At 50.6% G+C, this 70,843-nt stretch overlaps 3 protein-coding genes and 1 pseudogene across 3 annotated transcripts; 2 read left to right on the top strand and 2 right to left on the bottom strand.

Annotated features, from left to right (window-relative positions):
- Positions 1-2,086: 2,086 nt before the first annotated feature.
- Positions 2,087-3,905, top strand: LOC117194412. Its single transcript, XM_033398984.1, has 4 exons — positions 2,087-2,121; positions 2,202-2,340; positions 3,509-3,749; positions 3,818-3,905. Exons 2-4 carry the CDS (start codon positions 2,247-2,249, stop codon positions 3,822-3,824), a joined length of 342 nt encoding a protein of 113 aa, XP_033254875.1. The 5' UTR covers positions 2,087-2,121; positions 2,202-2,246; the 3' UTR covers positions 3,825-3,905.
- Positions 3,906-15,694: 11,789 nt separating this feature from the next.
- On the top strand, positions 15,695-53,261 carry LOC117194526. The gene is made up of 5 exons (XM_033399077.1): positions 15,695-15,754; positions 46,617-46,755; positions 49,006-49,220; positions 49,289-49,398; positions 53,231-53,261. Exons 2-5 carry the CDS (start codon positions 46,662-46,664, stop codon positions 53,259-53,261), a joined length of 450 nt encoding a protein of 149 aa, XP_033254968.1. The 5' UTR covers positions 15,695-15,754; positions 46,617-46,661.
- On the bottom strand, positions 30,487-32,743 carry LOC117194411 (annotated as a pseudogene).
- An 8,208-nt stretch (positions 53,262-61,469) lies between the features above and the next one.
- Positions 61,470-64,991, bottom strand: LOC117194708 (death-associated protein kinase related-like). Its single transcript, XM_033399217.1, has 2 exons — positions 64,553-64,991; positions 61,470-62,391 (listed from the first exon to the last, which is right to left on the bottom strand). Exons 1-2 carry the CDS (start codon positions 64,919-64,921, stop codon positions 61,567-61,569), a joined length of 1,194 nt encoding a protein of 397 aa, XP_033255108.1. The 5' UTR covers positions 64,922-64,991; the 3' UTR covers positions 61,470-61,566.
- Positions 64,992-70,843: the final 5,852 nt, after the last annotated feature.

Genomic DNA, 70,843 nt, shown 5'->3' with positions numbered 1-70,843 from the left:
GGCTTTGTACTCACTCGATGGATGGCTGTGGCGTCGGCGCTGTGCATTGGCTGGGGCGTTGGTGGTGGCGCCTGCGCCGAGGGCTCTGCTGCTGCTGCTGCTATTGGCGGTGTTTGTGTTGGTGTTGTTGGCTGCTGCTGCTGCTGCTAGGGCTCCTCTGCGGGCCGCTCTGCCGCCGTCGCTGTGGCGTCTGGTTGACCCTCGTCTGGCCATTCCTCTGGTCATGGCTGGCTGTTGGGTTGTGTGTTGGCGATCTGCTGCCTGTTTGTTGTTTTTAATTGAAAAGTCTCTTGTGTGTGTGTGTTTGTGTTTAAAGTATTTATTGGCACTTTTATTCTTTTTTGTTTTATGATGTTGACTGGAACAAAAGCTTGTCAAGGTAATTAATGGGTGTGGTGGAGGAAGGGCGGCACGGCACGGCACGGCACACAACAGACACCACAAAAGAAATCAGGGCAACACAGAAAAAGAAAACGTCAATGGCGACACGGCACAGAACAACGAAAAAAGCGACACGACACGAAACGGTTCTGGCACGTCCGAAGATCGCGACCTCTCGAGCGGATGGACGAGATGAGAGTGGCGGACGAGGTTCATGGTGGAACTCTCACATGTCCGCCAACTCCCATACTCTCCCCCTCAACTCGACTGGACCGATCGCCGATCGTCATTTACCGGTGCTCTCACCCCGGTTCCACTTTCACTCACCCCAATATTGAGTGAGATGAAAGTGGTCCGAGGGCAGCAGCACCGATAAGTAGGCAATGGAGAATTGGAATAGCCGTTTGTTTTAGTGGCTGTGTGTGTTGTCGTTGTCGTTGGTTAGCGGCCAGTGTCTTATGTTTGTGCTGTGTGTAGTGGCTGCTCTGTTGTTGGGGGATGGGATAGGATGGGGGGGGGGGGGGGGATAAATGCCTGCTCCCGTATAACCGCCCGGATACTGTAAACTTCCGGATCTTTCGATCCGGGCGCGTGACGCTCCGAAGAGTCGACCGCATAGCATCATATGGGCGGTTGAAATGGCTTTATTGGGGCGTTTGGCAGAGTGGCGGAGGTTGGCAGTGTTAATTTTGCTCCTGCTCAACCGCATTTTGCATTTAGAGGCATTTGAAGTGGGTAGGGGGTGGGGAGGAATTGGCTGGGCATAAATTGCCGAATTTGCGACCGATAACACACTGGGCATTGATAAATGCATTTTAAATTTGAAATGGCTTTTTGGTGTGTTATCGGTCATAGTCTGGTATTTGCGTGGTATTTTTGGTAATACCACGTGTCAAGGGGAATTATGGGAATGGCAGATAGGTTGGGAAGAAGAGTAAGAAGGTAAAACTAATTAGAAAACTACGAAAAATATACAATTAACTACAGAAAAACTAAATTAATTTACAAAAACTTAATTCTAATATCACAGGTAAGTAACTAAAACTATCTACGGACATGCACAAACTACAAAAAACAACAGGATAGACATCTACAACAAATACATTGATGCAGACGAGGTAAAATAAACGATAATTGACATACATTTACACACATATAAACATATTAATTATATTTATTTTATTTCTAACAGGAGGACAACTACAACGAAGCACCGGCCGGCATAACAAACGCAATGCGAACATTACGCTGTATACCGGCCGGCTCTGTTGTCCCCCTGTGTGTTGTTTAGTGGCGATGGCTGGATTGATGGTGTTGGCGTGCATCGTGGGCAAAGTTGGAGATGGCGAGCGGCTCTAGTCCGGCCGCCCACGTTGCATCTGTCTGTTGGTTTAATGCAGCAGACCGAGTGGCACTGGTCCGGCCACCCGAGATGCGTTGTCCAGTGTGTTGGCGTTGACATCGGTGTGTGATGTCAGACTGTCAGTATTATTGGCCGCATCCAAGTGGCAACTGGTCCGGCCACCAGGATACGTTGTCGATTTACTTGTTGATTGGCCGCATCCGAGTGGCTGCTGGTCCGGCCACCAGGATGCGTTGTCAGCAGAGTTGGCCTGGCCTCCTCGGCCACGTTCGTCATCGGTTCAAAAAAGGCCTCCTTTTCCGCTCCTTTGGCAGAAAATTGATGATGTTCATGGCGAGGCAGCTGCTGTGGGGGCAGCTCTGTCTGGTGATTGGCAGGTACGTGTGTTTTTGTGTGTTTTGGGCGTTTTTTTTTTTTTCGTGTTGGCGTGTATTGACTGTTTTCCTTTGTATTTTAGTGGCTGGCCTCTGGACTTCTGTTGGAATTGACGGCAGTGCTGCTGATGAGGCCTCCAAATTACGCCCATTATGCCTCAAGAGAGTTCCAGGAGTGGCGAGGCAGCTGCTGGAGGGGCAGCTCTGTCGGTTTAATAGCAGGTGAGTATGTTTGTTGGTCATTTGCAGATTGTTGTTAATTGTGTTTAATTATACCCGATACTCAAAATGAGTATTGGGGTATATTAGATTTGTGGTAAAAGTGGATGTGTGTAACGTCCAGAAGGAATCGTTACCAACCCCATAAAGTATATATATTCTTGATCAGCATCAATAGCCGAGTCGATTGAGCCCTGTCTGTCTGTCCGTCTGTCCGTCCGTCCGTCCGTCCGTCCGTCCCCTTCAGCGCCTAGTGCTCAAGGACTATAAGAGCTAGAGCAACGATGTTTTGGATCCAGACTTCTGTGATATGTCACTGCTTTAAAAATATTTCAAAACTTCGCCCCGCCCACTTCCGCCCCCACAAAGGACGAAAATCTGTGGCATCCACATTTTTAAAGATACGATAAAACCAAAAACGCAGAATCGGTGAGGATGACCATATCTTCTACAGTGCAAAATCTGATCGTATAATGATTATAGCCAGAATCAAGAAAACAATTTCATTCTTTCTCGCTCTGTCTCTCTCTAGCACACAGGTTTCATGGTCGGTTTTGTCAATTGCAAAATATGAGTTCAAGGATCTCAGAACCTATAAGAGCCAGAGCAACCAAATTTGGTATCCACACTCCTGTGATATCGGACCTTGACCGTTTCGTGTCCAAATTTCGCCACACCCCTTCCGCCCGCGCAAAGGACGAAAATCTGGGGCATCCACAAATCTCAGAGACTATTAAGGCTAGAGTAACCAAATTTGGTATCCGCACTTCTGTTAGATCTCACTATAAAACGTATATCTCAGAATTTCGCCCCACCCCTTTTCGCCCCCACAAAAGACGAAAATCAGTTGCATCCACAATATTGCACATTCGAGAAAACTAAAAACGCAGAATCATAGATAATGACTATATCTATCAGATTGCTGAATCTGGATCAGATCGGATCATTTTTGTAGCCAAAAGCAAGAAATCAATTTTCAGTGGCTACGCAGCGCCCGACGTCACGCTCAGACTGATTTTCTGTCTCTCTCGCACGCACTCTTTGTCGTGTCGTTTAATATTAGCGGCGTCTGCCGGAGGAGAGTTATACTGACTTAGTATCGGGTATAACCGTAGAGTTGCGGTGTCCGCAGCAACTCACAACGTTCCCCCTCGTTTTTTTCTATTTTTAGGTTTTATTGGCATTAAACTTCTGCTATTTGTCGCAATCAGTAGACGCCGTTTAATCCGTCGCTTTCGGAGTCGCCACTGGATTCTCCATTTAGAAACCTACCTAGGTCCTCATAAGGCTCTTCATCGGTCCATTGGCTGTCGTCGTCCATGTCCATATCCGGCTCACCGTCCGATATGGCCACTGCTGCTGCTGCATTGGCGGCTATTGGAACCGCTGCTGCTGCTGCTGCAGCCAATCTGGTGAGCTGCTCTGCCATCCGTTCGATCCTCCTTTCCAACTCTGTTATACGCTGTACGTACAATTGCAGGTTTTGAGCGCAGCTGCCATCACACTGGGCGTCTGGCCGCTGCTGCTGCTGGTGTTGGCGTGGCGTCGGAGCATCATTCGCGATCGGCTTCATCGGCTGGACCCTCTGGTGTTGGCGCCCCCTGGTCGATGGCTGGGGATGTTGGTCGCCATACCGATGCTGCTGCCGATGCTGCCGATCCGGTTGGTGTTGGCGTTGCTGCTGCGGATTATGGAGTGGCTGTGGATGTGGCTGCTGCTGGCGACGTTGTATTGGCTGGTGTCGCTGTTGGCTTGGCTGTGGCTGCTGTCTGCGACGCTCCTCCTCCCTGGCGACCCTTTGGGCCACGAGCCTCTGCCTGGCTGCCTTGTAGGATGGGCATCCTTTGTATGAGCTGATGTGCTGGCCCTGGCAGTTGGCGCATTTGGGATTGACGGCCCTTGGCTTGCTGCACTCCGTCGTCAGGTGCCCGCCCGCGCATTTCATGCAAACTGCAGCGCGTCTACAATATGCGCGGGTGTGGCCAAACACCTGACATCGATGGCACTGGGCAGGGTCACGGGAGACTCCAAGTCTCTCAACCGTGACGGGCCTCCCACCCAGGCGTCGCAGCTTTAACACCCCGCATTGGCCACGGTCCGGTTTGGGGGCGATATCAGCCTCGAAGAGGTTGAATTGGCGGCTGCGATCAAATCGATCGGTGATCACCCTTACAAACCGAACCGTGAACCCCTCATTCAGCATGGTGCTGCGAATCCAATCCGGCGGCGTGGAGTGGGAGAGTCTTCGGATGAGGATCCTCAAGCCACGTTCCTGGCTGGGCTGATGCCCGAATTCGCCGTGCCGGATGTCATCGTCGGTGGTAGTGGCAGGGGTGTTTGTGATGGTGATGGCGGTGGTGGTGTTGGTGTTTGTATTGGCGGGTGTATTTGTATTTGTATTGGCGTCATTATTATCTCTATTGTTAATTGTGGTATTGTCTGTGTGAATGGCTGGTGATTGTCTATGTATTGGCTGTTGTCGATGTTGGTGATGGCTGTGGGTCTGGCTATTGGCAATTATAGTAGTGGCAGGGGCAGGGGCAGGGGCAGGGGCATGTGTTGGCTGTGCGGATTGCGGCATAGTGGCAGGATCGGCAACTGTGTTGGTGTTGGCTGCATGTGCCGTCCGTTTCTGCTGCTTCTGCTGTTGCTCCCTCAGCTCGTGCTGCCTCAGCTGCTCCTGGACAATAGCCTCCAGCTCCTCCATTGTCTGCCTTTTCTTCTTCGGCTTCCTAATTGGCGGCCGCTGCTGCCGCTGCTGGTGATGGCGGCCCCGTCTTCTGGCCTGCTTCCTCTCACCCTCATCCTCATCTTCGCACCCACTGTCGATGAGGGCGCGGCGTCGTTTTGGTGTTGGTGAGATTGGCTGTGATTGTGGTTGTGTAGTTGCTGCTGTTTGTCGTAGTATTGGTGCTGACTGGGCTATGGCTCGGATCGACCCGCTGCTCGAACTCGAACCAAGTTCGACACGCAACGGGTTCGATCCGGTCGTGTGTGTGTGTGTGGCGGCCCGTTGACCGTTTTGGCGCTCCGCTCTTGCGCGTCGGCTAGCCGGCTCTCCTCCGTCTTCTCCCTCTCCCGTTACTCCTGAACGGTTTTGTATGTCCGAGAGCGTGAGAGGCGGGAAAAGCGGCAGCGAGAGCGGCGTCCCATCGGCCCTTCCCTTTGCGTTTGGCGCGGTTTTTGTGATGTGTCTCGAGGGGGAGTGGCTGTGGCCGTGGATATATCGGCCATGGCAATGGCTGGGTACTCACTCGATGGAAGGCTGTGGCGTCGGCGAGCTGCATTGGCTGGGGCGTTGGTGTTGGCGCCTGCGCCGAGGGCTCTGCTGCTGCTGCTGCTATTGGCGGTGTTGGTGTTGGTGTTGGTGTTGTTGGCTGCTGCTGCTGCTGCAAGGGCGCCTCTGCGGGCCGCTCTGCCGCCGTCGCTGTGTCGTCTGGCTGTCCCTCGTCTGGCCATTCCTCTGGTCATGGCTGGCTGTTGGTTTGTGTGTTGGCGATCTGCTGCCTGTTTGTTGTTCTTTAATTGAAAAGTCTCTTGTGTGTTTTTTTATTTAATGTATTTATTGGCACCTTAGTTCTCTTTTTTTCTTGTCTATCACAGTTATCTCTTTTAGTTTGTGATGTTTGTGATGTTTGTAGTGGCACAGGAACTAAAGCTTGTCGGAGATAGTAGTGGGTGGGGTGAAGGAAGGGCTGGAGCGTGGTGGATTGGCCAGGAGCACTTTTCCGCGTTTGGAATGGTCATGTGCAGCGGCGAATGGGGAGGGGGGGGGGGGGGGGGGGGCGACACAAAATGGCTGCTGCCTGGCTTGGCTTGGCGTCGTCTGGCCTTCACTGTCTTTATTTTTTGGCACCAGAGCACAAATGACACGGCAAACGATATACGACAAACAGTCAAAACGACAAACGACACGGGCAACACTGATGGCAACGAACAAACAAACTTGCGATTTTATTTTATTTTAATGGCGGCGGCGATGGTTCAATTTATATACGTCCGACGATCGCGACCTCTCGAGCGGGTGGACGAGATGAGAGTGGCGGACGAGGTTCATGGTGGAACTCTCACATGTCCGCCAACTCCCACACTCTCCCCTCAACTCGAAAGGCCCGATCGCCGGTCGTCACTTACCGGTGCTCTCACCCCCGGTTCCACTTTCACTCACCCCAATATTCAGTGAGATGAAAGTAGTCCGAGGGCAGCAGCACCGATAAGTAGGCAATGGAAGATTTGAACGGCCTTCTGTTTCAGTGGCTGCGTGTCTAATGTTTCTCTGTGCTGTGTGAATTGGCTGCTCTGTTCTCAAGGATGGGATGGGATGGGAAGGGGAAAGTTTGCCTGCTCCCGTATAACCGCCCGGATACTTTCAACTTCCGGATCTTACGATCCGGGCGAGAGACGCTCCGAAGAGTCGACCGCATAGCATCTTGTGGGCGGTTGTATTGGCATTGTTGGGGCATTTGGCTGAGTGGCGAAGGATGGCAGTGTTCATTTTATTCCTGCTCAGCCTCATTTGGCATTTAGTGGCATTTGAAGTGGGTGGGGGGTGGGTGAGGAATTGGCTGGGCATAATTGCCGAAGTTGCGACCGATAACATACTGGGCATTGAGAAATGCAATTTGAATTTGTATTGGCTTTTTTGGTGTGTCATCGGTCAAGTCTGGTATTTGCGTGGTATTTTTAGTAATACCACATGTCAGGGGAAATATGGGAATGGCAGATAGGTGGGGAAGAAGAGGAAAAAGGTAATAAAACTAATCAGAAAACTACTAATAATATACAATTAACTACAGAAAAACTACATTAATTTACAAAAACGTATTCCTTATATCACAGGCTAGTAACTAAAACTATGGACAAACTGTCTACGGACATGCAAAAACTACAAAAAACAACAGGATTGACATCTACAACAAGAACATTGATGCAGACAAGGTAAAATAAACGATAATTGACATACATTTACACACATATAAACATATTAATTATATTTATTTTATTTCTAACAGGAGGACAACTACAACGAAGCACCGGCCGGCATAACAAACGCAATGCGAACATTACGCTGTATACCGGCCGGCTCTGTTGTCCCCCTGTGTGTTGTTTATTGGCTGGTTGTGAGTATTGGCGTGCATCGTGGGCAATGATGGTCTTGATGGCAAGCGGCTCTGGTCCGGCCGCCCACGTTGCATCTGTCTGTTGGTTAGTGTTGGCTGCTGCACTCGATGGGCACTGGTCCGGCCACCCAACTGCATTGTCATCGTGTTGGCATTGGCATCGGTGTGTGATGGCAATGGTCGGAGTTATTGGCCGCATCCAAGTGGCGAACTGGTCCGGCCACCAGGATGCGTTGTCGATTTTAATTGTTGATTGGCCGCATCCAAGTGGCTGCTGCTGCAACTGTCGCTGTAGTGGCTGCTGGTGACGTTGTGATGGCTGCTGGAGACGATGTGCTGGCTGTTGCTGCTGTATTGGCTGCTGCATTTGCTGTGGCTGTTGCCGTAGTGGCTGAGGCTGCTGCTGCTGCCGTCGATGCTCCTGGACAGCGACCCTGTGGGCCAGGAGCCGCTGCCTGGCTGCCTTGTAGGCGCTGCAGCCCTTGTAGGCGCTGATGTGGGCGCCTTGGCAGTTGGCGCATTTGGGATTGACGGCCCTTGGCTTGCTGCACTCCGTCGTCTGATGTCCACCCGCGCATTTCATGCAGACAGCAGCTCGTCTACAATATGCGCGGGTGTGGCCAAACACCTGACATCGATGGCACTGGGCAGGGTCACGGGAGACTCCAAGTCTCTCAACCGTGACGGGCCTCCCACCCAGGCGTCGCAGCTTCAACACATCGAATTGACCACGGTCCGGTTTGGGGGCGATCTCAGCCTCGAAGAGGTTGTATTGGCGGCTGCGATCGAATCGATCGGTGATCGCCCGAGTAAACCGGACCGTGTACCCTCGGCATGCATACAGTCCCGGAACCAGTCAGAGGGCGTGGAATGGGGAAGACCTCGGATGAGGATCCTCAAGCCTCTGTCCTCCACAGGCTGATGCCCGAACTCGCCGTTCCGGATGTCATTGGCAATGGCAAGGGTGTGTGTATTGGGAGTGGCAGTAGTTGTGTTGGTGTTGGTATTGGCGATGGTGCTGGTGCTGGTGTGAGTGGCGGTGACGGTGTTGGTGTTTGTATTTGTGTTTTGTGTTTGCTGCCGCTGCTGGTGATGGCGGCCCCGTCGTCTAGCCTGCTTCATCTCACCCTCACCCTCATCGTCACTCCCACTGTCGATGAGGGCGCGGCGTCGTTTTGGTGTTGGTGGGATTTGTGGCATTGGAGCAGGCTGGGCTATGGCTCGGATCGACCCGCTGCTCGAGCTCGAACCAGGTTCGACACGCAACAGGTTCGATCCGGTCGTGTGTGTGTGTGTGGCTGCCCGTTGGCCGTTTTGGCGCTCCGCTCTTGCGCGTCGGCTTGCCGGCTCTCCTCCGTCTTCTCCCTCTCCCGTTACTCCTGAACAGTTTTGTGCGTCCAAGAGCGTGAGAGGCGGGAAAAGTGGCAGTGAGAGCGGCGTCTTTTCGGCCTTTCCCTTTGTGGTTGGCGCGGTTTTTGTGACGGGTCTCGAGTGGGGAGTGGCTGTGGCCGTGGATATATCGGCCATGGCAATGGCTGGGTACTCACTCGATGGAAGGCTGTGGCGTCGGCGCTCTGCATTGGCTGGGGCGTTGGTGTTGGCGCCTGCGCCGAGGGCTCTGCTGCTGCTGCTGCTATTGGCGGTGTTGGTGTTGGTGTTGGTGTTGGTGTTGTTGGCTGCTGCTGCTGCTGCTAGGGCGCCTCTGCGGGCCGCTCTGCCGCCGTCGCTGTGTCGTCTGGTTGACCCTCGTCTGGCCATTCCTCTGGTCATGGCTGGCTGTTGGTCTCTTGTGTCTCTTGTGTGTGTGTGTTTGTGTTTAATGTATTTATTGGCACCTTAGTTATCTTTTTTTTTTGCAAACTGCAGCGCGTCTACAATATGCGCGGGTGTGGCCAAACACCTGACATCGATGGCACTGGGCAGGGTCACGGGAGACTCCAAGTCTCTCAACCGTGACGGGCCTCCCACCCAGGCGTCGCAGCTTTAACACCCCGCATTGGCCACGGTCCGGTTTGGGGGCGATCTCAGCCTCGAAGAGGTTGAATTGGCGGCTGCGATCAAATCGATCGGTGATCACCCTTACAAACCGAACCGTGAACCCCTCATTCAGCATGCTGCTGCGAATCCAATCCGGCGGCGTGGAGTGGGAGAGTCCTCGGATGAGGATCCTCAAGCCACGTTCCTGGCTGTGCTGATGCCCGAATTCGCCGTGCCGGATGTCATCGTCGGTGGTAGTGGCAGGGGTGTTTGTGATGGTGATGGCGGTGGTGGTGTTGGTGTTTGTATTGGCGGGTGTATTTGTATTTGTATTGGCGTCATTATTATCTCTATTGTTAATTGTGGTATTGTCTGTGTGAATGGCTGGTGATTGTCTATGTATTGGCTGTTGTCGATGTTGGTGATGGCTGTGGGTCTGGCTATTGGCAATTATAGTAGTGGCAGGGGCAGGGGCAGGGGCAGGGGCAGGGGCATGTGTTGGCTGTGCAGATTGCGGCATAGTGGCAGGATCGGCAACTGTGTTGGTGTTGGCTGCATGTGCCGTCCGTTTCTGCTGCTTCTGCTGTTGCTCCCTCAGCTCGTGCTGCCTCAGCTGCTCCTGGACAATAGCCTCCAGCTCCTTCATTGTCTGCCTTTTCTTCTTCGGCTTCCTAATTGGCGGCCGCTGCTGCCGCTGCTGGTGATGGCGGCCCCGTCTTCTGGCCTGCTTCCTCTCACCCTCATCCTTATCTTCGCTCCCACTGTCGATGAGGGCGCGGCGTCGTTTTGGTGTTGGTGGGATTGGCTGTGATTGTGGTTGTGTAGTTGCTGCTGTTTGTCGTAGTATTGGTGCTGACTGGGCTATGGCTCGGATCGACCCGCTGCTCGAACTCGAACCAAGTTCGACACGCAACGGGTTCGATCCGGTCGTGTGTGTGTGTGTGGCGGCCCGTTGGCCGTTTTGGCGCTCCGCTCTTGCGCGTCGGCTAGCCGGCTCTCCTCCGTCTTCTCCCTCTCCCGTTACTCCCGAACGGTTTTGTATGTCCGAGAGCGTGAGAGGCGGGAAAAGCGGCAGCGGGAGCGGCGTCCCATCGGCCCTTCCCTTTGCGTTTGGCGCGGTTTTTGTGATGTGTCTCGAGGGGGGAGTGGCTGTGGCCGTGGATATATCGGCCATGGCAATGGCTGGGTACTCACTCGATGGAAGGCTGTGGCGTCGGCGCTCTGCATTGGCTGGGGCGTTGGTGTTGGCGCCTGCGCCGAGGGCTCTGCTGCTGCTGCTGCTATTGGCGGTGTTTGTGTTGGTGTTGTTGGCTGCTGCTGCTGCTGCTAGGGCGCCTCTGCGGGCCGCTCTGCCGCCGTCGCTGTGTCGTCTGGTTGTCCCTCGTCTGGCCATTCCTCTGGTCATGGCTGGCTGTTGGTTTGTGTGTTGGCGATCTGCTGCCTGTTTGTTGTTCTTTAATTGAAAAGTCTCTTGTGTGCGTTTGTGTTTAATGTAATTTATTGGCACTTTTATTCTCTTTTTTTTTACGATGTGGACGGGAACAAAAGTTTGTCAAGGTAAGTAATGGGTGTGGTGGAGGAAGGGCGGCACGGCACGGCACGGCACACGACAGACACCACAAAAAAGAAAACAAAGCACAACAGCAAGACAACGGAAAACGGCGACACGAAAAAACGACACGAAACGGTTATGGCACGTACGTCCGACGATCGCGACCTCTCGAGCGGGTGGACGAGATGAGAGTGGCGGACGAGGTTCACGGTGGTACTCTCACATGTCCGCCAACTCCCATACTCTCCCCCTCAACTCGACTGGCCCGATCGCCGATCGTCATTTACCGGTGCTCTCACCCCCGGTTCCACTTTCACTCACCCCAATATTGAGTGAGATGAAAGTGGTCCGAGGGCAGCAGCACCGATAAGTAGGCAATGGAGAATTGGAATAGCCGTTTGTTTTAGTGGCTGTGTGTGTTGTCGTTGTCGTTGGTTAGCGGCCAGTGTCTTATGTTTGTGCTGTGTGTAGTGGCTGCTCTGTTGTTGGGGGATGGGATAGGATGGGGGGGCGGGGGTTAAATGCCTGCTCCCGTATAACCGCCCGGATACTGTAAACTTCCGGATCTTTCGATCCGGGCGCGTGACGCTCCGAAGAGTCGACCGCATAGCATCATATGGGCGGTTGAAATGGCTTTATTGGGGCGTTTGGCAGAGTGGCGGAGGTTGGCAGTGTTAATTTTGCTCCTGCTCAACCGCATTTGGCATTTAGCGGCATTTGAAGTGGGTAGGGGGTGGGGAGGAATTGGCTGGGCATAAATTGCCGAATTTGCGACCGATAACACACTGGGCATTGATAAATGCATTTTAATTTTGAAATGGCTTTTTGGTGTGTTATCGGTCATAGTCTGGTATTTGCGTGGTATTTTTGGTAATACCACGTGTCAAGGGGAATTATGGGAATGGCAGATAGGTTGGGAAGAAGAGTAAGAAGGTAAAACTAATTAGAAAACTACGAAAAATATACAATTAACTACAGAAAAACTACATTAATTTACAAATACTTAATTCTAATATCACAGGTAAGTAACTAAAACTATCTACGGACATGCAAAAACTACAAAAAACAACAGGATTGACATCTACAACAAGAACATTGATGCAGACAAGGTAAAATAAACGATAATTGACATACATTTACACACATATAAACATATTAATTATATTTATTTTATTTCTAACAGGAGGACAAACAACAACGGAGCACCGGCAGGCATATCAAACGCAATGCGAACATTACGCTGTATACCGGCCGGCTCTGTTGTCCCCCTGTGTGTTGTTTAGTGGCGATGGCTGGATTGATGGTGTTGGCGTGCATCGTGGGCAAAGTTGGAGATGGCGAGCGGCTCTAGTCCGGCCGCCCACGTTGCATCTGTCTGTTGGTTTAATGCAGCAGACCGAGTGGCACTGGTCCGGCCACCCGAGATGCGTTGTCCAGTGTGTTGGCGTTGACATCGGTGTGTGATGTCAGACTGTCAGTATTATTGGCTGCATCCAAGTGGCAACTGGTCCGGCCACCAGGATACGTTGTCGATTTACTTGTTGATTGGCCGCATCCGAGTGGCTGCTGGTCCGGCCACCAGGATGCGTTGTCAGCAGAGTTGGCCTGGCCTCCTCGGCCACGTTCGTCATCGGTTCAAAAAAGGCCTCCTTTTCCGCTCCTTTGGCAGAAAATTGATGATGTTCATGGCGAGGCAGCTGCTGTGGGGGCAGCTCTGTCTGGTGATTGGCAGGTACGTGTGTTTTTGTGTGTTTTGGGCGTTTTTTCGTGTTGGCGTGAATTGGCTGTTTTTCTTTTTATTTTAGTGGCTGGCCTCTGGACTTCTGTTGGAATTGACGGTAGTGCTTCTGATGTGGTCTCCAAATTTCGCCCATTATGCCTCAAGAGAGTTGCAGGAGTGGCGAGGCAGCTGCTGGAGGGGCAGCTCTGTCAGTTTAATAGCAGGTGAGTATGTTTAATGGTCGTTTGCAGATTGTTGTTAATTGTGTTTAATTTTGTCTATTTTTAGGTTTTATTGCCATTAAACTTCTGCTATTTGGCGCAATCAGTAGACGCCGTATAATCCGTCGCTTTCAAAGTCGCCACTGGATTGTCCATTTAGGAACCTACGTAGGTCATCGTAAGGCTCTTCGTCGGTCCATTGGCTGTCGTCGTCCATGTCCATATCCGGCTCACTGTCCGATATGGCAGGGGCAGGGGCATGTGTTGGCTGTGCAGATTGCGGCATAGTGGCAGGATCGGCAACTGTGTTGGTGTTGGCTGCATGTGCCGTCCGTTTCTGCTGCTTCTGCTGTTGCTCCCTCAGCTCGTGCTGCCTCAGCTGCTCCTGGACAATAGCCTCCAGCTCCTCCATTGTCTGCCTTTTCTTCTTCGGCTTCCTAATTGGCGGCCCTCTCACCCTCATCCTCATCTTCGCTCCCACTGTCGATGAGGGCGCGGCGTCGTTTTGGTGTTGGTGGGATTGGCTGTGATTGTGGTTGTGTAGTTGCTGCTGTTTGTCGTAGTATTGGTGCTGACTGGGCTATGGCTCGGATCGACCCGCTGCTCGAACTCGAACCAAGTTCGACACGCAACGGGTTCGATCCGGTCGTGTGTGTGTGTGTGGCGGCCCGTTGGCCGTTTTGGCGCTCCGCTCTTGCGCGTCGGCTAGCCGGCTCTCCTCCGTCTTCTCCCTCTCCCGTTACTCCCGAACGGTTTTGTATGTCCGAGAGCGTGAGAGGCGGGAAAAGCGGCAGCGGGAGCGGCGTCCCATCGGCCCTTCCCTTTGCGTTTGGCGCGGTTTTTGTGATGTGTCTCGAGGGGGGAGTGGCTGTGGCCGTGGATATATCGGCCATGGCAATGGCTGGGTACTCACTCGATGGAAGGCTGTGGCGTCGGCGCTCTGCATTGGCTGGGGCGTTGGTGTTGGCGATCTGCTGCCTGTTTGTTGTTCTTTAATTGAAAAGTCTCTTGTGTGTGTTTGTGTTTAATGTAATTTACTGGCACTTTTATTCTCTTTTTTTTTTTACGATGTGGACGGGAACAAAAGTTTGTCAAGGTAAGTAATGGGTGTGGTGGAGGAAGGGCGGCACGGCACGGCACGGCACACGACAGACACCACAAAAAAGAAAACAAAGCACAACAGCAAGACAACGGAAAACGGCGACACGAAAAAACGACACGAAACGGTTATGGCACGTACGTCCGACGATCGCGACCTCTCGAGCGGGTGGACGAGATGAGAGTGGCGGACGAGGTTCATGGTGGTACTCTCACATGTCCGCCAACTCCCATACTCTCCCCCTCAACTCGACTGGCCCGATCGCCGATCGTCATTTACCGGTGCTCTCACCCCCGGTTCCACTTTCACTCACCCCACTTTCACTGAGATGAAAGTGGTCCGAGGGCAGCAGCACCGATAAGTAGGCAATGGAGAATTGGAATAGCCGTTTGTTTTAGTGGCTGTGTGTGTTGTCGTTGTCGTTGGTTAGCGGCCAGTGTCTTATGTTTGTGCTGTGTGTAGTGGCTGCTCTGTTGTTGGGGGATGGGATAGGATGGGGGGGGGGGGGGGGGGATAAATGCCTGCTCCCGTATAACCGCCCGGATACTGTAAACTTCCGGATCTTTCGATCCGGGCGCGTGACGCTCCGAAGAGTCGACCGCATAGCATCATATGGGCGGTTGAAATGGCTTTATTGGGGCGTTTGGCAGAGTGGCGGAGGTTGGCAGTGTTAATTTTGCTCCTGCTCAACCGCATTTGGCATTTAGTGGCATTTGAAGTGGGTAGGGGGTGGGGAGGAATTGGCTGGGCATAAATTGCCGAATTTGCGACCGATAACACACTGGGCATTGATAAATGCATTTTAAATTTGAAATGGCTTTTTGGTGTGTTATCGGTCATAGTCTGGTATTTGCGTGGTATTTTTGGTAATACCACGTGTCAAGGGGAATTATGGGAATGGCAGATAGGTTGGGAAGAAGAGTAAGAAGGTAAAACTAATTAGAAAACTACGAAAAATATACAATTAACTACAGAAAAACTACATTAATTTACAAAAACTTAATTCTAATATCACAGGTAAGTAACTAAAACTATCTACGGACATGCAAAAACTACAAAAAACAACAGGATTGGCATCTACAACAAGAACATTGATGCAGACAAGGTAAAATAAACGATAATTGACATACATTTACACACATATAAACATATTAATTATATTTATTTTATTTCTAACAGGAGGACAAACAACAACGGAGCACCGGCAGGCATATCAAACGCAATGCGAACATTACGCTGTATACCGGCCGGCTCTGTTGTCCCCCTGTGTGTTGTTTAGTGGCGATGGCTGGATTGATGGTGTTGGCGTGCATCGTGGGCAAAGTTGGAGATGGCGAGCGGCTCTAGTCCGGCCGCCCACGTTGCATCTGTCTGTTGGTTTAATGCAGCAGACCGAGTGGCACTGGTCCGGCCACCCGAGATGCGTTGTCCAGTGTGTTGGCGTTGACATCGGTGTGTGATGTCAGACTGTCAGTATTATTGGCTGCATCCAAGTGGCAACTGGTCCGGCCACCAGGATACGTTGTCGATTTACTTGTTGATTGGCCGCATCCGAGTGGCTGCTGGTCCGGCCACCAGGATGCGTTGTCAGCAGAGTTGGCCTGGCCTCCTCGGCCACGTTCGTCATCGGTTCAAAAAAGGCCTCCTTTTCAGCTCCTTTGGCAGAAAATTGATGATGTTCATGGCGAGGCAGCTGCTGTGGGGGCAGCTCTGTCTGGTGATTGGCAGGTACGTGTGTTTTTGTGTGTTTTGGGCGTTTTTTCGTGTTGGCGTGAATTGGCTGTTTTTCTTTGTATTTTAGTGGCTGGCCTCTGGACTTCTGTTGGAATTGACGGTAGTGCTTCTGATGAGGTCTCCAAATTTCGCCCATTATGCCTCAAGAGAGTTGCAGGAGTGGCGAGGCAGCTGCTGGAGGGGCAGCTCTGTCAGTTTAATAGCAGGTGAGTATGTTTAATGGTCGTTTGCAGATTGTTGTTAATTGTGTTTAATTTTGTCTATTTTTAGGTTTTATTGCCATTAAACTTCTGCTATTTGGCGCAATCAGTAGACGCCGTATAATCCGTCGCCACTGGATTGTCCATTTAGGAACCTACGTAGGTCATCGTAAGGCTCTTCGTCGGTCCATTGGCTGTCGTCGTCCATGTCCATATCCGGCTCACTGTCCGATATGGCTACTGCTGCTGCTGTATTGGCGGCTGGTTGTGGTGGCGGCGGGTGTGTAGGTGGTGTTGTCTGTAGTGGCGGCATGGCTGCCAAGCCCCCGCCTCTAGCCTCTGTCAGGTTTGCGATCAGCGTGGCCATTGCTGCCAACCTTTCCTCCAGCATTTTGAGTTTACTGGCGCTCTCTTTTAGATGTTTGGCACAGCTGCCATCGCACTGGGCGTCTGGCCGCTGCTGCTGCTGGTGTTGGCGTGGCGTCGGAGCATCATTCGCGATCGGCTGCATCGGCTGGACCCTCTGGTGTTGGCGCCCCCTGGTCGATGGCTGGGGATGTTGGTCGCCATACCGATGCTGCTGCCGATGCTGCCGATCCGGTTGGTGTTGGCGTTGCTGCTGCGGATTATGGAGTGGCTGTGGATGTGGCTGCTGCTGGCGACGTTGTATTGGCTGGTGTCGCTGTTGGCTTGGCTGTGGCTGCTGTCTGCGACGCTCCTCCTCCCTGGCGACCCTGTGGGCCACGAGCCTCTGCCTGGCTGCCTTGTAGGATGGGCAACCCTTGGCACTGATGTGCTGGCCCTGGCAGTTGGCGCACTTGGGAGCGACGTTCCTCGGCTTGCTGCACGCCGTCGTCAGGTGTCAACCCGCGCATTTCATGCAGACAGCAGCTCGTCTACAGTATGCGCGGGTGTGGCCAAACACCTGACATCGATGGCACTGGGCAGGGTCACGGGAGACTCCAAGTCTCTCATCCGTGACGGGCCTCCCACCCAGGCGTCGCAGCTTTAACACCCCGCATTGGCCACGGTCCGGTTTGGGGGCGATCTCAGCCTCGAAGAGGTTGAATTGGCGGCTGCGATCAAATCGATCGGTGATCACCGTCACAAACCGAACCGTGTACCCCTCGTTCAGCATACTGCTGCGAACCCAATCCGGCGGAATGGAGTGGGAGAGTCCTCGGATGAGGATCCTCAAGCCACGTTCCTGGCTGGGCTGATGCCCGAATTCGCCGTGCCGGATGTCATCGTCGGGGGTAGTGGCAGGGGTGTTTTTGATTGTGATGGCGGTGGTGGTGTTGGTGTTGGTAGTGGCAGGTGTATTTGTATTGGCGTCATTATTATTTCTATTGTTAATTGTGGTATTGTCTGTTGTAGTGTACCAGAGTTTAAATATATATATATGTAAACAGATATATAGGCCCTCGGTATCAGCAGATGACCATGACTGACTTAAGGACGGCGTACAAATAGGGTTGGTCGTGTGCACTCTTGCTAGGCTCGGGTCTAGCTCGCCGGATGGTCGGGGTTCTTCCTCGCCTAATTGTACTATCGTACTCCACTACATTTAATTAGTGCACTTTACGGGAACTATAAGTGATTATATAAAACAAAGGAAACTGAAATACTAATAGCGCCGACACGCCAAAAAAAAAGCCCTACTGAACCATTTCTATTTAGAGAGAACCTAGGTGTTGATTGTCCCTCTCTTCTGTACCCTCCCTACCATGACATTGCGTTCGAGTTCTTGCATTGTCCCTTGATCAATCCTTTACTAAGGTTTACCACATTTTATAAGATCCTGGCACGGATACTCGACAGGCCATTTTTATGATTTTAAAGATTCATTTCAATCCAAAAAGATTCATATTTTAATATAATGTGAGACTTCAATTTCAATATTCATTACGTTGCAGTTGTAGAAACACAACAATTGACTTAGCTTCTAATTTGTGGGTAATATTTCCTTAATCCTAATTATCATATAAGTTTAGTTATAAATTCATTATTTTAAAGCATGAAAAACATTAGGGTATAGATATATATATATATATAAACGAGAGAATAAGAATCGAAATCGTAAACAAAAGCTAGATCAGACGGGTGCATTATACACACTGAGCAGACGGGTTTGAATCATTATACACTGTATGCATATCTACACTTTCAAGTTAATAGGCTCTTTTGACCAAATTACTTTTTGCTGTACATAATTACTCACTCCGGCGTTATTGTCTTACGCTGATCGTTGGGACCAATGATGTCGTAGATGTTGACCGCAGCTGTTTAAAATATGGAAATCATAAATATATAATGCATACAATACAATTACGCTACAAACACCGTCGCATAGTCATCAGTCAGTTGTTTTGGTTTTCATAATACAGACAGAAATTTAATTGTTATGCTCTATCGCGAAAATTGATCCAAAAGGTAGCAAACGAAGACAATTTAGTGTGCATATGCACATATGTATGTAGGTATGTACGCGCGTAACATCAAAGAGGGGTGTTAATAAAGTTTCAGTTACATTACGTTAAACTGCTGATGTTTATGCGTTGGAACTTGATAATGAATTAAATGTAAATTGGACAAAACTCGATCCTGTGCTGCTGCTTTGTAGACTGTTGACCGCCTGAAGTTGGTTAGAGGTCAACAGGTGCGATGTATATGGTTCCGGGCCGTACTGACGAATCTTCCGCCAAGCTTGTATTTAGTTATTTATGTCTGAGCAGCACTAAATATTCTTGGCGATTAAGGCTGATCTGTTCCACTTGGATCTTTGGAGATTCCGACTTGGTGGCAATATAAGGTCCAGAAAAGATGAATTATGGATGGAGTTGGAGAAACCTCGACAACTGTTCGCCTAAGCCAGCTCCCAGGGTAGTCTTCTCGAGACTATACCGCGATGGGGCAGCTTAGGTACACCTCCCTGCAACATAGGTTATGTCAGCACGTGCACGGCACTAATATGAAAACATACCTCTTTTCCCAAATATATCTGCACTAAATTCTTGTCATTCACTGACCACTGAACTGTACGGCACTTGTAACTATATGCTTCCAGCATATATTTGTGGAAATATATATATTTTCCGGATAGCACTATATATATGTGTGTGCAATATGTATGTTGCTCGCACTCGGAAATTATCACGTCTTTACAGATCGATCAACTTTCTTATATTGTTCAAAGCAGTAATAGACGATGGACTGAGTAGCCAGTGCAGCAGAGCTTTTGAGCTTTTTACTAACTGTGCAATCGTATGATCCAGAACATTCGCAGCAGCATAAAACGATCGTCTAATGCACAGCATAGCTTAACTGTGCAATCGTACGATTGCCGTCTATGCTTCCCACTGTCCGTCGCTTGTATGTGTTCGTGGGCGTTCGGACTTAAGAGCGGCTAAGGCTTTGATCCAACCTTAAGAGCGGCTAAAGCTTGATCGTTCGAAATATCACTAGGGGGTCTCACGAGACGAAAGAAGATAACCAATTCCCTATATTTTGTGCTGGCTACTACACCACAGATAATTATACAAGACCTGCTCGACGAATAATTATCTGAAGAACTTGATTAGGAGAGATTATTTCCTGATTTGAATGTCTTTCAGATGATACACGCCGAGATATTTCTTGTTCCCATCGACCAATTCGTAATAGTACGGACTTCGCTTTTTAATTACCTGAGCGGGAATGAACACAGGGGCTAGTTTAGAACTAAACTTTTTTATAGCACTACTTTGTGTGAAATTTCTAGCATATACCAAATCTCCAATCTTTAATTGTGTATCACGGCAGCGCAAATTGTATCTATGCGAATTTTCTTCGTGTGCCTTATTGACATTCGCTTTAGCCTGTTGCCGGATTAGCTGCAAGGAATCGGGGTTCTCCATTCTAGTATCGTCGTTCAAAAGGTCTAGTTTACGCAAGAGTGCGTAATCCTTCCCATTCAACATCATGTCTTGACCAAATGCTAGAAAATATGGAGAATACCCTGTACTCCTATGTAAGGTAGATCTCAATGAACCACTAATGGCATTTAGGTTACAGTCCCAATTGGAATGTTCGTTACCGATATAAGCTCGTATCGCAGCTATCACGGATCTGTTCAGTCGCTCGCTGGCATTCGCTTGCGGTGAATAAATAGCTGTGCATTTTTGTGTTATACCGAAGCTATTTAAAAATGCCTGAAAGTAGCTAGATTTAAATTGGGATCCATTGTCTTGATCCATGACTTCTGGCACCCCAAATGTATAAAAGAGAGACCCTTCCAGATATTCACAGATCTTAGGGGCTGTAAATTTCTTCAAGGGACACAGAAAATGGAACTTAGTATTGTGATCAACAACTATGAGCAATCCTATGTTTCCCTTTTTTGTGCGGGGGTATGGTCCTAAGAGATCTATGTATAATTTCTGAAACGGCCTATCCGAAGTGAATGGTTTACCCATAGGAGGTCTAAGAATCATATTCGGACTCTTGGTCGTGCGACAAACGGTGCATTCAGATATGTACTTGCGCGTCTGGCTAACCATGCGAGGCCAGAATAAATATCTTTTAAGCTTCTCTATGGTTTTACTCATCCCACAATGTGCGGAGCTAGGGGCGTCATGAGCTTGATATAATACGTTCGTAATTAACCCTGACGGAACCCAAAGTTTCCATGATGCGTTCTCTTGAGACTCATCTCCCGAAGCGAATACTGTCCTTTTGAAAACTTGACCGTCTATCACTTTCAAGTCTGGGAACTTACTCTGATTCTGTTGAATACTTTCTATTAAACTCAGATACTCAGCTGATTTGAATTGATCTGAGTCTAGATCAACCATGGGGTTTATTTGCGTGAGCTCCTCTATAGCCGGTTCATCCTGACGCGATAGAGTGTCAGCGACAACATTCAGTGTCCCCTTTCTATGTAGGATATTAAATGTGAAACTACGCAATTTCATAGACCATCTGGCTAATCTACCCGATAAATCCTTTTGTTGCATTAACCATTTAAGTGCTGCGTGATCGGTTATGACTACGAAGTCCTGTCCCTCAATATAAGAGCGGAATTTTTTTATTCCCTTTATGACTGCTAAGCACTCTAGTTCGGTAACCGAATAATTACGTTGTGCCTTGGATAATTTTTCTGACATGTAAGCAATTGGCAATTCAACGCCGTCGCGTTCTTGAGCTAAAACACAACCGATTCCGTAAGTGCTAGCATCACAGAGCAAAATAAAAGGTTTTGAGAAGTCAGGAGTTATCAAAATGGGTGATGCGGTTAAACAGGACTTTAAGGTCTCAAACGACTGTTGAGCATCATCATTCCACTGTAAATCTTTTTTCTTCTTAAGCAACTCGGTTAAGGGAAAACTAACGGTAGCATAATTTTCAACGAAACGTCGATACCAACCGGATAACCCCAAAAATCGACGCAGTTGCTTAACGGTAACTGGCACAGGGAACTTCGAGATGGCCTTGATTTTGTCTGGATTTGTCTTTATCCGACCATTACCAATAATAAAACCCAAATACGTGATTTCTTTTATGCAAAAGTTTGATTTCCCTACGTTAATGGTTAGATTTGCTTTGCGTAGACACAACGCTATCTCCTGTAACAACAGTAAATGCGACTCGAAATCCTCTGATAAAACAAGTAGATCATCTAAATATACGAATACACGTGTCCGAAGATGAGCTGGAATAACTCGATCCATTAGTCTACAGAGAGTTTGAGCGGCATTGCAAAGACCAAATGGCATCATTTTATATTGATATAATGGTCGGTTAGGCACTGTAAATGCAGTATACTGTCGCGATTGTTCATCCAACGGGATTTGCCAAAATGCGTGTTTCATGTCTAATCCAGTGATGTAACGAGCGGGTGGTAATCGACTTAGAATACCATCAATATGTGGTAACGGATATGCATCCCGTCTTGTAACCTTGTTCACTTCTCTTGAATCGAGACACAGTCTATATTTTTCGCCTTTCTTTACCAAAACGCAATTACTGCTCCAGGGACTAGTCGACTCCTCTATAACATCGAGCGCAAGCATATTGTCCACCTCGGCAAACATCAATTTCTCTATGGCTGGCGATACCGGCCAATGTCGTTGCTTAACGGGAATAGCTGCTCCAACATCTATAGAGTGTGTGACTAAACTGGTACGGCCTAATCCTTCAGTAGCGAAAGATGGAAAACAACCTATCACTTTATCTAAGCGAATTCTCTCGTCTGCTGTCAATTTATGTAGGTTCGGTGGTTCTTCGACGTCATCCGTACCTCCAACATCTAATTCAGATACCTCTGCAGTGTGTGAGATTTTATCTAAAAGTCCAAATTTTTGCCAGAAGTCTATCCCCAAATAGACGTCTTGCTTGAGTTCAGGAATAAGAAACATTTCTAGGTCTGCCGTGCATCCACGGTAATTAATTTGTGTTACCAGCTTGCCTATAACCTTACTTTCAGTATCGTTAGCCGTTCGTATTGCTCCTGAACACTTCTTAACCTTGCAATGCGCCAACATTTCTTTCGCGGCTGAACCTCCAATACAACTGATTGTGGCCCCCGAATCCAACAAAGCTATGTAATCACCGCCTTCAATGGTGACACTGGTGTACAGCCTGCTATCCGAACTAAGAAATATAGCTGAAACAAACTTGTTCTTATTCGTGCGAACCATCTTCCAAAATTGTCTCAAACGTTTAGTTGAACGTTTGGGCTTTCTTACAAATTTAAAACTATCTATCTTATCAAAAATTTTCTTACGCGTTGTAATATAATTTGCTTCCCTTTCAGGTAAAGGAGTAAATGAAAAATGATATGCCGTAGGCAGGGTTTCCTCTACTGTTTGTGAGCTGATCTTAGGCTCCCTTAAACTTTGGTCGTTCGTTAAACTAGTAGGTGATTCTTGCAAACTTTTTTCTAAGGATGTGTCTGCTTGTTGTTGTTTAACACATCCTTCTGCCGGTTTCCCGGAGGGTTACATTTGGGACATACCGGTTTGTAAGTATCTTTTGTTCCACACCCGTAGCAAAAGATCTTACGAGGACCTACACAATCGTCAAATTTATGACCTTTGTTGTCACAGTTCCAGCAAGTTGGAACTGACTGTGAAGTACGACGTTGTATTTGACACACTTCATTATGCTCGACCAAGTCATCGAATAGCTGCTCGCTATCGTCTGGACCTGACAATTCCGATACGTATGAGCGAAGAGTCCTTTGCTTGACCGATCTTATATCGTTATAAAACTGCTCGTGCTTACGTACCTCTCGTCGTAATAACGATCTATTGGCAATCTTTAAGTGAAGAAGCTCGTGGTGAAGAGTGGGCTTGGAATTTCTAATAAGTAGATTCACAACATCTTCTTCTGTAACCGAATTTTGAAGCCTATCCACGAGATCTTCGATAGCATATTGAAAGTCATCGAAGGATTCGTTTTCGCCCTGACGACGTTTCCTAATCTTTTCCCAGATATCATAGTCGGTCTCAACATCTTCAAATCTTCTTCTAAACTCTATACAAAACGTATCCCAATTAAAGTTTGGGTAATTTCGATGGAATTTCCAGTACCAATCACTAGCTTTTCCCGCGAATAAAAGATACAAGTGATCACAAAGCAATTGATAATTGTTATAAAGATTTTGTTGCGTTAGAGAACGTACTCGATAAATAAACTCATCCATCCTCATGCAAGTTTTTGAACCATCGAATTTAATGCGCCAATTCTGCATTATACTGGAAACTTTTGCTGGTGCTACGTGTGAGCTCGAATTACTTCGATTTGCACTCGCTCTTGAAAAATCTAAAAGAACTTCTGCGTGACTATCTCGTGCTTGACCGATACCCACGTTATTTGTTTGGTTAATGTTATTGTCACCGGAAACATCGGGAGAGATATGTTCTGGTTGCGTCAGCTGGAGTGACGCTAATTGACTTTGAATCGAAGATTCAATTGTTTTGCTTAAAAATTAAGTTAGTTGTTCCATTAACTGAGCCTGTTGAAGGCTTACAGCAGACTGGACGTAGTTAGCGATTTCCACTTGAGAGGTTATTGGAAGGGTTGTGTTGTTGGTTTCAGTTTCTGTTAGTGAGCGATCTAACCTGGATCGTTGAGTTGCTCTCGTATTCATACCCCTTCTAATAAACTTTTGGCCCTTTTTAGGTCGATTAGACGTTCCGTCTATTGTGCTAAAAGATTCGTTAGCGCTAGTTGGTCGTGTTCCTTCGGCGTTAAGCTCGGCTAACAACGGGTTGTTAGAGAATGTTAGTGCCAGAGCAGAACAATCTAATGAACAGGTGGGACATTTTGGGTTTGTCCTAATCTGTTCCAAAATACAAAGTTTATGGAATTTGTGTCTACACGGGGTGTTGGCTATAATCTCACTAGTTCCCAATACTTCGTTGCAAATTCCACAAAATGGTTCTGCTTCCTGCAACGCAGTTGTTATGTCATCTGTACTTCGCCTTCGGAATTAAAGAAAAAAAAAATAATAAAAAGGAATTATATAAGAAGGTATTAATTGTAATAATAATGTCTGTCTTTCCCACATGCCAGAATACTTACGAAATATCTATTTGGTTTCAGTAGGCTTTTCTATTTTCGTTAATATGGACTAATTATCAGTTAATGACCTCGTGCACTGAATCATTGGACAACTATCGCGATTTGGCAATATAAAATTGTAAATCCGAATAACTCAAGATGCCTAAAGTGAAAAAGCAGGTTTGCTTTGGTCGATCAATCCAAAATAAACTGAATTGGAACCGCTAAATCCTAAAACAATTCCTGTTTATTCTGATCACTGTATGATATTGCATAACTGTCTCTGATACTCACAATTCGATACTGTAGGTCTGTTTTGGTCAACCAATCCGAAATAAAATGAATTGCAGTTGCTAAATCCGAAAACCGAGTCAAAGTATAAATTTTGAAATCTTTAACCTTTGTGCAATATTTTGCAAAAGAAAATGTGTCGTTGAAATTTTGATGTATTACCGGTTGAGCTTGGAGAACCAAGGCAAGATTTGCTTGTCTTATTAAAATAAACGGCCTATATAGTAAGACACTATAAATCCAAATTTTAATATCGGCTCTGAATTGGTTTTAGATTCTAAGGCAAGTTGCCTGGCCCCACGTTGGGCGCCATAAATGTTTAGTGTACCAGAGTTTAAATATATATATATGTAAACAGATATATAGGCCCTCGGTATCAGCAGATGACCATGACTGACTTAAGGACGGCGTACAAATAGGGTTGGTCGTGTGCACTCTTGCTAGGCTCGGGTCTAGCTCGCCGGATGGTCGGGGTTCTTCCTCGCCTAATTGTACTATCGTACTCCACTACATTTAATTAGTGCACTTTACGGGAACTATAAGTGATTATATAAAACAAAGGAAACTGAAATACTAATAGCGCCGACACGCCAAAAAAAAAGCCCTACTGAACCATTTCTATTTAGAGAGAACCTAGGTGTTGATTGTCCCTCTCTTCTGTACCCTCCCTACCATGACATTGCGTTCGAGTTCTTGCATTGTCCCTTGATCAATCCTTTACTAAGGTTTACCACATTTTATAAGATCCTGGCACGGATACTCGACAGGCCATTTTTATGATTTTAAAGATTCATTTCAATCCAAAAAGATTCATATTTTAATATAATGTGAGACTTCAATTTCAATATTCATTACGTTGCAGTTGTAGAAACACAACAATTGACTTAGCTTCTAATTTGTGGGTAATATTTCCTTAATCCTAATTATCATATAAGTTTAGTTATAAATTCATTATTTTAAAGCATGAAAAACATTAGGGTATAGATATATATATATATATAAACGAGAGAATAAGAATCGAAATCGTAAACAAAAGCTAGATCAGACTGGGGTGCATTATACACACTGAGCAGACGGGTTTGAATCATTATACACTGTATGCATATCTACACTTTCAAGTTAATAGGCTCTTTTGACCAAACTACTTTTTGCTGTACATAATTACTCACTCCGGCGTTATTGTCTTACGCTGATCGTTGGGCCCAATGATGTCGTAGATGTTGACCGCAGCTGTTTAAAATATGGAAATCATAAATATATAATGCATACAATACAATTACGCTACAAACACCGTCGCATAGTCATCAGTCAGTTGTTTTGGTTTTCATAATACAGACAGAAATTTAATTGTTATGCTCTATCGCGAAAATTGAACCAAAAGGTAGCAAACGAAGACAATTTAGTGTGCATATGCACATATGTATGTAGGTATGTACGCGCGTAGCATCAAAGAGGGGTGTTAATAAAGTTTCAGTTACATTACGTTAAACTGCTGATGTTTATGCGTTGGAACTTGATAATGAATTAAATGTAAATTGGACAAAACTCGATCCTGTGCTGCTGCTTTGTAGACTGTTGACCGCCTGAAGTTGGTTAGAGGTCAACAGGTGCGATGTATATGGTTCCGGGCCGTACTGACGAATCTTCCGCCAAGCTTGTATTTAGTTATTTATGTCTGAGCAGCACTAAATATTCTTGGCGATTAAGGCTGATCTGTTCCACTTGGATCTTTGGAGATTCCGACTTGGTGGCAATATAAGGTCCAGAAAAGATGAATTATGGATGGAGTTGGAGAAACCTCGACAACTGTTCGCCTAAGCCAGCTCCCAGGGTAGTCTTCTCGAGACTATACCGCGATGGGGCAGCTTAGGTACACCTCCCTGCAACATAGGTTATGTCAGCACGTGCACGGCACTAATATGAAAACATACCTCTTTTCCCAAATATATCTGCACTAAATTCTTGTCATTCACTGACCACTGAACTGTACGGCACTTGTAACTATATGCTTCCAGCATATATTTGTGGAAATATATATATTTTCCGGATAGCACTATATATATGTGTGTGCAATATGTATGTTGCTCGCACTCGGAAATTATCACGTCTTTACAGATCGATCAACTTTCTTATATTGTTCAAAGTAGTAATAGACGATGGACTGAGTAGCCAGTGCAGCAGAGCTTTTGAGCTTTTTACTAACTGTGCAATCGTATGATCCAGAACATTCGCAGCAGCATAAAACGATCGTCTAATGCACAGCATAGCTTAACTGTGCAATCGTACGATTGCCGTCTATGCTTCCCACTGTCCGTCGCTTGTATGTGTTCGTGGGCGTTCGGACTTAAGAGCGGCTAAGGCTTTGATCCAACCTTAAGAGCGGCTAAAGCTTGATCGTTCGAAATATCACTAGGGGGTCTCACGAGACGAAAGAAGATAACCAATTCCCTATATTTTGTGCTGGCTACTACACTGTGTGAATGGCTGGTGATTGTCTATGTATTGGCTGTTGTCGATGTTGGTGATGGCTGTGGGTCTGGCTATTGGCAATTATAGTAGTGGCAGGGGCAGGGGCAGGGGCAGGGGCATGTGTTGGCTGTGCAGATTGCGGCATAGTGGCAGGATCGGCAACTGTGTTGGTGTTGGCTGCATCTGCCGTCCGTTTCTGCTGCTTCTGCTGTTGCTCCCGCAGCTCGTGCTGCCTCAACTGCTCCTGAACAATAGCCTCCAGCTCCTCCAGAGTTTGCCTTTTCTGGTGATGGCGGCCCCGTCGTCTGGCCTGCTTCCTCTCACCCTCATCCTCATCTTCACTCCCACTGTCGATGAGGGCGCGGCGTCGTTTTGGTGTTGGTGGGATTTGTGGTATTGGTGCCGGCTCAGCATTGGCCCGGATCGACCCGCTGCTCGAACCAGGTTCGACTCGCAACAGGTTCGATCCGGTCGTGTGTGTGTGTGTGGCGGCCCGTTGGCCCGCTCCTTCTCGGCGGCTTGCCGGCTCTCCTCCGTCCTCTCCCTCTCCCGTTACTCTCGAACTATTTTGTATGTCCGAGAGCGTGGGAGGCGGGAAAAGTGGTGTCTTGTTGGGCCTTTCTTTTGTGTTTGGCGCCTTTCTTTGGGTATTATTGTCGGGTGGTGGGTGGTGGAAGGGGGGGGGGAAGGCAATGCAAGTGGCGGGAATGGCTGTGTCTGTGTGTGTATTGGCGGCGTCTGCGTACTCACGATCGGTGCAGTCTGTGTTGGCGTTGTTATTGCTGCTGCTGATGCAGCCACCGTCGCTGTGGCGTCGGCGCTCTGCATTGGCTGGGGCGTTGGTGTTGGCGCCTGCGCCGAGGGCTCTGCTGTTGCTGCTGCTATTGGCGGTGTTGGTGTTGGTGTTGTTGGCTGCTGCTGCTGCTGCTAGGGCGCCTCTGCGGGCCGCTCTGCCGCCGTCGCTGTGGCGTCTGGTTGACCCTCGTCTGGCCATTCCTCTCGTCATGGTTGTTGTTAGTTTGTGTATTGGCGATTTGCTGTCTGTTTGTTGTTTTCCCTTACTGAAAAGTCTCTTGTGTGTGTGTGTTTGTGTTTAATGTATTTATTGGCACTTTCTGTCTCTTTACACAGTTTGTCTCTCGTTAGGTTTGTGTTTTTATAACTAAATGTTATTTATTGGCGTTTAAAATTAATCACATTTATTGGGGAGCAGAAAGTTTGTCGAGTGGTGGGAGGGACTTTTTGTCATGTCAGCGGGGGCACGGCACGGCACGGCACGGCACACGACAGACACCACAAAAAAGAAAACAAAGCACAACAGCAAGACAACGGAAAAACGGCGACACGAAAAAACGACACGAAACGGTTTTGGCACGTCCGACGATCGCGACCTCTCGAGCGGGTGGACGAGATGAGAGTGGCGGACGAGGTTCATGGTGGTACTCTCACATGTCCGCCAACTCCCATACTCTCCCCCTCAACTCGACTGGCCCGATCACCGATCGTCATTTACCGGTGCTCTCACCCCCTGTTCCACTTTCACTTACCCCAATATTGAGTGAGATGAAAGTGGTCCGAGGGCAGCAGCACCGATAAGTAGGCAATGGAGAATTGGAATAGCCGTTTGTTTTAGTGGCTGTGTGTGTTGTCGTTCTCGTTGGTTAGCGGCCAGTGTCTTATGTTTGTGCTGTGTGTAGTGGCTGCTCTGTTGTTGGGGGATGGGATAGGATGGGTGGGGGGATGGGATAGGATGGTGGGGGGGGGGGGGGAGAAATGCCTGCTCCCGTATAACCGCCCGGATACTGTAAACTTCCGGATCTTTCGATCCGGGCGCGTGACGCTCCGAAGAGTCGACCGCATAGCATCATATGGGCGGTTGAAATGGCTTTATTGGGGCGTTTGGCAGAGTGGCGGAGGTTGGCAGTGTTAATTTTGCTCCTGCTCAACCGCATTTGGCATTTAGCGGCATTTGAAGTGGGTAGGGGGTGGGGAGGAATTGGCTGGGCATAAATTGCCGAATTTGCGACCGATAACACACTGGGCATTGATAAATGCATTTTAAATTTGAAATGGCTTTTTGGTGTGTTATCGGTCATAGTCTGGTATTTGCGTGGTATTTTTGGTAATACCACGTGTCAAGGGGAATTATGGGAATGGCAGATAGGTTGGGAAGAAGAGTAAGAAGGTAAAACTAATTAGAAAACTACGAAAAATATACAATTATCTACAGAAAACTACATTAATTTACAAAAACTTATTCCTAATATCACAGGCAAGTACTAAAACTATGGACAAACTATCTACGGACATGCAAAAACTACAGAAACAACAGGATTGACATCTACAACAAATACATTGATGCAGACGAGGTAAAATAAACGATAATTGACATACATTTACAACATATAAACATATTAATTATATTTATTTTATTTCTAACAGGAGGACAACTACAACGAAGCACCGGCCGGCATAACAAACGCAATGCGAACATTACGCCGTATACCGGCCGGCTCTGTTGTCCCCCTGTGTGTTGTTTATTGGCTGGCTGGTTGTGAGTATTGGCGTGCATCGTGGGCAATGATGGTGTTGATGGCGAGCGGCTCTGGTCCGGCCGCCCACGTTGCATCTGTCTGTTGGTTTGGTGCAGCAGACCGAGTGGCACTGGTCCGGCCACCCGAAGATGCATTGTCCAGTGTGTTGGCATTGGCATCGAAAAGTGATGCCAACGAATCGTGATATTGGCCGCATCCAAGTGGCTGCTGGTCCGGCCACCAGGATACGTTGTCGATTGTATTGTTGTTGGCCGCATCCGAGTGGCTGCTGGTCCGGCCACCCAGGATGCGTTGTCAGTAGAATTGGCCTGGCCTCCTCGGCCACGTTCGTCGTCAATTTGTAACGGCGTCTTGAGTGGCTGGTGGTCCGGCCACCCAGTTGAGGAGGTGTTTGCTTTGGCGTGTGATTGTAATTTGTGTTTATTTGCAGGTACTTGTCGGCGTTTGGATGCTGTTGCTGGCGACCCTTGTCTGGTTTGTGTTGGCGTGAGAGGCGTTTGCAGGTGAGTATATGTGTTTATTGGCAGCCTCTCTCCTGATTCTCCTTCTTCTTTTGCAGGATTTGCTGGCGTCCGGCGGCTCAACACCAGGCCATCCCGCCCTCACATAATTGGCATGAGAGACGGGTGCGACCCAGTTATGCGGCAACAGGCGCCAGCATCTGCGTCGTCGTTGGAAATGGCAGCTGTATGTTTGGAGTGGCGTGACGTCACGGCCATGGTCAGGCGGCAGCGTCATCAGAAAGGGGCCTCCTTTTCCTTCCCTTTGGCAGGAATTGTCAGTGTTGATGGCGAGGCAGCTTCCTGCTGGGCAGCTCTGTCTGGTGATTGGCAGGTAAGTGTGGATTTCATGTGTTTTGGCCGTTTTTCGTGTTGGCGTGGTGCATGTGGTGTGGGTGCAGATGGTGGGCAGTGGCAGTAGCTTTGGTGCTGCTGCTTGAGGCTACAGCGGTGCTGGCGACCGTGCTGGCTGGCCCGGACGCGGACGCGGACGCCAGGCGATGGCTATTCAGGAGCAGGGTGGCCGTGCTGCCCGAGCTGGGACTGCTGCCGGGGCTGGGATTGTTGCTGTTGCTGCTGGAACTATTGCTGCTGGCGCCGCTGTTCTGTGGCTGCTTCTTATAGACGGCCATCAGCGGGTCGGAGGCGCGGCGAATGCTGTTCATTCGTGCTGCTGTCGCGGCTGCTGCCGAGTAGCTGATGTTGCTGCTGTTTCCCCCTGCACTGCGTCGCATATTGTTGCCGTTGATGCTCCCGCTACTGCCGCCGCACCCGTTGACGGGACTGTGGCCGTTGTGGCTGCTGGTGCTGCTGTGTCCGGGGCAGACTAGCGTCTCCTCCAGCTGAAACTTCTTGACCAGAGCCTTCACCGAGGTGGCCGATCCATGGGACTCTCCCGTGGGTGCCTTGCGGATCACTTTCGGTGTGGTGGGCGCATCGGGAAAGAGTGTCAGGGTGGCCACCACTGTGGCGAACTCGTCGAGGCCGTTGCTGCCCAGCTGGATGGTGGCCTGCACCGGGGGCTTCTTCACAAATGTCGCCGTGTATGTGTTCTTCTCGTCCGAGTCGGAGGCTCGACGTGTGGGTGTCACGATCTGAGTGGGCTTGGCAGGCAGGCAGACCGTGTTGCTCTGTCCGTGTCCATTGCTGGTCAGCGTGTGTATGGCTGCCGTTGTCTCTGTGCTGGTGCTGGTGCTGGTGCTGCTTATGGGGCTTCCCAGGAGCTTCCCGGTGGCAATGGGTATTTTTGAGATGCTGCTACTGCTCCCATTGCTGTGGGCCCGATGGTGGCCATTGTGCGTGGGTTTGTTGCTGCCACTGCTTGGCTTCTGTTGCTTTTGTTGTTCCTGTGACTGCTGTTGCTGTTCCTGCTCCTCTGCCTTCTCCTCGGCCACTGGCTCCTCCACTTCCTCATCCTCAAGGTCGTCTTCTTCCTCCTCCTCTTCCTTTTCAGCATCGCTCTGAGCCTGCAGATACATTTGTCTATCCATCGAGCTCTCATCCTTCAGCCAGACATGTTCCAGGCATCCAGCGGCACTCATGCGATCGTTTGGCTTAATTCGCAATGCGCGGCGTATGAAATCGATGGCCACTGGCGAGACGCCACCGAATAGGTTGTCCGGAAAGGTGAGCGCACACTGCGAGATATTGAGGAAGGTCTCCTGCTTGGTGTTCCCGCCAAAGGGCGAGAAGCCGGAGAGCAAGACATAGGTGAGAACGCCCACGGACCAGATGTCCGTCAGCAGGGAGAGTGGCTCGTACTGGAGCACCTCGGGGGCCACGTAGTCGGGTGTGCCGGCCATCTCGCGGACATTGATGCCCTCGCACACAACGCGCGAGATCCCAAAGTCACAGAGCTTGAGGCCATCTTCTATACGCTCGCCGGCGAGCAAAATGTTCTGTGGCTTGAGGTCCAGGTGGGCAATGGATCGGTCGTGGAGAAACTTGAGAGCCTTCAGCACCTCTCGCATGCAGTGGCGGGCCTGGGCCTCTGTCAGGCACTCCTCGTTGTCCAGTATGGTCTGCAGCTCGCCACCAGTGGCCAGTTCCAGCAGCAGGGCTGTGTCCGAACGGGTCTCGTGCACCGCATTCAGATTGACAATGTTCTCCTCGCCCTCGCAGAGTATTAGGACGGCGATCTCGTGTTTGATCTCCTTGTCGCTGCTCTGTGCGCGTCGGCGTCGCTTCAAGAACTTTGCCGCGAAATGGGAGCCCGTGTTCTTGTGAATGGCACGGCGAACGGCGGCGAATTTGCCCCGGCAAACGGCGTCTGTTCCACCTCGTAGATCTCGTTGATGTCATGCGACACGAGCAATCCGTTAAAGCGTTCGGCATCTACATCCAAAAGGCCATCGCCTATGGGAAAGATTCCCTTTTCGGTGAACATGATCTATCGATCTGTGCCGTGTCGCCATTGACGTTTTTTTTCTGGGTTGCCCTGTTTTCTTTTTGTGGTGTCTGTCGTGTGCCGTGCCGTGCCGTGCCGTGCCGTGCCGCCCTTCCTCCACCACACCCATTACTTACCTTGACAAACTTTTGCTCCCGTCCACATCACAAACCAAAAAGAGAATAAAAGTGCCAATAAATACATTAAACACAAACACACACACACAAGAGACTTTTCAATTAAAAAACAACAAACAGGCAGCAGATCGCCAACACACAAACCAACAGCCAGCCATGACCAGAGGAATGGCCAGACGAGGGTCAACCAGACGACACAGCGACGGCGGCAGAGCGGCCCGCAGAGGCGCCCTAGCAGCAGCAGCAGCAGCCAACAACACCAACACCAACACCGCCAATAGCAGCAGCAGCAGCAGAGCCCTCGGCGCAGGCGCCAATACCAACGCCCCAGCCAATGCAGAGCGCCGACGCCACAGCCTTCCATCGAGTGAGTACCCAGCCATTGCCATGGCCGATATATCCACGGCCACAGCCACTCCCCCCTCGAGACCCGTCACAAAAACCGCGCCAACCACAAAGAGAAAGGCCGAAAAGACGCCGCTCTCACTGCCACTTTTCCCGCCTCTCACGCTCTTGGAAGCACAAAACTGTTCAGGAGTAACGGGAGAGGGAGAAGACGGAGGAGAGCCGGCAAGCCGACGCGCAAGAGCGGAGCGCCAAAACGGCCAACGGGCAGCCACACACACACACACACGACCGGATCGAACCTGTTGCGGGTCGAACCTGGTTCGAGTTCGAGCAGCGGGTCGATCCGTGCCAATGCCCAGCCTGCACAAATACCACCAATCCCACCAACACCAAAACGACGCCGCGCCCTCATCGACAGTGGGAGTGACGATGAGGGTGAGGGTGAGAGGAAGCAGGCCAGACGACGGGGCCGCCATCACCAGCACCGGCAGCAGCGGCCGCCAATTGGGAAGCCGAAGAAGAAAAGGCAGACACTGGAGGAGCTAGAGGCTATTGTCCGGGAGCAGTTGAGGCAGCACGAGCTGCGGCAGCAACAACAGAGGCAGCAGAAACGGACAACAAATACAGCCAACACCAACACAGTTGCCGTTCCTGCCACTATGCCGCAATCTGCACAGCGAACACATGCCCCTGCCCCTGCCCATGCCCCTGCCACTACTATAAATGCCAATAGCCAGACCCACAGCCATCACCAACATCGACAAAGGCCAATACATAGACAATCACCAGCCATTCACATAGACAATACTGACAATATCAATACAAATAATGACGCCAACGCAATTACAATTACAAATACACCTGCCAAGACCAATACCAACACCACCACCGCCATCACCATCACAAACACCCCTGCCACTACCACCGACGATGACATCCGGCACGGCGAATTCGGGCATCAGCCCAGCCAGGAACGTGGCTTGATGATCCTCATCCGAGGACTCTCCCACTCCATGCCGCCGGATTGGATTCGCAGCAGTATGCTGAACGAGGGGTTCACGGTTCGGTTTGTAAGGGCAATCACCGATCGATTCGATCACAGCCGCCAATTCAATCTCTTTGAGGCTGAGATCGCCCCCAAACCGGACCGTGGCCAATGCGGGGTGTTGAAGCTGCGACGCCTGGGTGGGAGGCCCGTCACGGTTGAGAGACTTGGAGACTCCCGTGACCCTGCCCAGTGCCATCGATGTCAGGTGTTTGGCCACACCCGCGCATATTGTAGACGCGCTGCAGTTTGCATGAAATGCGCGGGTGGACACCTGACGACGGAGTGCAGCAAGCCAAGGAACGTTGCTCCCAAGTGCGCCAACTGCCAGGGCTAGCACATCAGCGCCTACAAGGGCTGCAGCGCCTACAAGGCAGCCAGGCAGCGGCTCCTGGCCCACAGGGTCGCTGTCCAGGAGCATCGACGGCAGCAGCAGCAGCCTCAGCCAATACGGCAACAGCCACAGCCAATGCAGCAGCCAATACAGCAGCAACAGCCAGAACATCGTATCCAGCAGCCACCACAACGTCACCAGCAGCCACTACAGCGACAGTTGCAGCAGCAGACACCCACACAGCCACTCCACTCACAGCCGCAGCAGCAACGCCAACGCGGTCCGGGTCGGCAGCATCGGCAACAGCTACAGCATCGCGACCAACATCCCCAGCCACTGGCCGAGGAGCGCCAATACCAAGGGGCCCAGCCGATGCAGCCGATCCCAAATCGTGCTCCGACGCCACGCCAACTCCAGCTACAGCAGCAGCCAAGCGTCCAGTGCGATGGGAGCTGTGCCCATAATCTGAAAAGATATGCCGGTAAAATTAGAGAGCTGGAAGAAAAACTGGCAGCAATTTCAACGAAACTGACAAACCTGCTGCAGGCATGGGACGAGAGCACGGGAGGAGGGCCGCCACAACGGACAACAACAGCAGCAGCAGCATCCACACAGCCATCACCACGACCAGCACCAAATACGCACTTTGACGCCGCAGCCATATCGGAATCCGAACCCGATATGGACTGCGAAGCAATTAATGACGATGATGACGACGAGTGGACCGACCACGATCCATTCGACGATCTGGAGGGTCTGGGCCAAGTGTGGAGGGCCCAAATCGCCAGCGCACGCGAAAGCATGCGATCGGGCGGCGCCTATTGATGTGCCCAATCGTCGATCCAGAGACAGCCACTGCAACAAAGGAAAGAGACGTCAATACGGACAACAACGAAAAACGGCCAAAGCACACAAAAATCACACGTACCTGCCAATCACCAGACAGAGCTGACCATCAAGAAGCTGCCTCACCATCAACAATGACAATTTCCTGCCAAAGGGATGGAAAAGGAGGCCTTCTTTGATGACGCTGCCGCCTGACCATGGCCGTGACGTCACGCCAATCCGAACCAACAGCTGCCATTTCCAACGACGACACAGATGCTGGCGCCTGTTGCCGCATAACTGGGTCGCACCCGTCTCTCATGCCAATTATGTGAGGGCGGGATGGCCTGGTGTTGAGCCGCCGGACGCCAGCAAATCCTGCAAAAGAAGAAGGAGAATCAGGAGAGAGGCTGCCAATAAACACATATACTCACCTGCAAACGCCTCTCACGCCAACACAAACCAGACAAGGGTCGCCAGCAACAGCATCCAAACGCCGACAAGTACCTGCAAATAAACACAAATTAAAATCACACGCCAAAGCAAACACCTCCTCAACTGGGTGGCCGGACCACCAGCCACTCAAAACGCCGTTACAAATTGACGACGAACGTGGCCGAGGAGGCCAGGCCAATTCTACTGACAACGCATCCTGGGTGGCCGGACCAGCAGCCACTCGGATGCGGCCAACAACAATACAATCGACAACGTATCCTGGTGGCCGGACCAGCAGCCACTTGGATGCGGCCAATATCACGATTCGTTGGCATCACTTTTCGATGCCAATGCCAACACACTGGACAATGCATCTTCGGGTGGCCGGACCAGTGCCACTCGGTCTGCTGCACCAAACCAACAGACAGATGCAACGTGGGCGGCCGGACCAGAGCCGCTCGCCATCAACACCATCATTGCCCACGATGCACGCCAATACTCACAACCAGCCAGCCAATAAACAACACACAGGGGGACAACAGAGCCGGCCGGTATACGGCGTAATGTTCGCATTGCGTTTGTTATGCCGGCCGGTGCTTCGTTGTAGTTGTCCTCCTGTTAGAAATAAAATAAATATAATTAATATGTTTATATGTTGTAAATGTATGTCAATTATCGTTTATTTTACCTCGTCCATAGTTTTAGTACTTGCCTGTGATATTAGGAATAAGTTTTTGTAAATTAATGTAGTTTTCTGTAGTTAATTGTATATTTTTCGTAGTTTTCTAATTAGTTTTACCTTCTTACTCTTCTTCCCAACCTATCTGCCATTCCCATAATTCCCCTTGACACGTGGTATTACCAAAAATACCACGCAAATACCAGACTATGACCGATAACACACCAAAAAGCCATTTCAAATTTAAAATGCATTTATCAATGCCCAGTGTGTTATCGGTCGCAAATTCGGCAATTTATGCCCAGCCAATTCCTCCCCACCCCCTACCCACTTCAAATGCCACTAAATGCAAAATGCGGTTGAGCAGGAGCAAAATTAACACTGCCAACCTCCGCCACTCTGCCAAACGCCCCAATAAAGCCATTTCAACCGCCCATATGATGCTATGCGGTCGACTCTTCGGAGCGTCACGCGCCCGGATCGAAAGATCCGGAAGTTTACAGTATCCGGGGGGTTATACGGGAGCAGGCATTTATCCCCCCCCCCCCCCCCCCCATCCTATCCCATCCCCCAACAACAGAGCAGCCACTACACACAGCACAAACATAAGACACTGGCCGCTAACCAACGACAACGACAACACACACAGCCACTAAAACAAACGGCTATTCCAATTCTCCATTGCCTACTTATCGGTGCTGCTGCCCTCGGACCACTTTCATCTCACTCAATATTGGGGTGAGTGAAAGTGGAACCGGGGGTGAGAGCACCGGTAAATGACGATCGGCGATCGGGTCATTCGAGTGTGGAGGAGAGAGTATGGGAGTTGGCGGACATGTGAGAGTTCCACCATGAACCTCGTCCGCCACTCTCATCTCGTCCACCCGCTCGAGAGATCGCGATCGTCGGACGTGCCAGAACCGTTTCGTGTCGTGTCGCTTTTTTCGTTGTTCTGTGCCGTGTCGCCATTGACGTTTTCTTTTTCTGTGTTGCCCTGTTTTCTTTTGTGGTGTCTGTCGTGTGCCGTGCCGTGCCGTGCCGTGCCCCCGCTCCCTCCACTCGACAAACTTTCTGCTCCCCAATAAATGTGATTAATTTTAAACGCCAATAAATAACATTAAGTTATAAAAACACAAACCTAACGAGAGACAAACTGTGTAAAGAGACAGAAAGTGCCAATAAATACATTAAACACAAACACACACACACAAGAGACTTTTCAGTAAGGGAAAACAACAAACAGACAGCAAATCGCCAATACACAAACTAACAACAACTATGACGAGAGGAATGGCCAGACGAGGGTCAACCAGACGCCACAGCGACGGCGGCAGAGCGGCCCGCAGAGGCGCCCTAGCAGCAGCAGCAGCAGCCAACAACACCAACACCAACACCGCCAATAGCAGCAGCAACAGCAGAGCCCTCGGCGCAGGCGCCAACACCAACGCCCCAGCCAATGCAGAGCGCCGACGCCACAGCGACGGTGGCTGCATCAGCAGCAGCAATAACAACGCCAACACAGACTGCACCGATCGTGAGTACGCAGACGCCGCCAATACACACACAGACACAGCCATTCCCGCCACTTGCATTGCCCTTCCCCCCCCCCCCCCCTCCTGCCAATAATACCCAAAGAAAGGCGCCAAACACAAAAGAAAGGCCCAACAAGACACCACTTTTCCCGCCTCTCACGCTCTCGGACATACAAAATAGTTCTAGAGTAACGGGAGAGGGAAAGGACGGAGGAGAGCCGGCAAGCCGACGAGAAGGAGCGGGCCAACGGGCCGCCACACACACACACACGACCGGATCGAACCTGTTGCGAGTCGAACCTGGTTCGAGCTCGAGCAGCGGGTCGATCCGGACCAATGCTGAGCCGGCACCAATACCACAAATCCCACCAACACCAAAACGACGCCGCGCCCTCATCGACAGTGGGAGTGACGATGAGGGTGAGGGTGAGAGGAAGCAGGCTAGACGACGGGGCCGCCATCACCAGCAGCGGCAGCAAACACAAAACACAAATACAAACACCAACACCGTCACCGCCACTCACACCAGCACCATCGCCAATACCAACACCAACACAACTACTGCCACTCCCAATACACACACCCTTGCCATTGCCAATGACATCCGGCACGGCGAGTTCGGGCATCAGCCTGTGGAGGACAGAGGCTTGAGGATCCTCATCCGAGGTCTTCCCCATTCCACGCCCTCTGACTGGTTCCGGGACTGTATGCAGGCCGAGGGGTACACGGTCCGGTTTACTCGGGCGATCACCGATCGATTCGATCGCAGCCGCCAATACAACCTCTTCGAGGCTGAGATCGCCCCCAAACCGGACCGTGGTCAATTCGATGTGTTGAAGCTGCTCCCACCCAGGGGTGGGAGGCCCGTCACGGTTGAGAGACTTGGAGTCTCCCGTGACCCTGCCCAGTGCCATCGATGTCAGGTGTTTGGCCACACCCGCGCATATTGTAGACGAGCTGCTGTCTGCATGAAATGCGCGGGTGGACATCAGACGACGGAGTGCAGCAAGCCAAGGGCCGTCAATCCCAAATGCGCCAACTGCCAAGGCGCCCACATCAGCGCCTACAAGGGCTGCAGCGCCTACAAGGCAGCCAGGCAGCGGCACCTGGCCCACAGGGTCGCTGTCCAGGAGCATCGACGGCAGCAGCAGCAGCCTCAGCCACTACGGCAACAGCCACAGCAAATGCAGCAGCCAATACAGCAGCAACAGCCAGCACATCGTCTCTAGCAGCCATCACAACGTCACCAGCAGCCACTACAGCGACAGTTGCAGCAGCAGCCACCCACACAGCCACTCCACCCACAGCCGCAGCAGCAACGCCAACGCGGTCCGGGTCGGCAGCATCGGCAACAGCTACAGCATCGCGACCAACATCCCAGCCACTGGCCGAGGGGCGCCAACACCACAGGGTCCTGTCGATGCAGCCGATCCCAAATCGTGCTTCGACGCCACGCCAACCCCAGCTACAGCAGCAGCCAGGCGCCCAGTGCGATGGGAGCTGTGCCCATATCCTGAAAAGATATGCCGTAAAAATTAAAGAGCTGGAGGATAAGCTGGCAGCAATTTTGACGAAACTGACAAACCTGCTGCAGGCAAGGGACGAGAGCACGGGAGGAGTGCCGCCACTTCAGACAAAAACAGCAGCAGCAGCATCCACACAGCCATCACCACGACCAACTGCAAATACGCACCATGACGCCGCAGCCATATCGGACTCCGAATCCGATATGGACTGCGAAGCAATTGACGACGAACATGACGACGAACATGACGACGAATGGACCGACCACGATCCATTCGACGATCTGGAGGGTCTGGGCCAAGTGTGGAGGGCCCAAATCGCCAGCGCACGCGAAAGCATGCGATCGGGCGGTGCCTGTTAATGCGCCCAATCGTTGATCCAGAGACAGCCACTGCAACAAAGGAAAAGAGACGTCAATACGGACAACAACGAAAAACGGCCAAAACACACAAAATCCACACTTACCTGCCAATCACCAGACAGAGCTGACCAACAAGAAGCTGCCTCGCCATCAACATCAACAATTTCCTGCCAAATGGGAGGAATATGAGGCCCCTTTCTGATGACGCTGCCACCGACCATCACAATGACGTCACGCCACTCCAATCAGACAACAGCCATTCCAACGACGACGCAGATGCTGGCGTCTGTTGCCGCTCCGCTGGGTCGCACCCGTCTCTCATGCCAATTATGTGAGGGCGGGATGGCCCGGTGTTGAGCCGCCGGACGCCAGCAAATCCTGCAAAAGAAGGTGAAACAGGAGAGAGGCTGCCGATAAACACAAATACTCACCCGCAAACGTCTCTTACGCCAACACAAATCAGACAAGGGTCGCCAGCGACAACATCCAAATCAACGAAAGGCACCTGCAAATAAACGCAAATTAAAATCAAAAAGCCAAAACAAACACCTCCTCACCTGAGTGGCCGGACCAGCAGCCATTCAAAACGCAACTACAAATTGACGAAGAACGTGGCCGAGGAGGCCAGGCCAATCCACCTGACAGCGCATCCTGGGTGGCCGGACCAGCAGCCACTTGGATGCGGCCAATCAACAATTAAAATCGACAACGCATCCTGGTGGCCGGACCAGTTCGCCACTTGGATGCGGCCAATAACTCCGACCATTGCCATCACACACCGATGCCAATGCCAACACGATGACAATGCAGTTGGGTGGCCGGACCAGTGCCCCTCGAGTGCAGCAGCCAACACTAACCAACAGACAGATGCAACGTGGGCGGCCGGACCAGAGCCGCTTGCCATCAAGACCATCATTGCCCACGATCCACGCCAATCCTCACAACCAGCCAGCCAATAAACAACACACAGGGGGACAACAGAGCCGGCCGGTATACAGCGTAATGTTCGCATTGCGTTTGTTATGCCGGCCGGTGCTTCGTTGTAGTTGTCCTCCTGTTAGAAATAAAATAAATATAATTAATATGTTTATATGTGTGTAAATGTATGTCAATTATCGTTTATTTTACCTTGTCTGCATCAATGTTCTTGTTGTAGATGTCAATCCTGTTGTTTTTTGTAGTTTTTGCATGTCCGTAGATAGTTTGTCCATAGTTTTAGTTACTAGCCTGTGATATTAGGAATAAGTTTTTGTAAATTAATGTAGTTTTTCTGTAGTTAATTGTATATTATTAGTAGTTTTCTGATTAGTTTTATTACCTTTTTCCTCTTCTTCCCCACCTATCTACCATTCCCATAATTCCCCTGACATGTGGTATTACTAAAACTACCACGCAAATACCAGACTTGACCGATAACACACCAAAAAAGCCAATACAAATTCAAATTGCATTTCTCAATGCCCAGTGTGTTATCGGTCGCAACTTCGGCAATTATGCCCAGCCAATTCCTCACCCACCCCCCACCCACTTCAAATGCCACTAAATGCCAAATGAGGCTGAGCAGGAATAAAATGAACACTGCCATCCCTCGCCACTCAGCCAAATGCCCCAACAATGCCAATACAACCGCCCACAAGATGCTATGCGGTCGACTCTTCGGAGCGTCTCGCGCCCGGATCGTAAGATCCGGAAGTTTAAAGTATCCGGGCGGTTATACGGGAGCAGGCAAACTTTCCCATCCCATCCCATCCTTGACAACAGAGCAGCCAATTCACACAGCACAGAGAAACATTAGACACGGGCCATTGCCCAACAACAACACACACAGCCACTGAAACAGAAGGCCGTTCAAATCTTCCATTGCCTACTTATCGGTGCTGCTGCCCTCGGACTACTTTCATCTCACTGAATATTGGGGTGAGTGAAAGTGGAACCGGGGGTGAGAGCACTGGTAAGTGACGACCGGCGTGGGAGTGGGGGAGTTGGCGGACATGTGAGAGTTCCACCATGAACCTCGTCCGCCACTCTCATCTCGTCCACCCGCTCGAGAGGTCGCGATCGTCGGACGTATATAAATTGAACCATCGCCGCCGCCATTAAAATAAAATAAAATCGCCAGTTTGTTTGTTCGTTGCCATCAGTGTTGCCCGTGTCGTTTGTCGTTTTGACTGTTTTGTCGTTTATCGTTTGCCGTGTCATTTGTGCTCTGGTGCCAAAAAATAAAGACAGTGAAGGCCAGACGACGCCAAGCCAAGCCAGGCAGCAGCCATTTTGTGTCGCCCCCCCCCCTCCCCTCACCATTCGCCGCTGCACATGACCATTCCAAACGCGGAAAAGTGCTCCTCGCCAATCCACCACGCTCCAGGCCTTCCTTCACCCCACCCACTACTATCTCCGACAAGCTTTAGTTCCTGTGCCACTACAAACATCACAAACATCACAAACTAAAAGAGATAACTGTGATAGACAAGAAAAAAAGAGAACTAAGGTGCCAATAAATACATTAAATACAAACACACACAAGAGACTTTTCATTTAAAGAACATTTGTAATTGTAATTGCGTTGGCGTCATTATTTGTATTGATATTGTCAGTATTGTCTATGTGAATGGCTGGTGATTGTCTATGTATTGGCCTTTGTCGATGTTGGTGATGGCTGTGGGTCTGGCTATTGGCATTTATAGTAGTGGCAGGGGCATGGGCAGGGGCAGGGGCACGTGTTCGCTGTGCAGATTGCGGCATAGTGGCAGGAGCGGCAACTGTGTTGGTGTTGGCTGTATTTGTTGTCCGTTTCTGCTGCCTCTGTTGTTGCTGCCGCAGCTCGTGCTGCCTCAACTGCTCCCGGACAATAGCCTCTAGCTCCTCCAGTGTCTGCCTTTTCTTCTTCGGCTTCCCAATTGGCGGCCGCTGCTGCCGCTGCTGGTGATGGCGGCCCCGTCGTCTGGCCTGCTTCCTCTCACCCTCACCCTCATCGTCACTCCCACTGTCGATGAGGGCGCGGCGTCGTTTTGGTGTTGGTGGGATTGGTGGTATTTGTGCAGGCTGGGCATTGGCACGGATCGACCCGCTGCTCGAACTCGAACCAGGTTCGACCCGCAACAGGTTCGATCCGGTCGTGTGTGTGTGTGTGGCTGCCCGTTGGCCGTTTTGGCGCTCCGCTCTTGCGCGTCGGTTTGCCGGCTCTCCTCCGTCTTCTCCCTCTCCCGTTACTCCTGAACAGTTTTGTATGTCCGAGAGCGTGAGAGGCGGGAAAAGTGGCGTCTTTTCGGCCTTTCCCTTGGTGTTTGGCGGGATTTTGTGATTTGGCAGGGTTGCGGGATTTGCGGTTGGTATTGGCGCTGCTGTTGCTGCTGATGTGATGGGGCTCGAGGGGGAGTGGCTGTGGCCGTGGATATGTCGGCCATGGGAATGGCTGGGTACTCACTCGATGGATGGCTGTGGCGTCGGCGCTCTGCATTGGCTGGGGCGTTGGTGGTGGCGCCTGCGCCGAGGGCTCTGCTGCTGCTGCTGCTATTGGCGGGGTTTGTGTTGGTGTTGTTGGCTGCTGCTGCTGCTGCTAGGGCGCCTCTGCGGGCCGCTCTGCCGCCGTCGCTGTGGCGTCTGGTTGACCCTCGTCTGGCCATTCCTCTGGTCATGGCTGGCTGTTGGTTTGTGTGTTGGCGATCTGCTGCCTGTTTGTTGTTTTTAATTGAAAAGTCTCTTGTGTGTGTGTGTTTGTGTTTAAAGTATTTATTAGCACTTTTATTCTTTTTTGTTTTATGATGTGGACGGGAACAAAAGTTTGTCAAGGTAATTAGTGGGTGTGGTGGAGGAAGGGCGGCACGGCACGGCACGGCACACAACAGACACCACAAAAGAAAACAGGGCAACACAGAAAAAGAAAACGTCAATGGCGACACGGCACAGAACAACGAAAAAAGCGACACGACACGAAACGGTTCTGGCACGTCCGACGATCGCGACCTCTCGAGCGGGTGGACGAGATGAGAGTGGCGGACGAGGTTCATGGTGGAACTCTCACATGTCCGCCAACTCCCATACTCTCTCCTCCACACTCGAATGGCCCGATCGCCGATCGTCATTTACCGGTGCTCTCACCCCCGGTTCCACTTTCACTCACCCCAATATTGAGTGAGATGAAAGTGGTCCGAGGGCAGCAGCACCGATAAGTGGCAATGGAGAATTGGAATAGCCGTTTGTTTTAGTGGCTGTGTGTGTTGTCGTTGTGGTTGGTTAGCGGCCAGTGTCTTATGTTTGTGCTGTGTGTAGTGGCTGCTCTGTTGTTGGGGGATGGGATAGGATGGGGGGGGATTAATGCCTGCTCCCGTATAACCCCCCGGATACTGTAAACTTCCGGATCTTTCGATCCGGGCGCGTGACGCTCCGAAGAGTCGACCGCATAGCATCATATGGGCGGTTGAAATGGCTTTATTGGGGCGTTAGGCAGAGTGGCGGAGGTTGGCAGTGTTAATTTTGCTCCTGCTCAACCGCATTTGGCATTTAGCGGCATTTGAAGTGGGTAGGGGGTGGGGAGGAATTGGCTGGGCATAAATTGCCGAATTTGCGACCGATAACACACTGGGCATTGATAAATGCATTTTAAATTTGAAATGGCTTTTTGGTGTGTTATCGGTCATAGTCTGGTATTTGCGTGGTATTTTTGGTAATACCACGTGTCAACGGGAATTATGGGAATGGCAGATAGGTTGGGAAGAAGAGTAAGAAGGTAAAACTAATTAGAAAACTACGAAAAATATACAATTAACTACAGAAAAACTACATTAATTTACAAAAACTTAATTCTAATATCACAGGTAAGTAACTAAAACGACAAAAAACAACAGGATTGACATCTACAACAAATACATTGATGCAGACGAGGTAAAATAAACGATAATTGACATACATTTACAACATATAAACATATTAATTATATTTATTTTATTTCTAACAGGAGGACAAACAACAACGGAGCACCGGCAGGCATATCAAACGCAATGCGAACATTACGCTGTATACCGGCCGGCTCTGTTGTCCCCCTGTGTCTTGTTTAGTGGCGATGGCTGGATTGATGGTGTTGGCGTGCATCGTGGGTAAAGTTGGAGATGGCGAGCGGCTCTAGTCCGGCCGCCCACGTTGCATCTGTCTGTTGGTTTAATGCAGCAGACCGAGTGGCACTGGTCCGGCCACCCGAGATGCGTTGTCCAGTGTGTTGGCGTTGACATCGGTGTGTGATGTCAGACTGTCAGTATTATTGGCCGCATCCAAGTGGCTGCTGGTCCGGCCACCAGGATACGTTGTCGATTTACTTGTTGATTGGCCGCATCCGAGTGGCTGCTGGTCCGGCCACCAGGATGCGTTGTCAGCAGAGTTGGCCTGGCCTCCTCGGCCACGTTCGTCATCGGTTCAAAAAAGGCCTCCTTTTCCGCCCCTTTGGCAGAAAATTGATGATGTTCATGGCGAGGCAGCTGCTGTGGGGGCAGCTCTGTCTGGTGATTGGCAGGTACGTGTGTTTTTGTGTGTTTTGGGCGTTTTTTAGACCCGATACTCAAAATGAGTATTGGGGTATATGAGATTTGTGGTAAAAGTGGATGTGTGTAACGTCCAGAAGGAATCGTTTCCGACCCCATAAAGTATATATATTCTTGATCAGCATCAATAGCCGAGTCGATTGAGCCCTGTCTGTCTGTCCGTCTGTCCGTCCGTCCGTCCGTCCGTCCGTCCGTCCCCTTCAGCGCCTAGTGCTCAAAGACTATAAGAGCTAGAGCAACGATGTTTTGGATCCAGACTTCTGTGATATCACTGCTACAAAAATATTTCAAAACTTCGCCCCGCCCACTTCCGCCCCCACAAAGGACGAAAATCTGTGTCATCCACATTTTTAAAGATACGATAAAACCAAAAACGCAGAATCGGTGAGGATGACCATATCTTCTACAGTGCAAAATCTGAACCAGATCGTATAATGATTATAGCCAGAATCAAGAAAACAATTTCATTCTTTCTCGCTCTGTCTCACTCTAACACACAGGTTTCATGGTCGGTTTTGTCAATTGCAAAATATGAGTTCAAGGATCTCAGAACCTATAAGAGCCAGAGCAACCAAATTTGGTATCCACACTCCTGTGATATCGGACCTTGACCGTTTTGTGTCCAAATTTCGCCACACCCCCTTCCGCCCCCGCAAAGGACGAAAATCTGGGGCATCCACAAATCTCAGAGACTATTAAGGCTAGAGTAACCAAATTTGGTATCCGCACTCCTGTTAAATCTTACTATAAAACGTATATCTCAGAATTTGGGCCCCCCCCCCCCCCCCTCTTCCGACACCACAAAAGACGAAAATCTGTTGCATCCACAATATTGCACATTCGAGAAAACTAAAAACGCAGAATCATATCTATCAGATTGCTGAATCTGGATCAGATCGGATCATTTTTGTAGCCAAAAGCAAGAAATCAATTTTCAGTGGCTACGCAGCGACCGACGTCACGCTCAGACTGATTTTCTGTCTCTCTCGCACGCACTCTTTGTCGTGTCGTTTAATATTAGCGGCGTCTGCCGCAGTAGAGCCATACTGACTTAGTATCGGGTATAACTGTAGAGTTGCGGTGTCCGCAGCAACTCACAACGTTCCACCTCGTTTTTTTTTCGTGTTGGCGTGTATTGACTGTTTTCCTTTGTATTTTAGTGGCTGGCCTCTGGACTTCTGTTGGAATTGACGGCAGTGCTGCTGATGAGGTCTCCAAATTACGCCCATTATGCCTCAAGAGAGTTCCAGGAGTGGCGAGGCAGCTGCTGGAGGGGCAGCTCTGTCGGTTTAATAGCAGGTGAGTATGTTTGTTGGTCATTTGCAGATTGTTGTTAATTGTGTTTAATTATACCCGATACTCAAAATGAGTATTGGGGTATATTAGATTTGTGGTAAAAGTGGATGTGTGTAACGTCCAGAAGGAATCGTTACCGACCCCATAAAGTATATATATTCTTGATCAGCATCAATTGCCGAGTCGATTGAGCCCTGTCTGTCTGTCCGTCTGTCCGTCCCCTTCAGCGCCTAGTGCTCAAAGACTATAAGAGCTAGAGCAACGATGTTTTGGATCCAGACTTCTGTGATATGTCACTGCTACAAAAATATTTCAAAACTTCGCCCCGCCCACTTCCGCCCCCACAAAGGACGAAAATCTGTGGCATCCACATTTTTAAAAATACGATAAAACCAAAAACGCAGAATCGTAGAGGATGACTATATGTTCTAGAGTGTAAAATCTCAACCAGATCGTATAATTATTATAGCCAGAATCAAGAAAACAATTTCATTCTTTCTCGCTCTGTCTCTCTCTAGCACACAGGTTTCATGGTCGGTTTTGTCAATTGCAAAATATGAGTTCAAGGATCTCAGAACCTATAAGAGCCAGAGCAACCAAATTTGGTATCCACACTCCTGTGATATCGGACCTTGACCGTTTTGTGTCCAAATTTCGCCACACCCCCTTCCGCCCCCGCAAAGGACGAAAATCTGGGGCATCCACAAATCTCAGAGACTATTAAGGCTAGAGTAACAAAATTTGGTATCCGCACTTCTGTTAGATCTCACTATAAAACGTATATCTCAGAATTTCGCCCCACCCCTTTTCGCCCCCACAAAAGACGAAAATCTGTTGCATCCACAATATTGCACATTCGAGAAAACTTAAAACGCAGAATCATAGATAATGACCATATCTATCAGACTGCTGAATCTGGATCAGATCGGATCATTTTTGTAGCCAAAAGCAAGAAATCAATTTTCAGTGGCTACGCAGCGCCCGACGTCACGCTCAGACTGATTTTCTGTCTCTCTCGCACGCACACTTTGTCGTGTGGTTCTGCCGGAGGAGAGCCATACTGACTTAGTTTTGGGTATAACTGTAGAGTTGCGGTGTCCGCAGCAACTCACAACGTTCCCCCTCGTTTTTTATACCCGATACTCAAAATGAGTATTGGGGTATATTAGATTTGTGGTAAAAGTGGATGTGTGTAACGTCCAGAAGGAATCGTTTCCGACCCCATAAAGTATATATATTCTTGATCAGCATCAATAGCCGAGTCGATTGAGCCCTGTCTGTCTGTCCGTCTGTCCGTCCGTCCGTCCGTCCGTCCCCTTCAGCGCCTAGTGCTCAAGGACTATAAGAGCTAGAGCAACGATGTTTTGGATCCAGACTTCTGTGATATGTCACTGCTACAATAATATTTCAAAATTTTGCACCGCCCACTTCCGCCCCCACAAAGGGCGAAAATCTGTGGCATCCACAATTTCGACGATACGATGAAACCAAAAACGCAGAATCGGTGAGGATGACCATATCTTCTACAGTGCAAAATCTGAACCAGATCGTATAATGATTATAGCCAGAATCAAGAAAACAATTTCATTCTTTCTCGCTCTGTCTCTCTCTAGCACACAGGTTTCATGGTCGGTTTTGTCAATTGCAAAATATGAGTTCAAGGATCTCAGAACCTATAAGAGCCAGAGCAACCAAATTTGGTATCCACACTCCTGTGATATCTGACTTTGAGCGTTTCGTGTCCAAATTTCGCCACACCCCCTTCCGCCCCCGCAAAGGACGAAAATCTGGGGCATCCACAAATCTCAGAGACTATTAAGGCTAGAGTAACCAAATTTGGTATCCGCACTTCTGTTAGATCTCACTATAAAACGTATATCTCAGAATTTCGCCCCACTACTTTTCGCCCCCACAAAAGACGAAAATCTGTTGCATCCACAATATTGCACATTCGAGAAAACTAAAAACGCAGAATCATAGATAATGACCATATCTATCAGATTGCTGAATCTGGATCAGATCGGATTATTTTTGTAGCCAAAAGCAAGAAATCAATTTTCAGTGGCTACGCAGCGCCCGACGTCACGCTCAGACTGATTTTCTGTCTCTCTCGCACGCACTCTTTGTCGTGTCGTTTAATATTAGCGGCGTCTGCCGGAGGAGAGTTATACTGACTTAGTATCGGGTATAACCGTAGAGTTGCGGTGTCCGCAGCAACTCACAACGTTCCCCCTCGTTTTTTTCTATTTTTAGGTTTTATTGGCATTAAACTTCTGCTATTTGTCGCAATCAGTAGACGCCGTTTAATCCGTCGCTTTCGGAGTCGCCACTGGATTCTCCATTTAGAAACCTACCTAGGTCCTCATAAGGCTCTTCATCGGTCCATTGGCTCACCGTCCGATATGGCCACTGCTGCTGCTGTATTGGCGGCTATTGGAACCGCTGCTGCTGCTGCTGCAGCCAATCTGGTGAGCTGCTCTGCCATCCGTTCGATCCTCCTTTCCAACTCTGTTATACGCTGTACGTACAATTGCAGGTTTTGAGCGCAGCTGCCATCACACTGGGCGTCTGGCCGCTGCTGCTGCTGGTGTTGGCGTGGCGTCGGAGCATCATTCGCGATCGGCTGCATCGGCTGGACCCTCTGGTGTTGGCGCCCCCTGGTCGATGGCTGGGGATGTTGGTCGCCATACCGATGCTGCTGCCGATGCTGCCGATCCGGTTGGTGTTGGCGTTGCTGCTGCGGATTATGAAGTGGCTGTGGATGTGGCTGCTGCTGGCGACGTTGTATTGGCTGGTGTCGCTGTTGGCTTGGCTGTGGCTGCTGTCTGCGACGCTCCTCCTCCCTGGCGACCCTGTGGGCCACGAGCCTCTGCCTGGCTGCCTTGTAGGATGGGCATCCTTTGTATGAGCTGATGTGCTGGCCCTGGCAGTTGGCGCATTTGGGATTGACGGCCCTTGGCTTGCTGCACTCCGTCGTCAGGTGCCCGCCCGCGCATTTCATGCAAACTGCAGCGCGTCTACAATATGCGCGGGTGTGGCCAAACACCTGACATCGATGGCACTGGGCAGGGTCACGGGAGACTCCAAGTCTCTCAACCGTGACGGGCCTCCCACCCAGGCGTCGCAGCTTTAACACCCCGCATTGGCCACGGTCCGGTTTGGGGGCGATATCAGCCTCGAAGAGGTTGAATTGGCGGCTGCGATCAAATCGATCGGAGATCACCCTTACAAACCGAACCGTGAACCCGTCATTCAGCATGCTGCTGCGAATCCAATCCGGCGGCGTGGAGTGGGAGAGTCCTCGGATGAGGATCCTCAAGCCACGTTCCTGGCTGGGCTGATGCCCGAATTCGCCGTGCCGGATGTCATCGTCGGTGGTAGTGGCAGGGGTGTTTGTGATGGTGATGGCGGTGGTGGTGTTGGTGTTTGTATTGGCGGGTGTATTTGTATTTGTATTGGCGTCATTATTATCTCTATTGTTAATTGTGGTATTGTCTGTGTGAATGGCTGGTGATTGTCTGTGTATTGGCTGTTGTCGATGTTGGTGATGGCTGTGGGTCTGGCTATTGGCAATTATAGTAGTGGCAGGGGCAGGGGCAGGGGCATGTGTTGGCTGTGCAGATTGCGGCACAGTGGCAGGATCGGCAACTGTGTTGGTGTTGGCTGCATGTGCCGTCCGTTTCTGCTGCTTCTGCTGTTGCTCCCTCAGCTCGTGCTGCCTCAGCTGCTCCTGGACAATAGCCTCCAGCTTCTCCATTGTCTGCCTTTTCTTCTTCGGCTTCCTAATTGGCGGCCGCTGCTGCCGCTGCTGGTGATGGCGGCCCCGTCTTCTGGCCTGCTTCCTCTCACCCTCATCCTCATCTTCGCTCCCACTGTCGATGAGGGCGCGGCGTCGTTTTGGTGTTGGTGGGATTGGCTGTGATTGTGGTTGTGATTGTGGTTGTGTAGTTGCTGCTGTTTGTCGTAGTATTGGTGCTGACTGGGCTATGGCTCGGATCGACCCGCTGCTCGAACTCGAACCAAGTTCGACACGCAACGGGTTCGATCCGGTCGTGTGTGTGTGTGTGGCGGCCCGTTGGCCGTTTTGGCGCTCCGCTCTTGCGCGTCGGCTAGCCGGCTCTCCTCCGTTTTCTCCCTCTCCCGTTACTCCCGAACGGTTTTGTATGTCCGAGAGCGTGAGAGGCGGGAAAAGCGGCAGCGAGAGCGGCGTCCCATCGGCCCTTCCCTTTGCGTTTGGCGCGGTTTTTGTGATGTGTCTCGAGGGGGGAGTGGCTGTGGCCGTGGATATATCGGCCATGGCAATGGCTGGGTACTCACTCGATGGAAGGCTGTGGCGTCGGCGCTCTGCATTGGCTGGGGCGTTGGCGTTGGCGCCTGCGCCGAGGGCTCTGCTGCTGCTGCTGCTATTGGCGGTGTTTGTGTTGGTGTTGTTGGCTGCTGCTGCTGCTGCTAGGGCGCCTCTGCGGGCCGCTCTGCCGCCGTCGCTGTGTCGTCTGGTTGTTCCTCGTCTGGCCATTCCTCTGGTCATGGCTGGCTGTTGGTTTGTGTGTTGGCGATCTGCTGCCTGTTTGTTGTTCTTTAATTGAAAAGTCTCTTGTGTGTGTTTGTGTTTAATGTAATTTATTGGCACTTTTATTCTCTTTTTGGTTTGTGATGTGGACGGGAGCAAAAGTTTGTCAAGGTAAGTAATGGGTGTGGTGGAGGAAGGGCGGCACGGCACGGCACGGCACACGACAGACACCACAAAAAAGAAAACAAAGCACAACAGCAAGACAACGGAATACGGCGACACGAAAAAACGACACGAAACGGTTATGGCACGTACGTCCGACGATCGCGACCTCTCGAGCGGGTGGACGAGATGAGAGTGGCGGACGAGGTTAATGGTGGTACTCTCACATGTCCGCCAACTCCCATACTCTCCCCCTCAACTCGAAAGCCCCGATCGCCGATCGTCATTTACCGGTGCTCTCACCCCCGGTTCCACTTTCACTCACCCCAATATTGAGTGAGATGAAAGTGGTCCGAGGGCAGCAGCACCGATAAGTAGGCAATGGAGAATTGGAATAGCCGTTTGTTTTAGTGGCTGTGTGTGTTGTCGTTGTCGTTGGTTAGCGGCCAGTGTCTTATGTTTGTGCTGTGTGTAGTGGCTGCTCTGTTGTTGGGGGATGGGACAGGGGGGGGGGGGATAAATGCCTGCTCCCGTATAACCGCCCGGATACTGTAAACTTCCGGATCTTTCGATCCGGGCGCGTGACGCTCCGAGGAGTCGACCGCATAGCATCATATGGGCGGTTGAAATGGTTTTATTGGGGCGTTTGGCAGAGTGGCGGAGGTTGGCAGTGTTAATTTTGCTCCTGCTAAACCGCATTTGGCATTTAGTGGCATTTGAAGTGGGTAGGGGGTGGGGAGGAATTGGCTGGGCATAAATTGCCGAATTTGCGACCGATAACACACTGGGCATTGATAAATGCATTTTAAATTTGAAATGGCTTTCTGGTGTGTTATCGGTCATAGTCTGGTATTTGCGTGGTATTTTTGGTAATACCACGTGTCAAGGGGAATTATGGGAATGGCAGATAGATTGGGAAGAAGAGTAAGAAGGTAAAACTAATTAGAAAACTACGAAAAATATACAATTATCTACAGAAAACTACATTAATTTACAAAAACTTATTCCTAATATCACAGGCAAGTACTAAAACTATGGACAAACTATCTACGGACATGCAAAAACTACAGAAACAACAGGATTGACATCTACAAAAATACATTGATGCAGACGAGGTAAAATAAACGATAATTGACATACATTTACAACATATAAACATATTAATTATATTTATTTTATTTCTAACAGGAGGACAAACAACAACGGAGCACCGGCCGGCATAACAAACGCAATGCGAACATTACGCTGTATACCGGCCAGCTCTGTTGTCCCCCTGTGTGTTGTTTATTGGCTGGATGTGTGTATTGGCGTGCATCGTGGGCAATGATGGTGTTGATGGCAAGCGGCTCTGGTCCGGCCGCCCACGCTGCATCTGTCTGGTGGAGATGGCGCATCCAATCGAGTGGCACTGGTCCGGCCACCCGAGATGCGATCGTGGGATGGAGTGGCATTGACATCGGTGTGTGATGCCAACGAATCATGTAATTGGCCGCTTCCAAGTGGCTGCTGGTCCGGCCACCAGGATGCGTTGTCGATTTTTGTTGTTGATTGGCCGCATCCAAGTCGCTGCTGGTCCGGCCACCAGGATGCGTTGTCAGCAGAGTTGGCCTGGCCTCCTCGGCCACGTTCGTCATCGGTTCAAAAAAAGGCCTCCTTTTCCGCCCCTTTGGCAGAAAATTGATGTTAATGGCGAGGCAGCTGCTGGGGGGGCAGCTCTGTCTGGTGATTGGCAGGTACGTGTGTTTTTGTGTGTTTTGGGCGTTTTTTCGTGTTGGCGTGAATTGGCTGTTTTTCTTTGTATTTTAGTGGCTGGCCTCTGGACTTCTGTTGGAATTGACGGTAGTGCTGCTGATGAGGTCTCCAAATTTCGCCCATTATGCCTCAAGAGAGTTGCAGGAGTGGCGACGCAGCTGCTGGAGGGGCAGCTCTGTCAGTTTAATAGCAGGTGAGTATGTTTAATGGTCATTTGCAGATTGTTGTTAATTGTGTTTAATTTTGTCTATTTTTAGGTTTTATTGCGGCGGGTGTGTAGGTGGTGTTGTCTGTAGTGGCGGCATGGCTGCCAAGCCCCCGCCTCTAGCCTCTGTCAGGTTTGCGATCAGCGTGGCCATTGCTGCCAACCTTTCCTCCAGCATTTTGAGTTTAATGGCGCTCTCTTTTAGATGTTTGGCACAGCTGCCATCGCACTGAGCTGCTGGCCGCTGCTGCTGCTGGTGTTGGCGTGGCGTCGGGGCATCATTCGCGATCGGTTGCATCGGCTGGACCCTCTGGTGTTGGCGCCCCCTGGTCGATGGCTGGGGATGATGGTCGCCATACCGATGCTGTTGCCGATGCTGCCGACCCGGTTGTTGTTGGCGTTGCTGCTGCGGGTTATGGAGTGGCTGTGGATGTGGCTGCTGCTGGCGGCGTTGGATTGGCTGTTGTCGGTGTGGTGTTGGCTGCTGCTGCTGCCGTCGATGCTCCTCCTCCCTGGCGAGCCTGTGGGCCAGGAGCCGCTGCCTGGCTGCCTTGTAGGCGCTGCAGCCCTTGTAGGCGCTGATGTGGGCGCCCTGGCAGTTGGCGCACTTGGGAGCAACGTTCCTTGGCTTGCTGCACTTCGTCGTCAGATGTCCACCCGCGCATTTCATGCAGACAGCAGCTCGTCTACAGTATGCGCGGGTGTGGCCAAACACCTGGCATCGATCGCACTGGGCGGGGTCACGGGAGACTCCAAGTCTCTCAACCGTGATGGGCCTCCCACCCAGGCGTCGCAGCTTCAACACCCCGCATTGGCCACGGTCCGGTTTGGGGGCGATATCAGCCTCGAAGAGGTTGAATTGGCGGCTGCGGTCAAATCGATCGGTGATCACCTTTACAAACCGAACCGTGAACCCCTCATTCAGCATGCTGCTGCGAATCCAATCCGGCGGCGTGGAGTGGGAGAGTCCTCGGATGAGGATCCTCAAGCCACGTTCCAGGCTGGGCTGATGCCCGAATTCGCCGTGCCGGATGTCATCGTCGGTGGTAGTGGCAGGGGTGTTTGTGATGGTGATGGCGGTGGTGGTGTTGGTGTTTGTATTGGCGGGTGTATTTGTATTTGTATTGGCGTCATTATTATCTCTATTGTTAATTGTGGTATTGTCTGTGTGAATGGCTGGTGATTGTCTATGTATTGGCTGTTGTCGATGTTGGTGATGGCTGTGGGTCTGGCTATTGGCAATTATAGTAGTGGCAGGGGCAGGGGCAGGGGCAGGGGCATGTGTTGGCTGTGCAGATTGCGGCATAGTGGCAGGATCGGCAACTGTGTTGGTGTTGGCTGCATGTGCCGTCCGTTTCTGCTGCTTCTGCTGTTGCTCCCTCAGCTCGTGCTGCCTCAGCTGCTCCTGGACAATAGCCTCCAGCTCCTCCATTGTCTGCCTTTTCTTCTTCGGCTTCCTAATTGGCGGCCGCTGCTGCCGCTGCTGGTGATGGCGGCCCCGTCTTCTGGCCTGCTTCCTCTCACCCTCATCCTCATCTTCGCTCCCACTGTCGATGAGGGCGCGGCGCCGTTTTGGTGTTGGTGGGATTGACGGCATTTGTGCAGGCTCAGCATTGGCCCGGATCGACCCGCTGCTCGAGCTCGAACCAGGTTCGACTCGCAACAGGTTCGATCCGGTCGTGTGTGTGTGTGTGGCTGCCCGTTGGCCGTTTTGGCGCTCCGCTCTTGCGCGTCGGCTTGCCGGCTCTCCTCCGTCTTCTCCCTCTCCTCCGTCTTCTCCCTCTCCCGTTACTCACGAACTGTCCGAGAGTGTGAGAGGCGGGAAAAGTGGTGTCTTTTCGGCCTTTCCCTTTGTGTTTGGCGGGATTTTGGGATTTGGCGGGATTGCGGGATTTGCAGTTGGTATTGGCGCTGCTGTTGCTGCTGATGTGATGGGGCTCGAGGGGGGAGTGGCTGTGGCCGTGGATATATCGGCCATGGCAATGGCTGGGTACTCACTCGCTGGGTGGCTGTGGCGTCGGCGCTCTGCATTGCCTGGGCGTTGGTATTGGCGCCTGCGCCGAGGGCTCTGCTGCTGCTGCTGCTATTGGCGGTGTTGGTGTTGGTGTTGTTGGCTGCTACTGCTGCTGCTAGGGCGCCTCTGCGGGCCGCTCTGCCGCCGTCGCTGTGGCGTCTCTTCGCCCCTCGTCTGGCCGCGAGTGGCTCTGGTCCGGCCACCCAGGATGCGTTGTCAGTAGTATTGGCCTGGCCTCCTCGGCCACGTTCATCGTCGGTTTGTAGTTGCGTTTTGAATGGCTGCTGGTCCGGCCACCCAGATGAGGAGGTGTTTGTTTTGGCTTTGATTTTAATTCGTGTTTATTTGCAACCTTGTCTGGTTTGTGTTGGCGTAAAACAGCAGGTGAGTATTTTGTGTTTTGGCAGTCTGTTTCTCCCTCCTGTTTCTTCTTCCTTTTGCAGGATTTGCTGGCGTCCGGCGGCTCAACACCAGGCCATCCCGCCCTCACATAATTGGCATGAGAGACGGGTGTAACCCAGTGGAGCGGCAACAGGCGCCAGCATCTGCGTCGTCGTTGGAATTGGCAGCTGTTGGTTCGGAGTGGCGTGACGTCACGGCCATGGTCAGGCGGCAGCGTCATCAGAAGAGGCCTCCTTTTCCGCCCCTTTGGCAGAAAATTGATGATGTTGATGGCGAGGCAGCTTCTTGTTGGTCAGCTCTGTCTGGTGATTGGCAGGTGAGAGTGAATTTCTTGTGTTTTGGCAGTTTTTCGTGTTGGCGTGAATTGACTGTTTTTCTTTGTGTTTTAGTGGCTGGCCTCTGGACTTTTGTTGGATTGGCGGTAGTGCTGCTGATGAGGCCTCCAAATTTCGCCAATTATGCCTCGACAGAATTGCAGGAGTGGCGAGGCAGCTGCTGGAGGGGCAGCTCTGTCAGTTTAATAGCAGGTGAGTATGTTTAATGGTCATTTGCAGATTGTTGTTAATTGTGTTTAATTATTGTCTATTTTAAGGTGGCATTGGCATTAAACTTCTGCTATTTGTCGCAATCAGTAGACGCCGTATAATCCGTCGCTTTCGAAGTCGTCACTGGATTGTCCATTTAGGAACCTACGTAGGTCCTCATAAGGCTCTTCATCGGTCCATTGGCTGTCGTCGTCTATGTCCATATCCGGCTCACCGTCCGATATGGCTACTGCTGCTGCTGTATTGGCGGCTATTGGAACTGCTGCTGCTGTTGCTGCAGCCCATTTGGTGAGTTGCTCTGCCATCTGTTCGATCCTCCTTTCCAACTCTGTTATACGCTGTACGTATAATTGCAGGTTTTGAGCGCAGCTGCCATCGCACTGGGCGTCTGGCCGCTGCTGCTGCTGGTGTTGGCGTAGCGTCGGAGCATCATTCGCGATCGGCTGCATCGGCTGGACCCTCTGGTGTTGGCGCCCCCTGGTCGATGGCTGGGGATGTTGGTCGCCATACCGATGCTGCTGCCGATGCTGCCGATCCGGTTGGTGTTGGCGTTGCTGCTGCGGATTATGGAGTGGCTGAGGATGTGGCTGCTGCTGGCGACGTTGTATTGGCTGGTGTCGCTGTTGGCTTGGCAGGTGGTCTGCGACGCTCCTCCTCCCTGGCGACCCTGTGGGCCACGAGCCTCTGCCTGGCTGCCTTGTAGGATGGGCAACCCTTGTAGGCACTGATGTGCTGGCCCTGGCAGTTGGCACTTGGGAGCGACGTTCCTCGGCTTGCTGCACTCCGTCGTCAGATGTCCACCCGCGCATTTCATGCAGACAGCAACTCGTCTACAGTATGCGCGGGTGTGGCCAAACACCTGGCTTCGATGGCACTGGGCAGGGTCACGGGAGACTCCAAGTCTCTCAACCGTGATGGGCCTCCCACCCAGGCGTCGCAGCTTCAACACCCCGCATTGGCCACGGTCCGGTTTGGGGGCGATCTCAGCCTCGAAGAGGGTTAATTGGCGGCTGCGATCAAATCGATCGGTGATCACCCTCACAAACCGAACCGTGAACCCCTCATTCAGCATGCTGCTGCGAATGCAATCCGGCGGCGTGGAGTGGGAGAGTCCTCGGATGAGGATCCTCAAGCCACGTTCCTGGCTGGGCTGATGCCCGAATTCGCCGTGCCGGATGTCATCGTCGGTGGTAGTGGCAGGGGTGTTTGTGATGGTGATGGCGGTGGTGGTGTTGGTGTTTGTATTGGCAGGTGTATTTGTATTTGTATTTGTATTGGCGTCATTATTATCTCTATTGTTAATTGTGGTATTGTCTGTGTGAGTGGCTGGTGATTGTCTTTGTATTGTCTGTTTTTGATGTTGGTGATGGCTGTGGGTCTGGCTATTTGTATTTATACTAGTGGCAGGGGCAGGGGCAGGGGCAGGGGCATGTGTTGGCTGTGCTGATTGCGGCAGAGTGGCAGGATCGGCAACTGTGTTGGTGTTGGCTGCATGTGCCGTCCGTTTCTGCTGCTTCTGCTGTTGCTCCCTCAACTCGTGCTGCCTCAGCTGCTCCTGGACAATAGCCTCTAGTTCCTCCATTGTCTGCCTTTTGTTCTTCGGCTTCCCAATTGGCGGCCGCTGCTGCCGCTGCTGGTGATGGCGGCCCCGTCGTCTGGCCTGCTTTCTCTCACCCTCACCCTCATCGTCACTCCCACTGTCGATGAGGGCGCGGCGTCGTTTTGGTGTTGGTGGGATTTGTGGTATTGGTGCCGGCTCAGCATTGGTCCGGATCGACCCGCTGCTCGAGCTCGAACCAGGTTCGACTCGCAACAGGTTCGATCCGGTCGTGTGTGTGTGTGTGGCGGGCCGTTGGCCCGCTCCTTCTCGTCGGCTTGCCGGCTCTCCTCCGTCCTCTCCCTCTCCCGTTACTCTAGAACTATTTTGTATGTCCGAGAGCGTGAGAGGCGGGAAAAGTGGTGTCTTGTTGGGCCTTTCTTTTGTGTTTGGCGCCTTTCTTTGGGTATTATTGGCATGGGGGGGGGGGGAAGGGCAATGCAAGTGGCGGGAATGGCTGTGTCTGTGTGTGTATTGGCGGCGTCTGCGTACTCACGAACGGTGCAGTCTGTGTTGGCGTTGTTATTGCTGCTGCTGATGCAGCCACCGTCGCTGTGGCGTCGGCGCTCTGCATTGGCTGGGGCGTTGGTGTTGGCGCCTGCGCCGAGGGCTCTGCTGCTGCTGCTGCTATTGGCGGTGTTTGTGTTGGTGTTGTTGGCTGCTGCTGCTGCTGCTAGGGCGCCTCTGCGGGCCGCTCTGCCGCCGTCGCTGTGTCGTCTGGTTGTCCCTCGTCTGGCCATTCCTCTGGTCATGGCTGGCTGTTGGTTTGTGTGTTGGCGATCTGCTGCCTGTTTGTTGTTCTTTAATTGAAAAGTGTCTTGTGTGTGTTTGTGTTTAATGTAATTTATTGGCACTTTTATTCTCTTTTTTTTTTACGATGTGGACGGGAAACAAAGTTTGTCAAGGTAAGTAATGGGTGTGGTGGAGGAAGGGCGGCACGGCACGGCACACGACAGACACCACAAAAAAGAAAACAAAGCACAACAGCAAGACAACGGAAAAACGGCGACACGAAAAAACGACACGAAACGGTTTTGGCACGTCCGACGATCGCGCCCTCTCGAGCGGGTGGACGAGATGAGAGTGGCGGACGAGGTTCATGGTGGTACTCTCACATGTCCGCCAACTCCCATACTCTCCCCCTGAACTCGACTGGCCCGATCGCCGATCGTCATAAATCGGGATAAATGCCTGCTCCCGTATAACCGCCCGGATACTGTAAACTTCCGGATCTTTCGATCCGGGCGCGTGACGCTCCGAAGAGTCGACCGCATAGCATCATATGGGCGGTTGAAATGGCTTTATTGGGGCGTTTGGCAGAGTGGCGGAGGTTGGCAGTGTTAATTTTGCTCCTGCTCAACCGCATTTGGCATTTAGTGGCATTTGAAGTGGGTAGGGGGTGGGGAGGAATTGGCTGGGCATAAATTGCCGAATTTACGACCGATAACACACTGGGCATTGATAAATGCATTTTAAATTTGAAATGGCTTTTTGGTGTGTTATCGGTCATAGTCTGGTATTTGCGTGGTATTTTTGGTAATACCACGTGTCAAGGGGAATTATGGGAATGGCAGATAGGTTGGGAAGAAGAGTAAGAAGGTAAAACTAATTAGAAAACTACGAAAAATATACAATTATCTACAGAAAACTACATTAATTTACAAAAACTTATTCCTAATATCACAGGCAAGTACTAAAACTATGGACAAACTATCTACGGACATGCAAAAACTACAGAAACAACAGGATTGACATCTACAACAAATACATTGATGTAGACGAGGTAAAATAAACGATAATTGACATACATTTACAACATATAAACATATTAATTATATTTATTTTATTTCTAACAGGAGGACAACTACAACGAAGCACCGGCCGGCATAACAAACGCAATGCGAACATTACGCCGTATACCGGCCGGCTCTGTTGTCCCCCTGTGTGTTGTTTATTGGCTGGCTGGTTGTGAGTATTGGCGTGCATCGTGGGCAATGATGGTGTTGATGGCGAGCGGCTCTGGTCCGGCCGCCCACGTTGCATCTGTCTGTTGGTTTGGTGCAGCAGACCGAGTGGCACTGGTCCGGCCACCCGAAGATGCATTGTCCAGTGTGTTGGCATTGGCATCGAAAAGTGATGCCAACGAATCGTGATATTGGCCGCATCCAAGTGGCTGCTGGTCCGGCCATTAGGATACGTTGTCGATTGTATTGTTGTTGGCCGCATCCGAGTGGCTGCTGGTCCGGCCACCCAGGATGCGTTGTCAGTAGAATTGGCCTGGCCTCCTCGGCCACGTTCGTCAATTTGTAACGGCGTTTTGAGTGGCTGGTGGTCCGGCCACCCAGTTGAGGAGGTGTTTGCTTTGGCGTGATTTTAATTTGTGTTTATTTGCAGGTACTTGTCGGCGTTTGGATGCTGTTGCTGGCGACCCTTGTCTGGTTTGTGTTGGCGTGAGAGGCGTTTGCAGGTGAGTATATGTGTTTATTGGCAGCCTCTCTCCTGATTCTCCTTCTTCTTTTGCAGGATTTGCTGGCGTCCGGCGGCTCAACACCAGGCCATCCCGCCCTCACATAATTGGCATGAGAGACGGGTGCGACCCAGTGGAGAATGGCAGCAGTATGTTTGGAGTGGCGTGACGTCACGGCCATGGTCAGGCGGCAACGTCATCAGAAAGGGGCCTCCTTTTCCTTCCCTTTGGCAGAAATTGTCAGTGTTGATGGCGAGGCAGCTTCCTGCTGGGCAGCTCTGTCTGGTGATTGGCAGGTAAGTGTGGATTTCATGTGTTTTGGCCGTTTTTCGTGTTGTCGTGGTGCATGTGGTGGTGGGGCAGATGGTGGGCAGTGGCAGTAGCTTTGGTGCTGCTGCTTGAGGCTACAGCGGTGCTGGCGACCGTGCTGGCTGGCCCGGACGCGGACGCGGACGCCAGGCGATGGCTATTCAGGAGCAGGGTGGCCGTGCTGCCCGAGCTGGGACTGCTGCCGGGGCTGGGATTGTTGCTGTTGCTGCTGGAACTATTGCTGTTGGCGCCGCTGTTCTGTGGCTGCTTCTTATAGACGGCCATCAGCGGGTCGGAGGCGCGGCGAATGCTGTTCATTCGTGCTGCTGTCGCGGCTGCTGCCGAGTAGCTGATGTTGCTGCTGTTTCCCCCTGCACTGCGTCGCATATTGTTGCCGTTGCTGCTCCCGCTACTGCCGCCGCACCCGTTGACGGGACTGTGGCCGTTGTGGCTGCTGGTGCTGCTGTGTCCGGGGCAGACTAGCGTCTCCTCCAGCTGAAACTTCTTGACCAGAGCCTTCACCGAGGTGTCCGATCCATGGGACTCTCCCGTGGGTGCCTTGCGGATCACTTTCGGTGTGGTGGGCGCATCGGGAAAGAGTGTCAGGGTGGCCACCACTGTGGCGAACTCGTCGAGGCCGTTGCTGCCCAGCTGGATGGTGGCCTGCACCGGGGGCTTCTTCACAAATGTCGCCGTGTATGTGTTCTTCTCGTCCGAGTCGGAGGCTCGACGTGTGGGTGTCACGATCTGAGTGGGCTTGGCGGACAGGCAGACCGTGTTGCTCTGTCCGTGTCCATTGCTGGTCAGCGTGTGTATGGCTGTCGTTGTCTCTGTGCTGGTGCTGGTGCTGCTTATGGGGCTTCCCAGGAGCTTCCCGGTGGCAATGGGTATCTTTGAGATGCTGCTACTGCTCCCATTGCTGTGGGCCCGATGGTGGCCATTGTGCGTGGGTTTGTTGCTGCCACTGCTTGGCTTCTGTTGCTTTTGTTGTTCCTGTGACTGCTGTTGCTGTTCCTGCTCCTCTGCCTTCTCCTCGGCCACTGGCTCCTCCCACTGGCTTCCTCATCCTCAAGGTCGTCTTCTTCCTCCTCCTCTTCCTCTTCCTCTTCAGCATCGCTCTGAGCCTGCAGATACAGTTGTCTATCCATCGAGCTCTCATCCTTCAGCCAGACATGTTCCAGGCATCCAGCGGCACTCATGCGATCGTTTGGCTTAATTCGCAATGCGCGGCGTATGAAATCGATGGCCACTGGCGAGACGCCACCGAATAGGTTGTCCGGAAAGGTGAGCGCACACTGCGAGATATTGAGGAAGGTCTCCTGCTTGGTGTTCCCGCCAAAGGGCGAGAAGCCGGAGAGCAAGACATAGGTGAGAACGCCCACGGACCAGATGTCCGTCAGCAGGGAGAGTGGCTCGTACTGGAGCACCTCGGGGGACACGTAGTCGGGTGTGCCGGCCATCTCGCGGACATTGATGCCCTCGCACACAACGCGCGAGATCCCAAAGACACAGAGCTTGAGGCCATCTTCTATACGCTCGCCGGCGAGCAAAATGTTCTGTGGCTTGAGGTCCAGGTGGGCAATGGATCGGTCGTGGAGAAACTTGAGAGCCTTCAGCACCTCTCGCATGCAGTGGCGGGCCTGGGCCTCTGTCAGGCACTCCTCGTTGTCCAGTATTTATTTATTAAATTAACAAATTATCTGTTAATAATGGTACTTCGTTACTAAAGGCGGAAAAGGATAAGTTAAAAGTTAGCTAAATTTAAATGATTATAAATATTGCATGCAATTAGTTTAAGAGACAGTTCAGGGGATAGGGTTTGACAGAGGGAGTTATAATTATGGCATAAAACCCTAAAAGGTTCATGATCAGCATAATTAGACCTACATATGGGTAGACGGATAGGCCTAAAAGTACGGGTAGGTCTGGATGGAACGGCCAAGTCAATCTGACCCAAGAGAGTTTGGGAGTCAACAGTCCCAAGAAGGAGCTTGTGCACGAACATTACGCCATTGCATATTCTGCGATGGTGCAACGACGGCAGGTCAATAAGATTTAGCCTAGACCGGTAGGGTGGCAAGATTCTACCCGAGTCCCAGTTAAAGTTCCGAAGGGCAAAAATTAAAAATTGCTTTTGCACGGATTCAATAACAGCCTGCTGCTCTTTATACTGCGGGCTCCACACACAAGAACAATACTCCAATATAGGACGTACTAACGAGATGTACAATTGTTTCGTAACGCTTGATGAACGCTAAAACACCCTTAGCTTTATTTACAGTTGCAGCTATATGGGTGTTGAAACACATCTTATGATCAAAAAGGACTCCGAGGTCATTTGAACTCGAAATTCGCTCAAGGACATGATTTCCTAGAACATATGAGACAAAATGAGGAGCGCGACGGTAAAATGTCATAAGTTTGCATTTGGTTCAGAAAAAGAAGATTAGTTGAACACCACAATAGTAGTTCACTTAGATCAAGTTGAAGGCGTGTGTGCAAATACCAATCAGAGTAAGAAAGACAGATTTTGACATCATCAGCATACATTAGTGTAGTAGAGTATGTTATAACTTGAGGAAGGTCGTTCACAAATAAAATAAACAGAAGCGGGCCCAGATGACTTCCCTGTGGCACACCTGAAGTAACATTAACAGTATTTGACAACACGTTAGAAAACAAAACCCGTTGAGTACGGTTAGAGAGATAGGACAAAATCCAATCTAGAAGATTCGTTGGGAACCCTAATAAAGAGAGCTTTTGAATAAGCAGAGCATGGTTCACAGAATCGAATGCCTTGCTGAAGTCCGTAAAAACTACATCCGTCTGCAAACCAATTTGAAAACCACGGTGGATTAGGTTAGAAAACTCAAGAAGGTTAGTCGATGTTGAACGATGTCTGAAAAAACCGTGTTGCGACGGAGATATCAAGCTGCAACAAAGATGTTGCAGTTGCCGGGTGACCAGGAACTCAAGAAGCTTCGGGATGGCGGAAAGCTTTGCGATACCACGATAGTTTTCAATGTTTGATCTTGAACCTTTTTTGTGAAGCGGAATGATGTAGGACTCATTCCAAATTACTGGGAGACAAGACTGTTCCAAGGAGAGGTTGAAGAGAAAGGTCAAGGGTTTGCAAAGGGACTGGGCACAGTGTTTTAAGATGCAACTTGGTACTTTATCTGGACCCGCAGAAAACGATATGTCCATAGATGACAAACCTTCCAGAACAACGCTTTCCTCGAAAAAGGGCAGAAAAATGCTGTTAGCTTGAGGTAGCTGGTACGGATACGGAGTGGATGCGTTGTAAATATGAGACGAGTACGTTGTTTGGAAAAAGTTAGCGAATAAATTAGCAATACCAACAGCAGAAGCTTCTGTTTTGTTCTGGTAATGAAGGGACGGAGGAAAAACGTTTGACTTGCGCTTAGAATTAACGAACGAATAGAATTTTTTTAGGATCACTACGAAAGTTACTACTACATTGTGAAAGGTAATGATTATAACACTGACTATTGACGGCAAGGAACAGAGAGCGAGCGGAGGAGTATAGAGCTAAGGCCAACGTGGATCCCGACTTCTGGTACTTTTTATAGAGCCGGGATTTATTATTTTTTAAGTATGACAAATACTTGGAGAACCAGGGAGGCTTGGACGATACAGGTACAGTGATGTCTGGAACAAACGTATTAAGGGCGGAGTAAATAGAACTATAAAACGAGTTAACAGTTGCATCTATGTTCGGTAATGAATAAAGAAACGACCAATCAACACGCGAGAGATGTAGATCTAAATCAATAAAGTTTGTTTTGCGAAAACACTTTATGTGACAAGGAGTATGGTCTGCAGCTCGCCACCAGTGGCCAGTTCCAGCAGCAGGGCTGTGTCCGAACGGGTCTCGTGCACCGCATTCAGATTGACAATGTTCTCCTCGCCCTCGCAGAGTATTAGGACGGCGATCTCGTGTTTGATCTCCTTGTCGCTGCTCTGTGCGCGTCGGCGTCGCTTCAACAACTTTGCCGCGAAATGGGAGCCCGTGTTCTTGTGAATGGCACGGCGAACGGCGGCGAATTTGCCCCTGGCAAACGGCGTCTGTTCCACCTCGTAGATCTCGTTGATGTCATGCGACACGAGCAATCCGTTAAAGCGTTCGGCATCTACATCCAAAAGGCCATCGCCTATGGGAAAGATTCCCTTTTCGGTGAACATGATCTATCGATCTGTGCCGTGTCGCCATTGACGTTTTTTTTCTGTGTTGCCCTGTTTTCTTTTTGTGGTGTCTGTCGTGTGCCGTGCCGCCCTTCCTCCACCACACCCATTACTCACCTTGACAAACTTTTGCTCCCGTCCACATCACAAACCAAAAAGAGAATAAAAGTGCCAATAAATACATTAAACACAAACACACACACACAAGAGACTTTTCAATTAAAAACAACAAACAGGCAGCAGATCGCCAACACACAAACCAACAGCCAGCCATGACCAGAGGAATGGCCAGACGAGGGACACCCAGCCGACACAGCGACGGCGGCAGAGCGGCCCGCAGAGGCGCCCTAGCAGCAGCAGCAGCAGCCAACAACACCAACACAAACACCGCCAATAGCAGCAGCAGCAGCAGAGCCCTCGGCGCAGGCGCCAATACCAACGCCCCAGCCAATGCAGAGCGCCGACGCCACAGCCACCCAGCGAGTGAGTACCCAGCCATTGCCATGGCCGATATATCCACGGCCACAGCCACTCCCCCCTCGAGCCCCATCACATCAGCAGCAACAGCAGCGCCAATACCAACTGCAAATCCCGCAACCCCGCCAAATCCCAAAATCCCGCCAAACACAAAGGGAAAGGCCGAAAAGACGCCACTTTTCCCGCCTCTCACACTCTCGGACAGTTCGTGAGTAACGGGAGAGGGAGAAGACGGAGGAGAGCCGGCAAGCCGACGCGCAAGAGCGGAGCGCCAAAACGGCCAACGGGCAGCCACACACACACACACGACCGGATCGAACCTGTTGCGAGTCGAACCTGGTTCGAGCTCGAGCAGCGGGTCGATCCGGGCCAATGCTGGCCTGCACAAATGCCGTCAATCCCACCAACACCAAAACGACGCCGCGCCCTCATCGACAGTGGGAGTGACGATGAGGGTGAGGGTGAGAGGAAGCAGGCCAGACGACGGGGCCGCCATCACCAGCAGCGGCAGCAGCGGCCGCCAATTGGGAAGCCGAAGAAGAAAAGGCAGACACTGGAGGAGCTAGAGGCTATTGTCCGGGAGCAGTTGAGGCAGCACGAGCTGCGGCAGCAACAACAGAGGCAGCAGAAACGGACAACAAATACAGCCAACACCAACACAGTTGCCGCTCCTGCCACTATGCCGCAATCTGCACAGCGAACACATGCCCCTTTTTTTTTTTTTTTTTTTTTTGTTTGGCTCAGGGCACTTTAGAGTGACCTGAAGCTTTCTTTATTAATGTTCTTATTACTCAATAGTAACATATAACATTATTTATGGAAACATTTAACATTTAGGTATTTTTTTAACATTACGGTAACATTGATAAAAAGATACCGAAAAATACTAGACAGTTATCAATTTGCTCTTGTAAACAAAAGTTAAGTTAAGATCGGCTTGTGTTTTCTTTTTTCTGGCTTAGACATACAAATTTTGTGACGCCGCTCCTGGACCCCTCATCCGGTGCGAAACGGAGGTATGGACGACAGGAGACCTCCAAGCAACGCAATCGCGGCATCGCCTCGTCCCTCTTTTCCTGGCCGAATCCAACCGATGCAACTCTAAGAAGAACGGCGGCGCATGTGCGTCTTTCTGTGGATGATATGAAAATCCTGGCTGATTTTAATATTATTTTATTTTCAGGTTTATGTTTTGTAGGTTTGGTGATCAAGTGTCAGGAATCCAGTTAGGTAATTTGTGTTGTTATATTTATTGGATTTTTAACCTTTGTTTTGACTGATTTTAATTATTTTCTATTTACAGGTTCGATTGGTCCATTGGGAGGTTTGCGTTGAGTTTGGTAAGTAAGTCTATTTGTGCTTTTCCTTTGGTTAATTTTAGCTACATTTTATTTGCAGGCTAAATTAATTTACTTAGAGGTTTGCGTTGAATTTGGTAAGTCAGTTTATTTCTGTTTTGGCTGATTTTGATTGTATTTTATTTGCAGGTTTTTATTGGTTTGTTTGGAAGCTAGCGTGGTAAGTAAATTAATTTGTGTTTTGACTGATTTTAATTGTATTTTATTTGCAGGTTCAATTGGTTATATTTGGAGGTTTGCGTTGTATTTGGTAAGCGAGTCTATTTATGTTTTGGCTGATTTTCATTGTGTTTTATTTGCAGGTTTTGATTGGTTTGTTTGGAAGCTAGCGTAGTAAGTAAACTAATTTGTGTTTTGACTGATTTTAATTGTATTTTATTTGCAGGTTCAATTGATTTATTTGGAGGTTTGCGTTGAATTTGGTAAGCGAGTCTATATCTGTTTTGGCTGATTTTGATTGTATTTTATTTGCAGGTTTTGATTGGTTTGTTTGGAAGCTAGCGTGGTAAGTAAAGATAAAGAGAAAAAGGTAAACAATGCAGGTGCTTTGCGTGGAAAATAAGAGGAAATACACTAAATGAAAAGAGACAAGCACTTGCAGAAATAACAATACAGATAAGTAGTAGACTGGAGTGAAGACGACGGAAAAACAGGTAATAAAAGAGATACTACACTAGAACAAAGACGAGACAAAACAGGTACAATTGATTTACGTTTACAATATTACAATAAACATAACAATTTAAAATAATGTCTATATCTTTTTCTATAATTACAGGGAAGACAAGAAACAGCGGAGCATCGGCCGGCATAGCAAAACACAATGCTTGTAAAGACATTGCGTTGCATACCGGCCGACCCCGTCGTCCCCCCTGGTCGTCGAAATTGGCGTCATCCGAAGTCGTCAGAAGTAGGTGCAATTAGCACCTCCTCGTCGTCGTGGTGGCTGTGGCTGCCCTCTTGGAGAACCAGTGGCACTGGTCCGGCCACCAGCTGGGAGCCAGGAGTAGACGGCACACATATTACTGTGGCGACACGGGTCCGGCCGCCAAAGTGAAATGGATGTGAGTGTGTGTGTGTGCGTCGGCAATTGTGGCCCTAATGTAGAGCGAGTGGCACTGGTCCGGCCACCAGCTGGGAGCCAGGAGTAGATGGCACACATTTTACTGTGGCGACTCGGGTCCGTCCGCCAAAGTGAAATGGATGTGAGTGTGTGTTTTTTTTTTTTTTTTTTTTTTATTGGGAAAACAATTTATATTTATAAAATAACAATTATGGCTGGGAAGGGGGTGGGGGGGGGGGGTGGGTCCGCTCCCGCGGGACTGCCGCTAGGCATTACTTCGCGGTGCGGGCTGTGGGGTCATCCTTCTGGCTTAGTTTGTCCGGCTTCGCTCCAGCCTGCGCAGCTCCTTGATCACGCTTGCTGCCATGTAGGCGACCGCGTTCCAAGATTGCTCATCGGCTAGCATCTGGTCGGTGAGGGTGTCCACACTCACTTCTGCAAGCGTCTCCCCTAGCCTCGTTCGTTCTTGCGAGAAGCGGGGGCATACAAAGAAGACGTGCTCTGCATCCTCGTCGACTCCAGGCCCGCAGCAGCTGCAATACGGGTCGTCAGCATGCCTAAAGCGATGCAGGTACTGCTTGAAGCAGCCATGCCCCGTCAGCAGTTGGCCCAAATAATGGTCCATTTGGCCGTGCCTTCTTCGCAGCCATGGGCTAAGCTGGGGAAGGAGACGTCTGGTCCACCTCCCTTTTGCCGCTTGGTCCCAGCGCCGTTGCCACTGGGCTATAGTGCGCTCTCGCCGCTCGCTGGCTACCTCCACTCCGCTCTGCCGCTCAGCTGCCAGGAGATCCAGTGGGACCATGCCTGCCACAATAAGTGCGGCGTCTTCAGACACCGTCCGGAAGCAGCATGTAACCCTCAGGGCACAGCGTCGGTATGCGCTTCTGCAGTCTCTGCTGTATGTGGAAACCATCATTGCTGGTGCCCACACTGCTGATCCATATAAGATTATGGAGGTGACCACCCCAGCGATGAGCTGCCTGCTACGCTGCCGTGGTCCCCCTGTATTGGCCATCATCCTGCTTATGGCCGCCGTAGCTGCAGTTGCTTTTGCGCTGGCGTATTCCAGGTGGGCCTTGAAGTTTAGCCTCTGGTCCATCATTACCCCTAGGTACTTTAGCGCAGGCTTGGTCCTGATGATCGTGCTACCGACTCTCACGCATGCCTGCTCGACCTTTTTTCTGCTGCTCATTAGCACAGCCTCCGTCTTCTTCTCCGCCAATGCTAGCCCGTTGGCTGCGAGCCAGGCCACTATCATCCCGACTGCTACGTTGGTTTTCTCCTCTACGTCTCTTACGTGTTTCGACACTGTCACCAGTGCTATGTCGTCGGCGAAGCCCACCAGGGTGCACCCTTCCGGTAATGTAAGCCGCAGGATATCGTCATACATCACGTTCCACAGTATCGGCCCTAGGACCGAGCCCTGTGGGACGCCTCCGGTGATTTGGTGATGTTCTGCTCCTTCTTCCGTGTCGTAGATCAGGACGCGGTCCGTGAAATAGCTTCGCAGAGTCCGTGTGATTTGCTCAGATATACCCCTCCTGGTCAGGGCCTCTAGGATGCTCTTCCAGCTGGCAGAGTTGAAGGCGTTTCGTACGTCTAGTGTACATACTAGGCAGTACTTTTTGTCGCCTCCAGCCCATCGCGTTCCTGCCATGGCTTCCCTGGCAAGGTTTGTCACCATCTCGATGGCGTCAGTGGTGCTCCTCTGCTTGCGGAACCCGAATTGGAGGTCGGAAAGTCCGCGACGCTCAGCCAGTTCCGCCTCCAGTCGGTTACATACCATCCTCTCGAAAATCTTGCCCATGGTATCCAGCATGCACAGCGGCCGGTATGACGATGGGTCGTTGAGCTCTTTGCCTGGCTTGGGTATCAGAACCAGCCTTTGCCGTTTCCATGCTCGTGGGACTGTCCGCTCCGCTAGGCACTGGGTGTACATTGTGGCGAATGCTTCCGGATGGGCTCTAATTATGCATTTTAGTGCTGCATTAGGGACTCCATCTGGACCTGCCGCTTTCCCGATCTTCAGCTTACCCGTGGCCTCCAGTACTTCTCTGGCAGTGATGATGGTGGTGGTGTCCCTCAGGCCAGCTCCTTCTAGCCTAGCTTCCTCTTGTAAGGGTGGTTGTCCAGGGAATAGGGTGCCGACTATCTTTCTCATATGCACCGGATCCTTGGGCATAGGCTGTCTGTTTAATCTCCCCATGACTAGTTTGTATGCTCCACCAAAAGGTTCCGCATCGGCCGCATCGCAGAGCTCCTTGAAGCATTTGAGTTTGCTGCTTCTGATGGCCTCCTTCAGCTCTTTTCTTTTGGCCTTGAATGCCGCGCCATTTCTGCCAAATTGGGCGGAGCCTCTTGCTCGCTGGTAGGCACGCCGAGCTGCGCAGCACTCCCTCCTGGCCTTGGCAATGTGCTCATTCCACCACGGTACTGGCCGGTGCCTGCTTCCTCCGATCTTTCTTTTTTTCATGGCTGCATCACAGGCCGCTTTGACGGTCCTGTAAACGGCAAGCGCGGATGCTTCAGCATCCCCGGCGGCGCTTAGGTTTTCTGCTGCCGAGAGGAGCGCGGCTCTGCTCAGGCTTTCCTCCTTGTACCCGGCCTGGAGCGCCCGCTGTATCCTTGTTGTGTTCCTGGGTGCAAAGGTTTCCGTCATTACGGCTAAGTGGTCACTATGGGTGTAAGCACTCAGCACTTGCCACTTCGCGTGGCGTGCGAGCTCTGGGCTTGCAAAGGTGAGGTCTATAATAGACTCCCGCCCTGCTTTGCTGAACGTTGGTGTGGTTCCTGTGTTGAGGAGACAGACGTTCAGGCTTGCGAACTCGTCCAGGAGCGATGTCCCACGGGGTGTGTTCTTGGCGCTGCCCCAAGTCGTGGCCCAGGCGTTAAAGTCGCCCGCTATCAGGACCGGCGATTTGCCTCGTGCGTCGTTAGCGATGTTGCTGATGATCGCCTCATACTCCTGCTGCGTGAACCTCGGTGCTATGTAGCAGCTGTAGACAAAAGTGCCGCTGTGCTTAG

Source organism: Drosophila miranda, assembly GCF_003369915.1.
Source record: "Drosophila miranda strain MSH22 chromosome Y unlocalized genomic scaffold, D.miranda_PacBio2.1 Contig_Y3_pilon, whole genome shotgun sequence".
Taxonomy (NCBI): Eukaryota; Metazoa; Arthropoda; class Insecta; order Diptera; family Drosophilidae; genus Drosophila; species Drosophila miranda.
This window is presented reverse-complemented; position numbering and strand designations above follow the sequence as displayed.

Bases quoted from the DNA above. Each gene is read 5' to 3' on its own strand.
- LOC117194708 (XM_033399217.1), bottom strand. From the start codon at position 64,921: ATGTTCACCGAAAAGGGAATCTTTCCCATAGGCGATGGCCTTTTGGAT. The intron at 62,392-64,552 runs ATACTCCTTGTC...TTTAATAAATAA, and splicing joins CTGGTGGCGAGCTGCAGACC to ATACTGGACAACGAGGAGTG.
- LOC117194526 (XM_033399077.1), top strand. From the start codon at position 46,662: ATGAGGTCTCCAAATTACGCCCATTATGCCTCAAGAGAGTTCCAGGAG. The intron at 49,221-49,288 runs GTGAGCTGCTCT...GTACAATTGCAG, and splicing joins CTGCTGCTGCAGCCAATCTG to GTTTTGAGCGCAGCTGCCAT. The intron at 49,399-53,230 runs GTTGGCGCCCCC...TTTGTATTTTAG, and splicing joins CATCGGCTGGACCCTCTGGT to TGGCTGGCCTCTGGACTTCT.
- LOC117194412 (XM_033398984.1), top strand. From the start codon at position 2,247: ATGAGGCCTCCAAATTACGCCCATTATGCCTCAAGAGAGTTCCAGGAG. The intron at 2,341-3,508 runs GTGAGTATGTTT...TTCTATTTTTAG, and splicing joins CTCTGTCGGTTTAATAGCAG to GTTTTATTGGCATTAAACTT.